Consider the following 72089-nt stretch of genomic DNA (forward strand, 5'->3'; position numbering starts at 1 on the left):
GCACACCAGGCCATGCTGTCCATCACCAACTCCCAGAGCTTACTCATGTCCATTGAGTCGGTGATGCCATCCAACCATCTCATCCTCTGTTGTCCCCTTCTCCTCTCACCTCAATCTCTCCCAGCATCAGGGTCTTTTCAAATGAGTCAGCTCTGCACATCAGATGGCCAAAATATTGGAGTTTCAGCTTCAACACCAGTCCTTCCAATGAACACCCAGGACTGATTTCCTTTAGGATGGACTGGTTGGATCTCCTTGCAGTCCAAAGGACTCTCAAGAGTCTTCTACAACACCATAGTTCAAAAGCATCAATTATTTGGTGCTCAGCTTTCTTTATAGTCCAACTCTCACCACCATACATAACTACCGGAAAAACGATAGCTTTGACTAGACAGACCTTTATTAGCAAAGTAATGTCTCCGCTTTTTAATATGCTGTCTAGGTCGGTCATAACCTATCTTCCAAGGAGTAAGCGTCCTTTTATTTCATGGCTGCAGTCACCATCTGCAGTGATTTTGGAGCCCCCAAAAAAGTCTGCCACTATGTCGCTCATTATTAGAGAAATGCAAATCAAAACTGCAATGAGATATCACCTCACACCAGTCAGAATGGTCCTCATCAAAAAATAAAAGAATATAAATGTAGCTATTAAAAACTGCTTTACAAATATATGCATTTAAATAAAACATATAAATACAAAAAAAAAAGTCTACAAACAATAAATGCTGGAAAGGGTGTGGAGAAAAGGGAACACTCTTGCACTGTTGGTGGGAATGTAAATTTATACAGCCACTATGGGAGACAGTTTAGAGTTTGGAATTTTTCCTTAAAAAACTAGGAATAAAACCACCATATGACCCACCAATACAACTGCTAGGCATATACCCCGAAGAAACCAAAATTGAAAGAGGCACATGTATCCCATTATTAATTGTAGTGCTATTTACAGTATCTGGAACATGGAAGCAACCTAGATGTCTGTTGACAGATGAATGGACAAAGAAGTTGTGGTATATATACACAGTGGAATATTACTCAGCCATAAAAAGGAATGCATTTGAGTCAGTTCTAATGAGGTGGATGAACCTAGAACCTATTATACAGAGTGAAGTGAGTCAGAAAGAGAAAGATAAATACCATATTCTAACACACATATATGGAATCTAGAAAAATGGTACTGAAGAATTTATTTATAGGGCAGCAACAGAGAAACAGACATAGAGAATAGATTTATGGACATGAGGAGAGGGGAGGGGAGAATGAGATGTATGGAAAGAGTAACATGGAAACTTACATTACCGTATGTAAAATAGATAGCAAACAGAAATTTGCTGTATGGCTCAGGAAACTCAAACAGGGGTTCTGTATCAACCTAGAGGGGTGGGGTGGGGAGGCAGGTTCAAAAGGGAAGGGATATATGCATGCCTGTGGCTGATTCCAAAGAAGGAAATGGCGCCCCACTCCAGTGTTCATGTTGAGGTTTGACAGAAAACAACAAAATTCTGTAAAGCAATTATCCTTTGATAAAAAACACATTAATTAAAAAAAGAGAAGAAAGGATATGTCTATTTCTAAAAACTTACACCTTTATCACAGGACTGGATAGGAATTTAAGCTCTCTAGTGAGCCATGATTTGGAGATGTATATATATATGAGATATATATATGACATCATTATATATAATAAAGGAACAGTGAATAAATGATAGAAATATCATTTATATTGTATATTCCTATCATTTATTCACTGTTCCTTTATTGGTTATGACAGAAATGGAATGGGGGAAATATTTCATTTAGAGCATTGGAAGGAACCATATATTTTTAGGCACAATGAAAGTTTTCAAACAGAAAGATATATTTACACCAAATAATCCTTCACCCCAACAATAAACCCTTTTATGTACAGACACTAAACCACAGACCTCAATAATTAAATGGACACTATGAAAAAATACCTTGCATAGGAATAATCTGACATAAATTTCTGTTGCATCATACTTAAGGTCCTATCTGACTCTAGGTCTTATAATGTCAAACCCTGTATCGAAATTGCTGTTTCATATAGATACCAATTAGAGACATGCATTTGATGCTCCTATTTCTCAGTAACTCCTGTAGAGAATGTGACACTGAGCTATAGAGAATAGTACCCTGAGGAGTGTAAAATCAGATGACCAATGATAAAACATAGATCTGTTCATGTCTACATTTCCAGAAAGAGAAATTATGGTAATGATGTTCCAAGGTATGATGAATTAAAACAGTAACAAATTATAGTTTCGTATTTTATTCTCCTCTGAAATTATATAATTGATTTAGTTACCGAGTTAGATTTTTCATAGAAGTAGCACAAAGTATGTTTGTTCTTTTAATAAAATGAAAAAAGTTTACTCAGTACAAAGCATTTCATTGCAGAAGAATTTATTCTTAAAAATGTGTGAAGGCTCATGAGATAAATGGGAATTTACATATGTTTCACAAAAGGTTTGAACCAATTTGAGAGAGCAGAAAAATAACAAAAGAAAAAACTTAGATGATAGAGAAAAGTTAATAAAGGGTATGTTTAAAATTGTAGAGAAAAGTGAAATTGAAGAAATGGAAATACCAGGTAATAAAATGAGGAAGCAGTTGCTATTACCATAATCTAAACAAAGAATCTCACTATCTGACTCTGAGACTTTAAGCCCTGCTATCATTCTTCAGCCCGAGGTAAATGGACCTTTTCTAAAAGTTTCCATCCCGAAGAATCTTTTTAGAGCTCTCTTTATGTCTTTGTTTCTCAGACTGTAGATGAAGGGGTTCAGCATGGGTGTGACCACAGTGTACATCACCGATACTATAGCACTTGTGTGTGAGCTGTGGGTAGCAGTGAAGCTGAGATACACTCCTAAGGCTGAACAATAAAATAAGGAGACAACAGAGAGGTGAGATGCGCAGGTGGAGAATGCTTTATACTGTCCCTGAGCTGATGAGATTCCACAGATAGAGGACACTATCTTAGAGTAAGAGTAAAGGATACCAGCCAAGGGAACACCCCCGAGAATCACAGATCCAAATGACACCACCATGTTATTGAGAAAGGGGTCAGAACAGGCCAGTTGGATGAGCCATGTGATTTCACAGAAAAAGTGGTGGATTTCCAAGTCTGAACAGAAAGACAATCGCAAAATCATTAAACTCTGTAACAAGGAATACATAGAACTCAACACCCAGGACAGCAGCACCAGCAGTGCACAGAGCCAGGGGCTCATGATGACTGTGTAGTGCAACGGGTGGCAGATGGCCACATACCGGTCATAGGCCATCACAGTCAGGAGAAGGTCATCTAATCCTGCAAAGAGTAAGTAAAATACACCTGGACGATGCAGCCTTCATAGGTGATGACTTTCCTCTGTGTCTGAGTGCTTTGCAGCATCTTCGGGATGGTGGTGGAGGTTAAGCAGACGTCTACAAAGGACAGGTTGGAGAGGAAGAAGTACATGGGGGTGTGGAGGTGGGAGTCTGAGCGGACAGCCAGGATGATGAGCAGGTTTCCAAACACAGTAATCAGGTACATGGAGAGAAAAAGCCCAAATATAAGGGGCTGCAATTCTGGCACCTCTGAAAGCCCCAGAAGAAGAAATTCTGGGATTTGTGTTTTGTTCCCTGGCTCCATGTGATGAAGGTGACTATCAGGAAAAAAGAAAATAGCATGAAGAATTTTCACCCAAACAGACACAACTCACATCACCAAAACACTATAATTTCAATTTTGTTGGCATGAAATTGATGTTAATATGTTGTATGTAGATAAATTCTCCATGAGGTTGTACTCCATTTCACCTCTGAATAGAAAATGTTGTCCCATTCTCAGTATATTTCCAAAGGATTCATGTGTTTACAGTTTTAATGAGAAATTCTTTCATGCATTTGAGATACATATTGAGAGCAAACTTGTCCCAAACCATACAGAGAATAAGTAGAGGTACCTAAAAACAAATCTCCCACAATCCAAGGATGGTGAAAGACGATATTCAAATAAATATATAATATGTTAGAAGGTGACAGGTGTTATGAAGAAAACAAAAACATGTATAAAGGAGAGAATAGTAAGTGGCATTATTTTATACCAAGTGGCAAGGGGTGCAAACAAGGGATTATTTGAAGAGAGAGAAGTACCTAGTGAGATACCAGGAGAAGTGTGTGTCTGGCAGAGGGAACTGCTACTGCAAAGGACTTGAAGAAGATGCTGGTTCCACATGTTCAAAGGCAAACGAGAAAGCCAGCGGGGCAGGAGGATAATCAAGAGGGGGAGTGATTAGCGATGGTATCAGGGATGCTGAGGAACAAGGTGGCCCCCCAGCTAGAGCTGACACTTCAGTCCACAGAGAATCCCTCCTTTCACATTGTTCCCAGCACTTTATGGTTTTAGTTGCAAAGGCTTCCTGTGACTTAAAGCAGATCCTAGTCTCAGTACCGTCTTTGATTGAGTTCTGGCCTCTGTCACCTTACTATATCATCTTAATGTATGAGTCCCAGTGCCTGTGCTTTAAGACCTGCTCTCACTCCACAATGCACAGACACACCATGCCTTCTGGGCTGTGTTTCTGTCTTGAATTTCTCAACCAGACCCACCCTCCTTAGCCAGGGGTGGTAACCACTTGAACTAGTCAGATCAGATTAATTTTCTCCTAAACAATGTTTAAATGGCACCCATAAATTCCAGATCATAAACTTCTGGGGGAATAATAAAGTTGGGGTTCCTTTTAGCTACAGCCACTTTCTGCCCTGTATTTAAGGAAACATGAAATGTGAGGGAGAAATAAAATGAAGGAAAAAGATCTAAGAAACTCAAATCATCCCCAAAACAATTTGACGAAGAAAAGCTTCCTTGGATTGCAACCTTCCAACATCAGCTATATCTCTTTGATGCCCAGGAAAAATCAGAAAGAAGCATATCTTATTTCCAAGGACAGAAGCAGTGATACGTGTATGACGTGAAAAACCATACAGATTTAATACCCCAAGAGAAAAATAAGTAAAGGTGGCAAACTCAACAATTCAAAAATAAAAACACAGAAAATATGACAAAAGTTATGTATGTGTTATATGAGACAGCAGAAGATGTCTTTCCTGTGCTTTTCTATATAGTTTGATCTTTTTTGTGCATTCTGATACTGAATGAGGCAAGCCCTGTCTCTGTTTTCTTATAGGTCATAATTTGTTTACTACTCTTGTGCTTAATGTTTTCAGTTTTTTAATTAATCCAATGGGCACACTTCTATTCTAGTTCTGGTCTTTGTCCAACAGGCAAAGGCCTTTCCAGACCAAACTCTATAAAACTTGAGCAGGTAATGAAAATTCTTTCTCTTATTCTGGATAAATTTCTTTACATGAATTAAACCTGAGGACACTATATTTTATTTCAGTGTACTGTGACATTGTCACTATATTGCAAGATACTAATCATCAAAGACTTAAACTGCCTTGTTCAATTCTTATTTTACCAAGTCTGTGGATATATTTGCATTTATTTAAAAACACACTTAAGAAAATGAGAAATTATGAAATGACAAAATATGGCTAAAACATGAAACTAGTTGAAAGTATGATTTCCTATAATTGTATTAAAGAAAACTGAATGGAACAGCAAAAGCTGACTGAAACTTGACATATACTAGGGGTGAAAGTGAAGTTGCTCAGTCGTGTCTGACTCTTTGCAACCCCATGGTCTATAGCCTACCAGGCTCCTCCATCCATGGGATTTTCCAGGCAAGAGTACTGGAGTGGGTTCCCATTTCCTTCTCCAGGGCATCTTCCTGACCCAGGAGAGGATCAAATCTGAGGTCTCCTGTATTGTAGGCAGACACTTTAGTGTCTGAGCCACCAGGGAATTAATAGAAGTAATAAAACATTTATGACATGAATTAATAATTAATTTAGAAAAGATCTCAACTCAAGAGAACACGAGTGAGTGAGTGAGTGAAGTCGCTCAGTCGTGTCCGACTCTTTGAGACCCCCTGGACTACCAGGCTCCTCCATCCATGGGATTCTCCAGGCAAGAATACTGGAGTGGGTTACCATTTCCTTCTCCATGGCATCTTCCTGACTCAGGGATCAAACCCGGGTCTCCTGCATTGGAGGCAGATGCTTTAACCTCTCAGCCACCAGGGAAGCCCAGAAATATAACATACAACGACCCAGAAATTTCTGGCAAGTAGCAGATGCTTTGTTATAATGTTTTGAATGATTAGGAATTAGGTCCCTTTACATATGAACACTATCCTATGGGACAGTTGTATTCAATTTGGTTGGAAAAGGCAGGATTGTTGAATAAAAGCTGGAATAAATGGCCATCTCTCTAGGAGGAAATTAAGTAGTTGCTTATCTGACACATCTTTTTAAAAGGGACTAAAGACCCCAGTGTAAAATTAAGCAGTCCACTTTAGACAAATATATAAAAAACTACATTAGAACTTCATTTCTACTGATATCAGAAACACGGATAGTTTTAAAATCTGGATTCTTCAGTCTCTGCACTATTGGACACTCTCTGCTGGATCCTTCTCTGGGGTGGAGTCTGTCCTGTAAACTGCAGGATGTTTAGAAACGTCATTGCCCACCACTTACCACTCATCAGTGTGACAGCAAATACTGTGTACAAATATTTCTTAAAGGACCGTGAGGGACACCCTTAGTGGAGAAATGCCATATTAAATTAAGAATCTCAAAATATTTTTGCAGCAGTGATATAATAGTCACTTATTGATAAATAATGTTATAGACCACCAAATGTGTGAGCCACACCATGTGATATTATACAGATATTAAAATAATGAACCACCATTATACTGGTTGATTGGAAGCAAGTCCTTGATGTATTATTGAGAAAGAAACAAAAGAGGGACAAACTGTAGAAAACATTAAACATAATGATGATTTGCCACTAAAATATAAAAACCATTTATGATGTATTCAGGATTATATTGATGCATTTGTGTAAAAGTATGTAAAAGAACACATTTTAGAAAGAGATTTTTCAAAACCTAAGAACTTATGCAACAAAATATATTGGTGAGAGTGCAATTATGTTAAGGGTACTGTTTCTTGGGCAATGTGCTATGTGCTAAATCACTTCAGTCATGTCCGACTCCATGCAACCCTATAGACTGTAGCCTGCCAGTAGCCTCCACCTGTCCATGGGATTCTCCAGGCAAGAAGGCTAGAGTGTGTTGTCATGCCCTCCTCCAGGGTATCTTCCCAACCCCGAGGTCAAAACTGCATCTCTTAATTCTCCTGCTTTGGCAGACAGGTTCTTTACCATTAGCACCACTATAATAAATTGAATAATAAAATTGAATGAAAACCTACAACTAACTGATAAAAATACACAAAAAAGTAAAAATTTAGCAATATTAACATGGATTACTAATTCAAGATCAAATTGCCAAAGATTTGGAAGTGAAGCAATATAACAAAAGAACATTTACAATGTGAGGAAGGAGCAGTATCTAAGTTATAATTTTATCTTATATGTAGAGAGGAATTCAAATATGGCTATAGGATATAAGTCAAATAGTAAAGAATTATGGTCAGAGATGATGCAACTTTTAGGAAAAGATTTAATCAGAAGGCCAAAAGGAATAAAAATAAAAACAGATGAGAAACTCTTAATAGAAGTAAATATGTATAAGAAGTTATTTATCAGCACTAAAGGTGCTGAAGAAGCCCCACTTTCCTTTCTGGCTTACATTAAGAGTTAACACTTTAAGAATATTAAAGTGACGACTCAAATATTACAGTAAGAAAAATAACAATAAAGAGCAATGAGCAGTATGTACTATGCAGCATGGCGACTATAGTTCATAATACATTTTTTAGAATAATTGTAAGCTGCTAAGAGACAATATATCCTAAAAACTCTCCTCACAAGAAATAAATTGTAACTATGTGTGGTGACATGTTAAGGAGATTTACTGTGGTGATCATTTAGCAATATAAACAAATATTGAACCATTATGCTGTGTGCCTGTAATGCATATGTCAAAGGTCAGTTATACCCAAATTCTTTTGGGAAAGCAATGGAGAGAATGTTGGCAGACATGACCAACAAAATTTATCAATTCTTATACAATCCCACAAATACATCTATGCATATATAAAAGAGCTAAATCACAAATTTAAGTTTTTGTTAAAAAATAATCCTTCCTATCAAAGAATGCAATTTAAGAAAGGAATAACACCTGATACCACTGTATAAAACAAAATAGTTATAGAGACATTTTTTTAATAGAGAAACACTGCATGGCTAACAAATCCACAGATCTATTTAGCCTCACAGATAATAAAATAGTTGCAAAGCAAACCTAACTAGCATACATCCTTACACTTATATAACTAAGTTTTTTTTTCTCTTAAGTGAACACAAAAACAAGAGAAGATACTATGTGTGTTTCTTACACAGCTATTGAAATGTGTATTTGCAAACAGTCCTCAGTTTAGATCTTTCTCCTCTATGTGGAGGCACAGTCTAATATGCCCCATCTTACAATAAAATGAAATGCCCTCACCTCACTGACTGCCCCTCTACAATTAATACCCTATTTGTCTACTCCTGTTAATTAACAAGAACCTTAGTCTCATGTTCCAATTTTACTGGATGCAGTTTATCCCTCCTATTCGTTCTTCTGTTGGGCGTCCACTAGCATGATTTAATTGTCAACACTGATGATCTCATTTTTGAGTTCACTGTTCCTTTTCAGCATCATAAATAAATGCATCTTCAGGAAACCCAGCAAGCAACCATGGTGACCTCTGCCTCAGGGCTATGCTAGATTGGTCCTCAGGTGATCTCAGGTACATTCCTGGTTTCCATCCTTCTGATCCTCTTCTGCAGTGTCTGTGGAGCTCTCAGACTCACCTGTTTGGGAGGTTTGGCTCACTTTGTCTGGGAAATTTCCCTGTGAAAGTCAAAGTTCCCCCATAAGTAGCTGGTGATGCAGACTCATGTCCTGTCTCTGTACAGGACAGCTAAGACGATCAAGCATTGGTCTTCCATCCAGATGTAGGACCACAAAAGCAATGAACATATACTGTCCAATCAAAGAGGAACAGGCTGAGGGACTGCAGCAGAGGAGATATTTACATCTTCTGTGTCAGCTCATTAGACATGTTTTCCCTTTGTTACTCCACCCTTTAAGTTCGTTATTGCCCCTGGTGACACTGGTCTGGACAGAATGCATTTTTTTCTTCTGATTCTCTGTTCCTAAGAGACTCCATTATAAGTTAGGTAAATTCAGTTTCCTCACTCGTTTACCTTTACCTCTCCTGCTTCCAAAGCTCTAAGGCTCCCAACACCTCATCACATCCCTGAGTTCAAGTTTTCTCAAAAGTATAATACTGACAATTGGTCTTGACTAGGTCCTTCGGGTCTTCAACGCTTTGATCTGTTGTGGGAACACAACCCAAAAGTCTCTGAATATGAACATTACCCTTTTCAAAACAGGGGATAACTTCGCTCCTTTAACATAAAACTTGTGTATTATAATCCTTGGTTACAAGCAAGTTTTGCAAAGCCTAAATTGATTTTCTACTTACAGCAGAAATTAAACTACTCACATGCCAATGCAGGAAATGTAAGAGACACAGGTAGGATCCCTGGATCAGGAAGATCCCCTGGAGAAGGCCCACTCCAGTATTCTTTCCTGGAGAATTTCACGGACAGAGGAGCCTGGCAGGCTACAGTCCATGGGGTCACAAAAGAGTTGGACAAGACTTAAGTGACTTAACACAGAACAGCACACATACTGCTTCTAGGAATTGAGTTTAACCCTTTGGAGTCAATCAATGAACTTCCCTTATATAACATCATTTTATGTTACACTCTGATCTTTAATAGGAGAAAATTTTAGTTACTCTGGAGAGATTTTGCCCCCCTTAGCTGGTACAGAGAATTTCACTTTGTCTAAATGTAAATGTGGATCTGACTCTGAGGCCTTTGGAATTTAAGATAGGAAAACTAAGTCATTGTTAAAATTCAGGTCACACTTTCTACTTTAAATCTGTGCATTAACGTTTCTACATTTTTTCTAATTTATGTTCATTCAAGCATTCATTTTTTTACTTCTATCCTTCCAACTTTCTCTCATGTTTTCTTTCAGCACAATGGATGGAATTACAAATGAAGCAGCGCATTTAAATCTATGTGTGTGTGTGTATTTATTTCAGAGAAAGTGTATACAGATGCTGACACAAATTCATATTCCTAAACTTGAACAATGTTTGGGGACTCAGCAAAGTATTTACATACATTTTATGCATTCATCACAACCTCCAAGTAAAAGTTAGGATTGGTCATCTCACATTTCCTTCTGAAAGATAAAGCTGAGGCTTAGGGCAATTTCATTATTAACAATAATATTACAAATAAATTAAAATTTATTGTGGACCTTTTAAAATTATACAAATGGAACCATGTATATTGGTTTCTGAAATTTATAAAATTGTACGTTTTAAAAATGTGTACTTTGTTATATTTAATTGCACTCTAGTGAATTAGTTGAGAATTAAACCTAGATGTCCATCAGCAGACAAATGGATAAGAAAGCTGTGGTACGTATACACAATGGAGTATTACTCAACCATTAAAAAGAATACATTTGAATAAGTTCTAATGAGGTGGATGAAACTGGAGCCTATTATACAGAGTGAAGGAAGCCAAAAAAAAAAAAAAACCAATACAGTATAATAATGCATATATATTTTATATAGGGAATTTTAAAAGATGGTAATGATAACCCTGTATGCAAGACAGCAAAAGAGACAGAGATGTCTAGAACAGTCTTTTGGACTCTGGGAGAGAGGGCAAGTGTGGGATGATTTGGGAGAATGGCATTGAAATATGTATACTATCATATGTGAAATGAATCGCCAGTCCAGGTTCTATGCATGATATAGGATGCTCGGGGCTGGTGCACTGGGATGACCCAGAGGGATGGGATGGGGAGGGATGTGGGATGGGGTTTCAGGATGGGGAACACATTTACACCCATGGCTGATTCCTGTGAATATATGACAAAACAAATACAATATTGTAAAGTAATTAACCTCCAATTAAAATAAATACATTTATATTAAAATAAATAAATAAAGTGACTAATGTGGCAACTCTGGGGAAAAAAAAAAAAAGAATTAAAACTTTCTGGTTGTGCATTGTTAAGGGTACTATTTTCAGTTAAGTTCAATTCAGTTCATTTGCTCAGTCATGTCCGAATCTTTGTGACCCCATAGACTACAGCATGCCAGACCGCCCTGTGCATGACCAACTCCCAGAGTTTACTCAAACTTATGTCTATTGAGTCAGTGATGTCATCCAACCATTTCATCCTCTGTCATCCCCTTCTCCTCCTGCCTTCAATGTTTCCCAGCATCAGGGTCTTTTCCAAGGGTAGTATATTAATCACACTAAAACTGGTGAGAGACAGCTCCTCTAACTGGGAAGAAAGCAAAGTGGCATATATGGATTTAGGAACAGTGAAATTCAAATATAGCAATTAACATTTAATAAATACAAGGGTTTTTTTTTTTTTTTCTTATAAACCAAAAGACTGTTATTCAGTCTCTAAGGTAAGTCTGACTCTTTCCAACCCCGTGGACTGTAACGTGACAGGCTTCTCTGTCCTTCACCATCTCCCAGAGCTAGCTCAAATTCATGTCCTTTGAGTCGATGATGCAATCTAACCATCTCATCCTCTGCCACCTCCTTCTCCTTTTACTTTCAAACTTTCCCAGCTTCAGGGTCTTTTCCAATGAATCAGCTCTTCGCATCAGGTGGCCAATGTATTGTCACTTCAGCTTCAGCATCAGTTCTTCCAATTAATATTCAGGGTTGATTTCCTGTAGGATTGACTGGTTTGATTTCCTTGCAGACCAAGGGACTCTCAGGAGTTTTCTCCAACACCACAATTGGAAAGCATCAATTCTTTGATGCTCAGCCTTCTTTATGGTCCAACTCTCATGCAGTCACCATCCTCAATAAATTAAAGACTATCCTACTTACATAAAGGGAAGAAATTGACATAAAGTGGTTCAAGACAGACCACTACAGCTGAACACATCATCGTGGAGGAGCCTTTAAAACACAAAATAGAGTCTGACAGCTGACAGTAGATCCATGAAGAAACAATCATAACTCAGGTCAACTCCCCATCATAGAAACGCATTACATAAAAAATTCATTATACTAAATCATTTACTTTTAGGATGGCTTGTTATGTAGCAACAGCTGACTGATATACACTAATCCAAGTGAACAGAACTGAGGGAATTATCATAATGTGTTGCTTTATTTCTAGGCAATTGTTATGATATCTGAATAGTATTCATGACTTCTCTAGTATTCAAGTTTATGTCATACAATTTTATTAGAAAGGGATTCCATTTAGTTTTCCTTGTAGGTAAGCAAGAAAGGTTAAAAGGATATGCCTAAGTGTGAGAAACATATACCTTTATCACAGGAAAGTGAAAACATGGAAGTCACTCAGTCTGACTCTTTGTGACGCCATGGACTGTATAGTCTATGGAATTCTCCAGATCAGAATGCTGGAGTGGTAGCCTTTCCCTTCTCCAGGAGATCTTCCCAACCCAGGTCTCCCACATTGCCGGTGGATTCTTTACCAGCTGAGCCAAAAAGGAAGCCCAAGAACACTGGAGTGGGTAGCCTGTTCCTTCTCCAGTGGATCTTCCCGACCCAGGAATCAAACTGGGATTTCCTGCATTGTGGATTCTTTACCAAATGAGCTATCAGGGAAGCCCATTTATGATAAGACTAGAAGGGAATTTAAGGTCTAATGAGCCATAATTTGGATATATATATTATAATATTATATATATATCATGTATATCATATAAATATGATATTTATATTATTCATTCACTCTTTCATTGATTATAACAGAAATGGAATGGAGGAAATATTTCATCTAGAGCAATGGAAGAAGCCATTTATTTGTAGGCAACAATGGAAGTTTGCAAGCAGAAAGATATAATTATGCCAAAAACTCTTTCACCCCACAATAAACCCCTTTACACACAGATAGTAAATTACATACATCAATAAGTAAATGGACATCATGAAAAAATAATTTGCAAAGATATAATCTGACACAAATTTTTGCTGCATCATACTTAAGGTCTCTCTGACTTTAGGTCTTATTATGTCAAGGTCTTTATTGAAATTTCTGTTTCACATAGATGTCAATTAGAGACATGCATTTGATGATCAGCTTTATCAGTAACTCCTATAGAGAATGAAGACAGTAGGTTAAATAAAGAATTGTACCCTGTGAAGGAGTAAAATCAGATGACCATTTATGAAATACACTATTTGTTAACATCTACATTTTCAAAAAAAGCAATTATGGTAGTGACGCTCCAAGGTATGAAGAACTAAGCCATGATAAACTGTAGCTCCACATTTTACTCTCCTATGAAATTATGTAATTGGTTTGGTTTCCAAGTTAGTTTTTTTTCCCACAGAAGTAGCACAATTCATGATTATTCTTTTAGCAAAAAGAAAGAAAAATTACTCAGTATAAAGTATATCATTTCAGAAGAATTTATTCTTAAGAAATGTGTGGAGCATCATGAGATAAATGGGAATTTACATATGTTTCACACATGGTTTTGAATCAATTTGAAATAGTAGAAAAATAACAAGAGAAAAAGCTTAGATGATAGGGAACAGAAAAGTTAAGAAAGGATGCTTTTAAAATCATATAGAGAAGTTGAAATCAAAGACATGGAAATACCAGGCTATAAACTGAAGAAGCAATTGTTATTATCATAGTCTAATCAAAGAATCACATATCCCCCTATGAGGCTTTGACCCGGCTATCATGGGCAGTTTTTCAGCCCAGGGGCAAATGGCCCTTTTACAAACATTTCCATCCCAAAGAATCTTTTCAGAGCCCTTTTTATGTCTTTGTTTCTCAGACTGTAGATGAAGGGGTTCAGCATGGGTGTGACCACAGTGTACATCACCGATACTATAGCACTTGTGTGTGAGCTGTGGGTAGCAGTGAAGCTGAGATACACTCCTAAGGCTGAACAATAAAATAAGGAGACAACAGAGAGGTGAGATGCGCAGGTGGAGAATGCTTTATACTGTCCCTGAGCTGATGAGATTCCACAGATAGAGGACACTATCTTAGAGTAAGAGTAAAGGATACCAGCCAGGGGAACACCCCCAAGAATTACAGATCCAAAATATACCATCATGTTATTGAGAAAGGGGTCCGAACAGGCCAGTCTGATCAGCCATGTGATTTCACAGAAAAAGTGGTGTATTTCCAAGTCTGAGCAGAAGGACAGTTGCAACACTGTTAAGCTGTGTAACAGGGGAAAGAGGGCACTCACGATCCAGGACACCAGCACCAACAGTCTGCAGAGCCGGGGGTTCATGATGACTGTGTAGTGCAGGGGGTGACAGATAGCCACATACCGGTCATAGGCCATCACGGTGAGGAGAAAGTCATCTAATGCTGCAAAGAGTAAGTAAAAATACACCTGGGCGATGCAGCCTTCATAGGTGATGACTTTGCTCTGTGTCTGGATGTTCCACAGCATCTTTGGGATGGTGGTGGACATAAAACAGATATCTACAAAGGACAGGTTGGAGAGGAAGAAATACATGGGTGTGTGGAGGTGGGGGTCTGAGCAGACAGCCAGGATGATGAGCAGGTTTCCAATCACAGTGATCAGGTACATGAGGAGGAAAAGCCCAAATATAAGGGGCTGAAATGCTGGCTCCTCTGAAAGTCCCAGAAGGAGAAATTCTGAAATTTGTGTCTTGTTCCTTGATTCCATGCGATAGAAGTGAGTACTGGGGGAAAAAAAAATAGCATGAATAATTTTCAAACATGTGTAACTCACATAGCTGAACTTCTGTAATTTCTATTTTGCTGACAAGAAATTAATGTTAATGAGTTGTATATAGATAAATTCTCTTTGAAGGTATACTCCATTTCACCTCTAATTAGATACTTTTGTCTCATTCTCAGCATATTTCCAAGGAGTTCATGCATTTACAGTTTTAATGAGAAAGTCTTGTACGCCTTTGAGAAACATTATGCTGACAGTCAACATGTTTCAAGTACATATAGGGGATAAATAGAGACACTTAAAAACAAATCTCTCACAATCCAAGGATGGTGAAAGATGATATTCAAATAAATAGAGTATGTTAGAAGGTGACAGGTGTTATGAAGAAAACAAAAACATGTATAAAGGAGAGAATAGTAGGTGACATTGTTTTATACCAAGTTGCAAGGGGTGCAAACAAGGGATTATTTGAAGAGATGTCAAGGAAGAGAGAGAAGTACCTAGTGAGATACCAGGAGAAGTGTGTGTCTGGCAGAGGGAACTGCCACTGCAAAGGACTTGAGGAAGATGCTGGTTCCAGATTATCTTTCTCCTAAAGGATGTTTAAATAGTACCTAGAAATTCCAGTTCACAAGCTACTGAGCAAATAATACAGTTGAGATTCCTTTTAGCTACAATGACTTTCTGCCCTATATTTAAATAAATATAAACAGCATGAGAGAGAGATAAAATGAAGGGGAAAGATCTAACAAGCTCAAACAGCCCCTGAGACAATGTGGTGTTCTCGGTTTGGCAACATTTCAACTTCAGCTATATCCCTTGATAACCAGGAAAGATCAGAAAGAAAAATACCTCTTTTCCAAAGACAGAAGCAATGGTATCTGTAGGGTATGAAAAACCATACCAATTTGCCCTGTCTCTGTTTTTTCTTTTTTCTTTCTTTTTTTTTTTTTTTGATGTGGACCATTTTTAGTCTTTATTGAAAATGTTCCAATATTATGCCTGTTTTATGTTCTAGATCTTTAGCTGTGAGACATGTGGGATCTTAGCTTCCCAACCAGGGATCGAACCCACAGCCCGTGCACTGGAAGACAAAGTCCTAACCACTGGAAAGCCAGGAAAGTGCCCTTATCTCTGTTTTCTTATGAGATATATTTTATTTGCTATTCTTGGGCTTAATGTTTTTAATTTTTTTCATAGATCCACTGGGAACATCCTAATTCTAGTTCTGATCTTTGGACAGCATGCAAGGGCTTTTCCAGACCATACTCTGTGAGTCCATGAGGTCATGAAAATTCATTCTCTTCTTACGGATAAATTTCTTCACATGGTTTAAGCCTAAGGACACTGTTTTATTTCAGTATACTGTGATGTTGTCACTATAATGCAAGATTCCAAGCATCAGTGATTTCAGCTATTTTCCCATATGTACATGAATACATGTGCATTTATTTTAAAAACACAATTAAGAAAATTATAAATTATGAAATAGAATGGCAAAAATGTTAAACCAATTAAAAGAGTGATTTCATATAAATGCATTAAACAAAACTGAATGGAACATCAAAAGCATTATGTTTCAATCAATTTTTGATGTTCCATTCAGTTTTTAGCAGTAACAGAACAATCAAAACAATCATTAATAATGAATTAATAACTAATTTAGAAAAGACCTTGACTCAAGAGAATCTAATATATAATCTACCTGGGGATTTCTAGCAAATAGCATGTGTATTGTTAATATTTGTGGAATGATTAGGAATTAGATCCCCTTAGATATGAACACTAGTGTATGGGAAGATTGTACTTCAATTTGATAGGAAAAGCCTGGATTGTTGAATAAAATTCAGAATAAATCGCCATCTATCTGGAAGGAAATGAAGTGGTTTCCTATTTAATGCATCTTTTTAAAAAAGACAAAAGCCCCCAGTGTAAAAGTGAACAGTCCCTTTCAGATGATCATATAAAACCATACATAAAATCTACAGGTGAGAAAACTATTATTATCAAGGGAGAAAATCAGAAGTAAGAAGAAACACAAATTTAACTATATAAAAATTTAAAACATTTTATGGTCAAAAAAACCCACCCCAAAATCAATCGCAGAACAATACTTTGTAAAAAAAATCATTGGAAATGCAGTTAACTGTTGAGAAGAAGGCATAAAGTATATGTAGATGTATGGTAATAATAAGAAATAACTTGCTGACTGAATATACAAATCTTTGTTCAAAGTGAGTACTAGTTTAATAAACAGGAGGATATCTAATTCACAACCTTCAGCCTCGGAAAAAACTTAATGTTGATTGAGGTTGAAACTTTTAAACAAGTATTACAGACATAAGGGGAACTCTCTAATTTCGCTGGCAGAGATATGAAATGGAGAACATTGTGGAAACCACCTAAGACAGCTGTTGATAATAGAAACACAAATATTCTTTAACTCAGGGTTCCTCTGTCTCCGCACTACTGGATATTCTCTGCCAGGTCCTTCCCTGTAGTGGGGTCTGTCCTGTACATTGGAGGATGTTTAGAAGCATCTTTGCCCACCACCTGCCCTTCATCAGTGTGACAGCAAAAAATGTCTACTAATATTGCTTAACGTCCCCTGAGGGATAGTTACCCTTGGTTTAGAAGTGCAATGATAAATTAACAATCTCAAAATAATTTTGTAGCAGTGATATGATAGTCCTTATTGCTAAATAATGATACAGACCATCGAATGTATGAGTCACACAGCCACACAGCCATGGAATAGTATATGGACTTTGAAATAATGAGCCAGCATTATTACTAGTTGTTTAGAAGCAAGTCCCTGAGTTGTTACTGAGAAATAGACAAAAGTGGATAAATTGTAGAAAAACATTAAACATACTGGCCACTTATCAGTAAAACATAAAGAAAATTTAATGATGTATTTAGGATTATATTTATACCTTTGTATAAAAGTATGTGAATATGTATAAGTGCATATTTTAGAAGGGTATCTTTAAAGGAAACTAAAAACTTAAGGAATAAAAAATACTTATTCCATAAATAAAAACTTATGGAATAATAAATATACTTAACCTTATGAAGCAAAATAAGATAAAATACATTGCTTCCTGAACAACTGTAGGTAAAAAATTGAATGAAAATCTACCACCAACTAATAAAAACACATGGAAGAGTAAGAATTTAATGATACCAGCATTGTTCTCTAATTCAAGTTGAAATTGCCAAAACAGGGAAATGAAAGAATATAACAGGACATTTACAGTGAGGAGACAGAGTGGTACCAAAGTTGTAATTTCATCTCATATTGAAATAGATGGACTCAAACACACTTACAGAATGTGAAGGCAATGTTTAATACGGTAAAGAAGTGTATACCTGTGGTGGATTCATGTTGATGTATGGCAAAACCAATACAATATTGTAAAGTAATTAACCTCCAATGAAAATAAATAAATGTATATTAAAAAAATTATGTCCAGAGCTGATGCAACTTTTGCAAATAGATTTAATTAGAAGGCTAAAAGGAACAATAAGAAATAACAGTTGTGAAACTAGAAGTAAATATGTAGAAAGTGCTATTTATTATTAATATCACTAAGGATGCTGCAGAACTCTCACTTTCCGTTTTGGTTTACAAGGATTGAACCATCAAGAATATTAAAGTGATAACTGAATTCATTCAGTAAGAAAAGTGACAATGAAAAAGCAACAAATGGGGTGTACTGTACAGCGTGGTGACTATATATAGTTCATAATACTTTATAGCGTAAACTGACTGACAGATTTGACACAAAAATTGGTCCAAAATTTGACCCAAAAAATGAATTATTATACAATCCCCAGGTTTCCCTGGTGGCTCAGCAGTAAAATATGAACCTGCCAATGCAGAAGACCTGGGTTAGATCCCTGGGTCAGGAAGATCCCCTGGAGGAGGGCATGGCAACCCACTCCTGTACTCTTACCTGGGAAATCCCATGGACAGAGGAGCCTGGTGGGCTATATTTCATGTGGTTGCAAACAGTTAGACACAACTTGGTGACCAAACAAAAACAACAACGTACCATCCTCACAAATGTATCTATGTATATGTATACAAAGAAGACTTGACATTCAGTTTTTGTTAAAAAAAAAAAAAAGAAAGAAAGAAAAGGAAAACAATTTCTTCTTTCAAAGGATTCAATTAAAAATAAAAAATAAGCGACAGCACTTTATAAAGCAGAAGAATTGTAGAGACATTTTTAAATAGGAAACCAAGTTTTTTTTTCCCCTTACGTGAATACCTAGCACGAGAGAAGGTACTGTAATGTGTGTGCTTATTGCACAACTATTGCAAGTGTGTCTTTGCAAACAGTCCTGGGTACAGATCTTTCTCCTGCATGTAGAAACCGAGTCTAATATGCCCCATCTTACAATAAAAAGAAATGCTGTCACTTCACTGTGCATCCCACCACAGGTAATATCCTGTGTCTCCCATTTCCTCTTCTATTGGGCTTCTAGAAGATTTAATTGTCAAAACTGACATCCTTGTTTCCAAGTATGATGGTCACTTTTTTTACATCATAAATAAATGCATTATTATGAAAAGCAGGAAATAACCACAGAGATCTCTGCATCTGGGCTATGCCCGATTGGTCCTCAGGTGCATGTTCCTGGCTTCCATCCTCTCTGATCCTCCCCTCCAGTGTCTGTGGGGCTCTCAGACTCACCTGCTTGGGAACTCTGGGTAGATGATTTCTCTGTGAAGGTCAAAATTTCTCCCTAATTAACTGACAAGGCAGATCAAATCTTTGTCCTCAAACAAGAAAACAGGAAAGGATTCAAACCAAGCATTAGTCTCCCAGCCAGATGTAGGACTGCAAAAGTAAATAACCACATCCTATACAATCAAAGAGGCACAGGCTGAGGGACTGTAGCAGAGGAAATGTTTACAGCTTCCTGTGTCAGTTCATTAGGCATGTTTTCCTCTTGTTAATTCAGCTTCTAAGTACATGATTTCCCTTAGAGACACTGGTCTGGATAGAATTTTTTTTTTTCCTACTGACTCTCTGTTCCTAGGAGACTGCATTATAAGCTGGGTGAGATCAGTTTTTATAGCTCCTTTGACTTTACCTCTCTTACTTCCAGAACTCTAAGCCTCCCAACACCTCATCACATCCCTGAGTTCAAATTATCTCAATAATATAACATGGACAATTTGCCTCAACTAGGTCCACAGGGCCTTCAAAGCTTTGGTTTTTGTTGGGAACACAACACCTGAAATCTCTGAATATGATTATTCCCTTCTTCAAAAAGGGATAACTTTTCTCCTTTAATATAAAACTTGGATATTATAATCCTTGGTTTATTGAAAGCTTTTATAATGCCAATAAGGATTCCCTACTCGTATCAGGAGTTAATAGCTGTCATTTAAGAGTCCTCAATATAAAATATTTGTAACTATGAAAGACGTATATAGATATTGTTATGCAATAAACTGTGGAAAATTCTGAAAGAGATGGGAATACCAGACCAGCTGATCTGCCTCTTGAGAAACCTATATGCAGGTCAGGAAGCAACAGTTAGAACTGGACATGGAACAACAGACTGGTTCCAAGTAGGAAAAGGAGTACATCAGGCTGTATATTGTCACCTTGCTTATTTAACTTATATGCAGAGTACATCATGAGAAATGTGGACTGGAAGAAACACAAGCTGAAATCAAGATTGCCGGGAGAAATATCAATAACCTCAGATATGCAGATGACACCACCCTTATGGCAGAAAGTGAAGAGGAACTAAAAAGCCTCTTGATGAGAATAAAAGAGGAGAGTGAAAAAGTTGACTTAAAGCTCAACATTCAGAAAACGAAGATCATGGCATCCGGTCCCATCACTTCATGGGAAATAGATGGGGAAACAGTGGAAACAGTGTCAGACTTTATTTTTTTGGGCTCCAAAATCACTGCAGATGGTGACTGCAGCCATGAAATTAAAAGACGCTTACTCCTTGGAAGAAAAGTTAAAACCAAACTAGATAGCATATTGAAAAGCAGAGACATTACTTTGCCAGCAAAGGTCTGTCTAGTCAAGGCTATGGTTTTTCTAGTGATCATGTATGGATGTGAGAGTTGGACTGTGAAGAAAGTTGAGCACTGAAGAATTGATGCTTTTGAACTGTGGTGTTGGAGAAGACTCTTGAGAGTCCCTTGGACTGCAAGGAGATCCAACCAGTCCATCCTAAAGGAGATCAGTCCTGGGTGTTCACTGGAAGGACTGATGCTAAAGCTGAAACTCCAGTACTTTGGCCACCTCATGGGAAGAGTTGACTCTTTGGAAAAGACTCTGATGCTGGGAGGGATTGGGGGCAGGAGGAGAAGGGGATGACAGAGGATGAGATGGTTGGATGCTGTCACCAACTCAATGGACATGAGTTTGGGTAAACTCCAGGAGTTGGTAATGGACAGGGAGGCCTGGCATGCTGTGATTCATGGGGTCACAAAGAGTCAGACATGACTGAGTGACTGAACTGAACTGAACTGAACTGAAAAAGATACTACTAATCTATATTCCACAAGACAAAACCCAATAGAAGTAATGTTCCTGCCCCAAATGCCAACAGTAAGAAAACCTATTCTAGACCAGAGCTCCAATAAGCTCATTATGCATACAAATCATCAAGGTTTGTGATTCAAATACAAAGTATGGCTCTCTGGGTCTCTAGCAGACACAGGAACTGCCTTTCAAACAAGTTCTTAAGTAATGATGAGAGAGTAGGTCTTGGTCTGTGGATCACAGTTTGAGTAACAAGACAGTAGTCCTGTGTTAGAGTCAGGTATATGCAGTTTCAGTCTCCTCCACCAAGGATCTTTATGTAACTTTGAAAGATATGTTTTTTTTTTTTTAATTCACTTTATAGGTCATGATAAATTATGTATTAGATAACTGAAATATAATAGCTCTTGAGTAACCTGAAATAAAATATATATTAAGAAGGCTTGGTAGCAGACAGAATGTAAGTGAGTGAAAGTCATTCAGTCATGTCTGACTCTTTGTGATCCCATGGACTATATAGTCCATGGAATTCTCTAGGCCAAAATACTGGAGTGGGTAGCCTTTCCGTTCACCAGGGGATCTTCCCAAACCAGGGATCAAACCCAGGTCTCCAGCATTGCAGGTGGATTCTTTACCAGCTAAGCTATCAGAGAAGCCCCCTAAGATATCTCTAGTTAAATGAAAAACAATTTGTTCCACAACTTGAGAAAAGATGATAGTTACTTTTCAAAAAATGGGTTTAATCACAAAAAATAATACAAATTAGGATAGTTGGATATGAAATAAGATAGCAGTATGCATAATATCTATACCTTACTACTAAAGATGCAGAAGAACATTCCATGTTTAAAAGTAATAAGGGGAACACAATGTGACCAACTGATAGATTTGATTAAACACAATTTATAAACTCTCACACAACCCCATTAATGGAATTATACCTACACAGAAGAATTAAATGCAAACTACAAACTTGATGAAAAAAGTCCTAATTTTTGAAAGAATGCAAAAAAAAAAAAAAAAGACACTCAGATTCCAAGACACAAAGCAAAATTCTTGCAAAGACGATTTGCATATAGAAAGTGAATGGCTAACAAACCAAACATGTGTTTTGGTGGTGTTGTTCTGTTGCTAAGTCATGTCCAACTCTTTTGCAACTCCATGTACTGTAGCCCACCAGGCTCCTCTGTCCATGGGATTCCCCAGGCAAGAATACTGGAGTGTGTTGCCATTCCATTCTCCAAGGGATCTTCCTGGACCAAGGATCGAACCCATGTCTCCTGCATTGGCAAGCAGATTCTTTACCACTGTGGCATCAGGGAAGGCTTAGCCATCCTGTAATTAAATACTTACCAAGTAATACTCCTTGGCATACCTCTTCGTGCATATTACATGCAATGCTTTTTTTCATGCGAATATCAAGGTGGTAGGCAATACTGTGAAATATGTGTCCCAAATACTGCAGTTGCAATATCGCATCTACCTCCATGGGTCTGGATTCTTCTCACAAATACAGGACATGTTGCAACACTGAGCCTGAACAAATTTTTAAATACCCTCCCTTCAATGCTCACACCCCCAATCCTAATACTCTGCTTTCCTACTCCCATGAACTGCAAAACTCTGCAGATATGTTCTGTTTTTACCAGAGCCACTCTATTTCTTCCATTCCTTCTTCATTCTCATCCAACTGGAATTCCATTCCCATCACTTATTTGTCAACAATGATGCTTGTATTACTGAGTCAGCAGACACTAATCTTTTCATATATTCAATCAATTTTAAATGTATTAGTCAACCTAGGGGAAAATAGGTGGCAATCTCTTGGGTCTGGGTTAGGCTGCTTAAGTTCTCAGGTAGCCAGATTTATGACTTGAAAACCAGGAAGCATGTCCTGTCTGCCTAAGATTGCAGAGGAGATATTCATAACTCCCTGTGTTTGTTCACTAGGCAGTGCTTTCACTGTTACTCTCACCTCTGCTCACATCATTGTCCTCAGAGCCACTAGTATGGATGGAAATAATTTTTTTTTTTTCCTGCTGAGACTCTCTCACTTGGAGCCCACATTGAAAGACAGATGAATCCAATCTTTATTACTCTTTCTCCATGAACTTTCCTGCCTCCCAGAGTTTTAGCTTCACTGCTATGCTGTGCTGCACTTAGTCACTCAGTCATGTCCGACTCTTTGCTACCTGTAGTCTGCCAGGCTCCTCTGTCCATGGGGATTCCCCAACTTATTGCAATATTGAGTTAATGGTCTCCCCAAATCTGAAACTGTGGAACCTTCGTTGACCAGGTTCCAAGGATCTCCAAAGTATTGTCCTGTGGTGGGAAAGTCTCCTGAGATTTCTAGTAAATTAGGAGTCCCTTCATCAACAAGAGATAGAAGTATGTTCCTTTGATATAAATACATAAGTATTATAATCATTGGCTTCATGATGATTTTAATAAATCAACTAGGACATTCATGTTAATGATACAAGTTAAGAAGTGTCATTTACTGCTTCATTTTTTTTTTAATGTCAGTTAGATGATATGTTTCCATCTAATGGTGCACCATGAACTGAGCTTGGAATCTTATGTGGATGTCTTATTTTATTTTCATGAAATTTTATTCTCTGATGTTTTCTCTATGAAGTATTAATAATTCATTCTACAGTTGCATAAATGTGACTCAAAAGAGTGAAAAGATCTGCCTAAAGCTATGAACAGTCTATTTGACTGAAGAGGTATCTGAAAGTGAAAGTCGCTCAGCTGTATCTGACTCTTTGCAACCCCATGGACTCCACGGAATTCTTCAGACCAGAATACTGGAGTGGGTAACCTTTCCCTTCTCCAGGGGATCTTCCCAATCCAGAAATCAAACCAGGGTCTCCTGCATTGCAGGTGGATTCTTTACCACCTGAGCTACTATGGGACCTCAAATCCTAAAACTGTAAATACACATATTCTTCAATGAAGATCTGTATGTCTTCCTTGGGAAAATGCCTTTTGAATATTTTCAGCCTACTTTTAATAGAGTTATTTGTTTTTTAATATTAAGTTGATTCAATCCTTTATATTTTGGGATAGCAATCCCTTATTGGATATATACATGATAAATATATTTTCCCATGGATAGTTTGTTTTATTGGTGCTTTCCTTCACTGTGCAAACAAATGTACTCTATTTGTTTATTTTTTTCCCTTGCCTGAAGAGATATATACAAAAACATTGCTAAGATTACTCTCAAAGAAGAATCACCTATGCTTTCTTGCAGCGTATTGAATAACTTCATGACATTATCTTGAATTCTCTACTTGTTTGATAACAATCTCCCATGACATTAAGATTGGTTTCTGGAAAATTATCATTTTGTATTTTTAAATTTTTTTAGAGTATAGTTGACTTACAGAGTTGTTAGATCCTCCTGTACAGAAAAATGTATCAGCTACACACACACACACACACACACACAATATGTCATGTGAAAAATCTTTTGGCCAAAACAATGTGTATATATGTGTGTGTGTGTGTGTGTGTGTGTGTGTGTGTATTGGAGAAGGAAATGGCAACCCACTCCAGTATTCTTTCCTGGAGAATCCCATGGACAGAGGAGCCTGGTGGGCTACAGTGCATGGAATTGCAAGGGTTGGACATGACTTAGCAACTAAACCACCACCATATATGTCTGTATATAGAAAGAGACACACAGACAAGTTGACCCTTGAACAAGAAAATTAAGTGTCCTGACCCTTTATGGTCAGAAATCCTCCTGTAACTTGACAGTTTTTTTTTTTATATCACTGACACAACCAACTGTAATAAAAATAATATAAATCATCTTGGTTGTTAAGTGTATTTTTAAATGAATAATGCAACGCATAACTATTACTTCAGGGAAATAAAAAAATTACTTGAGATGACTGTCATTTAAGAAGTAATTATTCTTAATGAATCTATGATGCCCCAACAAAGAATGGAATCTACAAACATTTTTGACCCAAAGGTAGGAAAATTTTGAAGTAGGAAAAACAAAATGGCCTATGTATAAAGACTGAAGGAAACGCTTAATAAAGAGAGTTCCTAGAATTGCATAAAGATGCTGAATCCAAAGATGAAAAGAAAAACGGAAATCTTGGGAAACAAGTAGAAGGAGCAAATTTTATTCCACAGTGATCAAAGAATCACTATTTCTGGTTCAGAGGCTTTGAGCTATGCAATCCAGGGTATTAGGGTATTTGGTCTTTTAAAGTTAGCATGAAGTAGAGTCTCTTCAGAGCCCCCTTTATACCTTGATTTCTCAGACTGTAGATGAAGGGGTTCAGCAGGGGTGTGACCACAGTGTACATCACTGAGGCGATTGTAATTGAATGTGAGGAGTGGGTAGCACCAGAGCTAAGGTACACTCCTAAGGCTATAAAATAAAATAAAGAGACAATCAAGAGGTGGGACACACAGGTGGAAAATATTTATACGTTCCCTGAGCTGATATGATTTTACTTATGCAGGAAACTATTTTCGAATAAGAGTAAAGGATACCAGCAAAAGGACCACCACCCATCAGGACAGCTACAAAATACATCACTATGTTAGTAAAAAAGTTGTCAGAACAGACAAGTTGTACCAACTCATGGAGTTCACAGAAAAAGTGGGGGGGGGGTTGCATTTCTGAACAGAAGGACAATTGCAGCACCGTTAAGCTATGTAGCAAGGGATACAAGGAAATCAGCACCCAGGATATCAGAACGAGCAATACACAGAGATGGGGGGTTATGATGACCATGTAGAACAAATGAGACAGATGGCCACATACCAATCATAGGCCATCACACTCAGGAAAATGTCATCTAATTCTGTAAAGAGAATATAAAAATCAGTACAGTTCAGTCATGCAGTCGTGTCTGACTCTTTGCGACCCCATGAATTGCAGCACGCCAGGCCTCCCTGTCCATCACCAACTCCTGGAGTTCACTCAGATTCACGTCCATCGAATCAGTAATGCCATCCAGCCATCTCATCCTCTGTCGTCCACTTCTTCTCCTGCCCCCAATCCCTCCCAGCATCAGTCTTTTCCAATGAGTCAACTCTTAGCATGAGGTGGCCAAAGCACTGGAGTTTCAGCTTTAGCATCATTCCTTCCAAAGAAATCCCAGGGCTGATCTTCAGAATGGACTGGTTGGATCTCCTTGCAGTCCAGGGGACTCTCAAGAGCCTCCTCCAACACCACAGTTCAAAAGCATCAATTCTTCGGCGCTCAGCCTTCTTCACAGTCCAACTCTCACATCCATACATGACCACAGGAAAAAACATAGCCTTGACTAGACAGACATTTGTTGGCAAAGTAATGTCTCTGCTTTTGAATATGCTATCTAGGTTGGTCATAACTTTTCTTCCAAGGAGTAAGCGTCTTTTAATTTCATGGCTGCAATCACCATCTGCAGTGATTTTGGAGCCCCAAAAAATAAAGTCTGACACTGTTTCCACTGTTTCCCCAACTATTTCCCATGAAGCGATGGGACCAGATGCCATGATCTTCATTTTCTGAATGTTGAGCTTTAAGCCAACTTTTTCACTCTCCTCTTTTATTTTCATCCAGAGGCTTTTTAGTTCCTCTTCATTTTGTGCCATAAGGGTGGTGTCATCTGCATATCTGAGGTGATTGATATTTCTCCCAGCAATCTTGATTCCAGCTTGTGTTTCTTCCAGTCCAGAATTTCTCATTATGTACTCTGCATAGAAGTTAAATAACCAGGGTGCCAATATACAGGCTTGACGTACTCCTTTTCCTATTTGGAACCAGTCTGTTGTTCCATGTCCAGTTCTAACTGTTGCTTCCTGACCTGCATACAGGTTTCTCAAGAGGCAGATCAGGTGGTCTGGTATTCCCATCTCTTGAAGAATTTTCCACAGTTGATTGTGATCCACACAGTCAAAGGCTTAGGCATAGTCAATAAAGCAGAAAGAGATGTTTTTCTGGAACTCTCTTGCCTTTTCCATGATCCAATGGATGTTGGCAATTTGATCTCTGGTTCCTCTGCTTTTTCTAAAACCAGCTTGAACATCAGGAAGTTCACGGTTCACGTATTGCTGAAGCCTAGCTTGGAGAATTTTGAGCATTACTTTACTAGCATGTGAGATGAGTGCAATTGTGTGGTAATTTGAGCATTCTTTGGCATTGCCTTTCTTTGGGATTGGAATGAAAACTGACCTTTTCCAGTCCTGTGGCCACTGCTGAGTTTTCCACATTTTCTGGCATATTGAGTGCAGCACTTTCACAGCATCATCTTTCAGGATTTGAAATAGCTCTACTGGAATTCCATCACCTCCACTAGCTTTGTCTGTAGTGATGCTTCCTAAGGCACACTTGACTTCACAACCAGGATGTCCGGCTCTAGATGAGTGATCACACCATTATGATTATCTGGGTCGTGAAGATCTTTTTTGTACAGTTATTCTGTGTATTCTTGCCATCTCTTCTTAATATCTTCTGCTTCTGTTAGGTCCATACCATTTCTGTCCTTTATCGAGCCGATCTTTGCATGAAATGTTCCATTGGTATCTCTAATTTTCTTGAAGAGATCTCTAGTCTTTCCCATTCTGTTCTTTTTCTCTATTTCTTTGCATTGATCGCTGAAGAAGGCTTTCTTATCTCTTCTTGCTATTCTTTGAAACTCTGCATTCAGATGCTTATATCTTTCCTTTTCTCCTTGGCTTTTGCCTCTCTTCTTTTCACAGCTATTTGTAAGGCCTCCCCAGACAGCCATTTTGCTTTTTTGCATTTCTTTTCCGTGGGGATGGTATTGATCCCTGTCTCCTGTACAATGTCATGAACCTCATTCCTTAGTTCATCAGGCACTCTATCTATCAGATCTAGGCCCTTAAATCTATTTCTCACTTCCACTGTATAATCATAAGGGATTTGATTTAGGTCATACCTGAATGGTCTAGCGGTTTTCCCTGCTTTCTTCAATTTAAGCCTGAATTTGGTAATAAGGAGTTCATGATCTGAGCCACAGTCAGCTCCTGGTCTTGTTTTTGGTATATAGAGCTTCTCCATTTTTTGCTGCAGAGAATATAATCAATCTGATTTCGGTGTTGACCATCTGGTGATGTCCATGTGTAGAGTCTTCTTCTCTTGTGTTGTTGGAAGAGGGTGTTTGCTATGACCAGTGCATTTTCGCTTCATTCTGCATTCCAAGGCCAAATTTGCCTGTTACTGCAGGTGTTTCTTGACTTCCTACTTTTTCATTCCAGTCCCCTATAATGAAAAGGGCATCTTTTGGGGGTGTTAGTTCTAAAAGGTCTTGTAGGTCTTCATAGAACCGTTCAACTTCAGCTTCTTCAGCGTTACTGGTTGGGGCATAGACTTGGATTACCGTGATATTGAATGGTTTGCCTTCGAAACAAACAGAGATCATTCTGTCGTTTTGAGATTGCATCCAAGAACTGCATTTTGGACTCTTTTTTTGACCATGATGGCTACTCCATTTCTTCTGAGGGATTCCTGCCCACAGTAGTAGATATAATGGTCATCTGAGTTAAATTCACCCATTCCAGTCCATTTTAGTTCGCTGATTCCTAGAATGTCGACGTTCACTCTTGCCATCTCCTGTTTGATCACTTCCAATTTGCCTTGATTCATGGACCTGACATTCCAGGTTCCTATGCAATTTTGCTCTTTACAGCATTGGACCTTGCTTCTATCACCAGTCACATCCACAGCTGGGTTTTGCTTTGGCTCCATCTGGGTAATACAGCCTTCATAGGTTATGACTTGGCTCTGCATCTGGATGTTCCACGGCATCTTTGGGATGGTGGTGGAGGTGAAGCAGATGTCTACAAAAGACAGGTTGAAGAGGAAGAAGTACATGGGGGTTTGTAGGTGGGAGTCTCTGAGCTGACAGCCAAGATGATCAGCTGGTTTCCAAATACAGTGATCAGGTACTTGGTGAGGAAAAGTCCAAATACGAGGGGCTGTAGTTTTTGTTCATTTGAAAGTCCCAGAAGAAGAAATCCTGAAATTTGTGTGTTGTTACTTGGTTCCACGGGGGTGCAGGTGACTACCAGGAAGAAGAAAAATCACATGACTAATTTTCACACAAACTGGTGTGCTTCACATAGCTGAAACACTGTAATTTCTATTTGGCCCTCAAGAAATTGATGTTAATACTTTATTTATAAGTAAGTTCTCTTTGAGGGTGTGTGTGCATGTGTTCAGTCGCTTCAGTCATGTCCAACTGTGTGCAACCCCATGAACTGTAGCCTGTCTCCAAAGTGGGTTGAATTCTGGAGTGGGTTGCCATGTCCTCCACCAAGGGTTCTTCAGAACCCAGGGATTGAGTAGGCATCTCCTACCCAGTTCCTGCAATGCGGGAGGATTCTTTAGCACTGAGTCTCCCTGGAAGCCCCCTTTGAGGGTATACTCCATTTCATGTCTGACTAGGAATGTTTGTCCAATTCTCATCACATTTGCAAAGAGACCATACATCTGAAGCTTAATTTAGAACTTACCATGTTCCAAGTACATGGAGCCAATAAGCAGAGTGTTAAAAAAAAAAAAAAAAAAAAAAAAAACCTCTCATGATCCAAGGAGGGTGAATGAGGATATTCAAATAAAATATGATAGAATATGTTAGAATGTGACAGATGCTATGAAGAAAACAAAACCAGGTATAGGAGAGAGAGTGGTAGGGGGTGTTACTTTGTCCTGAGTGCTCAGGGGAAGACCAGGGAATGAATGAGTTGATGTTTGAATACTTTCCTCCAGAAACAGAGATAAGGAGCTATTGTGATGTCAGGAGAACTGTGAGCCTGCTAGAGGGAGCTGCAAAGGACCTGAGGAAGATGCTTGTTCCACATGTTCAAATGAAAACAAGGAAGCCAGTGGGGCAGAGGAATAATCAAGAGGGGGAGTGATTAGAGATGGTGTTAGGGATGCTGAGGAGCAAGATGGCCTCCCTGCTACCGTTGACACTTTGTGGTTCCTTTCACCTTATGAATTTAGTTGTAAAACCATCCTATGAATTATATCAGATACCCTACTTAGTCCCATCAGTTGAGTGAATTCTGACTTCTTTATTATAAGTCATCTTAATATATGAGTTCAGGTGCCTCCGCTTTAAGAATCATTTTCCCTTCACAAGGCAAGGCACACACATACACACACACACATACTCACAATCGTGTCTTTCTGGTTTGTGTTACTACCATCATTGACTACCCAGATCCACCCTCCTTAGGCTGTAAGTGTTTACAGATTGGCTGGTCAGACCAAATTATTATTCTCTGAAAGAATATATATAATTGTTACCCAGAAATTCCAGTTTATAAACTTCCCATGAAACAATAAACTTGGAGTTCCAATTTCTGCTTAGTATTTAGAAAAGAATGAAAAGTATGAGAGTGAAAGAAAGAGAGAGAAGTGAAATGGACATTTGGACATTAAGGAGAAAAATATCCAGTAAACTCAAATGACCACCGAGACAATGAAATAAAGAAAAGTTCCCTTGCTTCATCAATATTCCAACTCCAGTGACATCTCCCTGATACCCAGAAAAAATAATAAAGAAAAATATATTTCTGCCAAGGACATAAACAGTAATATAGATATGACTTGAAAGATATTACAGTGTGAATATCCTAAGAGGAAAATAAAAAATTGGAACATAAACTACCAATTTAAAATCAGAAATAGACAAAATACAGCAGAAATTGGACATATTTTATATGAAGCATATAAAACAGTAGAAGGTTTCTTTTCCTTAAGGACTTTCCCTATTTGTTTCCTCCTGTTCATAAATAATACTTACTTTCTAATTATACTGGAAGCATTTTATGCCTTCTATTCTCAGAAAGCAAAGAATCTGTTTGTCAATGCAGGAGACAAAGGTTTGATCCCTGGGGTGGGAAGCTCCCTTGGAGAAGGAACTGGCTACCCACTCCAGTATTCTTGCCTGGAAAATCCCATTGACAGAGGAGCCAGGCAGGCTACAGTCCATGGGGTCGCAAGAGTCAGACACAAATTATTGATGAAACCACCACAACCATACCATCTGAGCTCCCAATATTACCATTTAATTGTCAACCTTGATGCTTGCATTTTCAAGTACAAGGTTCACTTTAGTTTTAGATCATATATAAGTACATTAATATTAGGAAAACCAGAAAACAACTACAATGACCTCTGGCCTCAGGTTATGATAGATTGGACCTCAGGTGACCTCAAGTACACGCACTTGGCTTCCATCCTCTTTGATGCTCTCCTGCAGTATCTGTGGAGCTCTCAGACTCACCTGCCTGCAGATTTTATCACTTCTTCCCTGTAGAAGTCAAAATTCCTCCCTAAATGATTACTGATGCAGACAGAATTTTGTCCCCAAATAAGAAAACAGGAAGTGATGAAATCAAGCATTGGTTGCCAGACAGATGCAGAACTTCAAAAGCAAGAACTAGGTCCTCCCCAACCAAAGTGGCAGAGGCTGAGCGACTGCAGCAGAGGAGATATTTACAGCTTCCTGTGTCAGCTCATTATGCGTGTTTCCTTTGGTTACTCCAACCTCTAACTACATGATTTCCATTGGGGACACTTCTGGACAGAATGGATTTTTTTTTCTGTCTGATTCACTGTTCCTAAGACACAACATTATAAGTTAGGTGAATTCATTTTTTATCACTTCTTCCCCTTTAATTCTCTTGCTTCCAAAACCCTAAGATTCCCAGCATGTCATCACATCTCTGAGTAAAAAGTTTTCTTAAACTGTAACACTGAGGATTTGTCTTGATTAGGTCCTTCTGATCTTTAACTCTGATTTGTGGCAGGGACAGAACCACTGAAATCTCTAAAAATTACTATTCTCCTCTTCAAAAATGGGGATAACTTTGCTAGTTTAGAATAAAAGCATGGATAATATACTTCATGGAATCACCGTAGTTTCTCCAAGCCAATTAGAAATTTCCAAGTTATATCAGAAGTCAAGAACTATCCTTTAATCTCTCATTAGCAAATCTATGTACTTGTAAGAGAGATATTTATATGTTGATATGCACCATAAACTATCTTAGTGTATTATATGTGTGTCTGTGCTGTGCTCAGTCATATCTGAGTCTTTGTGACCCCATGGCTATAGCCCACCAGGTTCCTCTGTCCATGGGATTTCCTAATCAAGAATACTGGAGTGGGTTGCCATTCCATTCCCGTGGATCTTCCCAACCCAGGGATCAAATCGAAATGCCCTGTACTGCAGGCAGATCCAACAGGTGGGTCAGGCAGTAAAAAATCTGCCTGCAGTGCAAGAGATGCAATATATATATATATATACACACATATATGCAGATATATAGATATAGTTATATAGTGTGCTTGTGTGTGTGTGTGTGTGTGTGTGTGCCCCAGCCTAAGATTAGTGAATACTTGGTCACCTGACTGTGAGTCACAGCAGAGTCTAAGACACAAAGCATTGTTTAAGCAGGGTCACAGCATATATCACTAATGCTTACATGGGCTTCACATCAGAAGCAACACTAGTCACTGATGACAGTTTGATGCCACAGCCCACACCCTTACCCATGCCAGAAGTTCACGCATGTCTCAAGTCCCTTGTTTTGCAGCCCCATACCATGGAAAGAACAGCAGCCCTCCTGTAGGGACAAAAGAGCTCCAGACCCAAAGATGCTTCTGAGCAGGGGGTGGTCAACCATTGATGGTGCTTACACAGGCAGCACATCAGAGGCAGTCTCCATCTCAAGCCCTGCCCAGGCCAACAGGGTCCTTGCCCCACCCTATCTAGAGTGCCACACACTAGCACTTCTTAATCCAGCACTACTCCCCTCTGGGTCAACAGTGCTGGTACAGGAGTGGGGAAGTATACACTTAGGGGGAACAAGGTCAGTTGATATGTGACCCTCAGGGCATCTGCTCTAGAAATTTGGGACTGCCTCCTTCCCATTAGGCCAGTAATGACCACTAAGCTAGAGGAAGCCATACCTCACACCTGGCTCAAGCCCTAAACCTTCCATACCTCACAGCCAGATGATTGTAACCAGTACACCCTAAAAAATAGACATGAATTGTGATAACATCAGATCCAGCTCTTCCAACAAAGGCAATGGGCACACGTCAATGGTATATGACTGTTCCTACAGAAAGACACCACTTCAAGACTGCAAGAGTTAACTGTGGCACATAATTTCAGATAGACAGACAAAGGTAAGTAAAATGAAAAGACAGAGAAATTTGTCCCAACTGAAATAGCAAGAGATCATGCCTAAAAAACAGCAAATGAAAGAGAAGCAAAGAGTTTACCACATTTGGAATTCAATGCATGAGTAAAGATGATATAAAACTCCATTTTCTCAAGCTAAAATGATTCAAGGACTCTTCCAAAAGAAGTTTTACTTTCAGTATCCACCCTGTGCATTTTGTTAATAAGTGGAAGACCATAAAATATTTAATTCTGTGAAAAGAAAGACTTATGAGCACAGTGCTAATTTTAACAGGGAACTATAAAATAAAATCTAGTTAGAACTGAACACTACAATAAATGAAATGAATGACAATTAGAAGTAATTAATAGTATAGCCAGTGATACAGAAGAATGTATGTTAACTGAAATATAGAATCATAGAGATGACTCAGTCAGAAAAGAAAAAAAAAAAAAGAGAAATGAGAATAGTTTGAGGGATGTTTGACTACATTAAGAACACCAACACTGGCATAATTGGAGTGTTCAGGAAGGAAAAGATAAAAAAACAAGGTAGTCAAAATGTATTTGATAAACCTGTGGCTGAAAACTTTCCAAACCTGAATGAAAAAAGCAAATTCAGTTACCAGAAGCAAAAAGCATCTCCCCAAAATGACAGCAACAAGACCTACACCAAGAAGCAGCAATTTAAACCATGCAGTTAAAGATATGGGTTTCTAAAGGCAGCAAAAGTAAAACAGTGTCATATAAGATGAAAACATAGACGTTTATCAGTTGATTTCTTTTTTTTTTTTTTTCCAGAAACTTTGCATGATAGAACAGAGAGGCATGATATGTTTAAAGTGTTGTGAGGGAAAAACCTGCAAACTAGGGCATTTTACCCAGCAAGATTATCATTTAGAATTGAAGGAGAGATAAAGAACTTCTCAGACAAACAAAGACTAATAGAATTTATCAATTCTAAACCTACTCTACATGGAAATGATATAATACTTTCTCTAAGAAGGAAAGGAAAAGACATAACAAGTGGTAAGAAACTATAAGAAAGAGAAAATCCTGCTAGTAAAGGCAAACATGTAGAAAGGCTGAGGATCAAATCACTTAAGCTAGTATGAAAAGTTAATAGACAAAAAAATTCTAAAATCAAATATAGCTAAATTAAGAATAAAGGATAAATAGAGAGGGGTCAAATATGGCTTCAAAGACACAAAATTAGGGCAGGGAGTTAAAATGTAGTGCTATAGGTATGTAAATGAACTTAAAAAGCAACTTGTTTTTAAACATAGACATCGCTGTAGATTATCATATGAAGACACTGTTTACCATACATCAAAAATCTACACTAGATAAGCAAAAACTAAAGAGAAAGTAACACAAACATATCACTAAATAAAATCATCAAATCATAAGAGAAGAAACACAAAGAAAAAAGAAAAACAAAGAACTACACAATCAGAAAACAAGTTAACAAATGGGCAATGAGTAATACCTACCAAAATCCTCTTTAAAGCAGCCAGTAGATTAAATGCTCTCCTAAAGAGCCAGCTTAAAACTAAATATTAGAAAAAACTAACATCATGACACCCAACCCCATTAATTCATGACAAGTAGAAGGAGAAAAGGTGGAAGCAGTGACAGATTCTTCTTCTTGATCTCCAAAATCACTGTGGACAGTGACTGCAGCCATGGATTCAGAAGATGATTGCTTCTTGGCAGGAAACTGATGACAAACCTAGACAGTGTGTTGACAAGCAGAGCTACTACTCTGCCAACAAAGGTGCTTATAGTCAAGGCTATGGTCTTCCCAGGGGTCACATATGGTTGTGAGAAGCAGAATGTGGAATAACTGATGCCTTCAAACTGTGCTGCTGGAGAAGACTTCTGATAGTCCCTTGGACAGCAAGGAGATCAAACCAGTCCGTCTTAAGGGACATCAACCCTGAATATTCCCTGGAAAGACTGATGTTGAAGCTGAAGTTCCAGTATTTTGGTCACCTGAAACAAACAAATGACTCATTGGAAAAGTCCCTGCTGCTAGGAAAGATTGAGGGCAGAAGGAGAAGAGGGCATCAGAGGATGAGATGGCTGAATGGCATCACCAATGCAATGAACATGAACTTCAGCAAGCTCTGGGAGATGGTGAGGGACCGGCAGGCCTGGCGTGCTGCAATCCATGGGGTCACAAAGGGTTGGACATGACCGGGCAACTGAACAACAACAGACGAAATGCTTTAATAAAAAGACTTTACTCCTAATAAATTCTTCATAAATCTATGATACTTCTTTTAAAAAATGGAATTTCCAAACATTTTTGATCCAAAGTTAGGAAAATGGTGGATTAGGAAAAAATTTTAAAATGTCTGTATATAAGACTAACAATAAAGCTTAATAAGAGAGTTCCTAAAATTGTGTAAAGATGCTGAATTCAAAGAAGAAAAGAAAAATGGAAATCCCAGGAAATAAGTGCAAGGAGCAAATTTTATTTCACTATGATCAAAGAACAACTTCTGATTCTAATTCTTTGAGTTGTATAATCCGGAGCACTAATATAATTGGCCTTTATGCTAGGCATCAAATATAATATCTTTAGAGCCTCTTTTATATCTTGGTTTCTCAGACTGTAGATGAAAGGGTTCAGCATGGGTGTGACCACAGTGTACATCACCAAGGCGATTGTACTTGAATGTGAGGTGTGGGTAGCAGCATAGCTAAGGAACACTCCTAAGGCTGTAAAATAAAATAACAACTGAGAGGTGGGACACACAGAAAATGCTTTATTCGTCCCCTGAGCTGATGAGATTTTACATGTGCAGGAAACTATTTTCGAATAAGAGTAAAGGATACCAGCAAAAGGACCACCACCCATCAGGACAGCTGCAAAATACATCACTATGTTATTAACAAAGTTGTCAAAACTGGCAAGTTGTACCACCTGACTGAGTTCACAGAAAAAGTAGGGGATTTGCACAACTGGACAGAAGGACAATAGAACACCATTAGGCTGTGTAGCAAGGAATACAAGGCAATCAGCACCCAGGATATCACAACCAGCAGTCCACAGAGCGAGAGGCTCATGATGACCGTGTAATGCAAAGGTGGCAGATGGCCACATACCGACCATAGGCCATCACTGTCAGGAGAATGTCATCTAATTCTGCAAAGAAAATGTAAAAATACATCTGGATGACACAGCCTTCATAGGTTATGACTTTGCTCTGGGCCTGAATATTCTGCAGCATCCTTGGGGTGTTGGTGGAAGCGAAGCAGATGTCTACAAAGGACAGGTTTGTGAGGAATAAGTACGTGGGTGTGTGGATATGGGAGTCAGAGATAGTGACCAGGATAATGAGCAGGTTTCCAAACACAGCGATCAAGTACATGGAGATGAAAAGCCCAAAGATGAGGAGCGGCAATTCTGGATCGTCTGAGAATCCCAGAAGAAAAAATTCAGAAAATTGTGTATTATTACCTGGTTCCATGTGGTGGAGGTGACTACCAAGAAAAGTGAAAATAGCATGACTAATTTTCACACAAATTGGCATAACTCTCATAGATGAAATAGTAGAATTTCTATTTTGCTGTCAATAAAATATTTTTAATATCTTGTGTTTAGAAAAGTTCTGTTTCATCGCTACTTAGGCATTTTTGCCCCACTCTCAGCATATTCCCAAATAAATATGCATTCTACAGTTGTAATGAAAAATACTTTCATACATTTGAAGAATATATATACAGTGTCAACCTTGTTCAAAACATATATTGCTGTTTAATCACTAGCCTTGTCTGACACTTTTGAGACTGCCGCCCCCCCAACCCTTGGGCTATAGCTGGTCAGGCTCCTCTGTCCAACGGATTTCCCAGGGAAGAATACTGGAGTGGGTTGCCATTTCCTTCTCTAGGTGATCTTCTCAACCCAGGGATCTAACCTGCCTCTTCTGCATTGCCAGACAGATTCTTTACCACTGAGCCACCTGGAAAGTCCCTCTAAACAAATATAGGTAACAAGTATATGGTGTTTAAAAAAAAGGAAGTTTTCACAATCCAGTGATGGTGAAAGATGATGTGCAAATAAAATATTATATAAAATGTCAAGTGATTACAGTTGGTATGAAGAAAACAAAGCTAGATGTAAAAGAGAGTAGTAGGAGATATTTTCATGTACTGAGTGTTCAGGTAAGGCCAGCAAACAAGGTGATAATTGAACAGAGAGTTCAAGAAAGGGACAGGAGAATCTAGTATGATATCAAGAGAAATATGTGCCTGGCGAAGGAATGGCCACTACAGTGGACCTAAGGAAAATGCTTGTTCCTTGCACTTTATGAATTTAGTTGCAAAAGCATCCTGGGAATTGAAGCATCTCCCATCCTTAGTACCTTCTGCTGACTGAGTTCTGGGCTCTGTGATATAGGGCACCTTAATATATGAGTCTAGGCGCCTCTACTTTAAGAACTGCTCTCATTCCACAAGGCACAAGTGCACACACGTGAGTGCACACACACACCACATCATCATCATCACACCATGTCCTCCTGGGCTATGTTCCTACCACACATTTCTCACCCAGAACCACCCTCCTCATACCATATACCATTATAACTCAAGCTGATCAGATCAGATCATCTTTCTCCTACAGAATGTATAAATGGTACCCAGAAATTCTAGTTCCTAGACTGGCCCATAGACCAATAAACTTGGGGTTCATTTTTATGATCACTTTCCACTCTGTATTTAAAGAAATATGAAAAGTATGTATGTGTGTGTGTGTGTGAAAGAGAGGCTGGGGGAGAGTGAGGAAAGGAAAATGAAACAGACATTAGAGGGTAAAAGATTTAACAAGCACTAATGGCCCCTGAGACTATGTGATGAATTAGAGCTTCCTTTGTTTGGCAACATTCCAATTCCATTTATCTCTCTGCTTGATGCTCAGGAAAAATAATTTTCAAACAGAAAAATACATGTTTACCTTGACAGAACAGTTATACCTTTATAATGAAAGAAACCTGACATATTTGACTACCTCAAAAGAAAAATTGGCAAAGTAAATAAACCAACAAAAATGAATATACAAATGAAAACAGCAACAGTTGAATATGTTTTATATAAAACAGTAGAAGACATTTTTCCTGAATCTTTTCCATTTATTTGACCAGTTTTTTACTGTTCTATAGGGAATGAGACAAGCTGTTTCCCAGTTTTCCTATGGGGCATCTTGTGTTTGTTATTTTTGGAGTTTATGTGTTATCATATTTTTAAAATAAATCTGATGAGCATACCCCAGTGCTATTTCTGGCCTTTGTTCAACACACAAAGGGCTTTTCAAACTATACTCTGTAAATTCTACAGACACCATGTCAATCCATCCTTTTGCCCTGAAAAATTTTCTTCATAATATTCATGCCTAAAGACATTATGTTATGTAAACAATTATTTCATTGTACTATTACTTCACCATGATAATGCAAAATCCTAAGCATCAGAGACTTCAACTTCTCTGGTCATTTTCAGAAAGATATGTGAATACGTGTGCACTTATATAGAAACACAGGCTTCCCAGGTGGTGCTAGTGGTAAAGTACCTGCCTGCCAATGCAGGAGACATGAGACACAAGTTCAATTCCTGGGTCAGGAAGATCCCCTGGAGGAGGGCATGCAACCCACTCCAGGATTCTTGCCTAGAGAATCCCATGGACAGAGGAGTCTGGTGGGCTACAGTCCATAGAGTTGCAAAGAGTCAGACATGATTGAAGCGACTGAGCATGCACTCAGGCATACAGAAACATATTTTATATGTGAAGTTACAAAATAAAGGGAATTGAAGGAAAAATAATTAAATAAATTTGTTGCAAAGAAACTGTATTTTTAAAACATTGAATGGAGCATCACACACTAACTCAATTAACAATATTAAAATAGTAATGATTTAATGATATCCAATGAACTAGTAATTAAATTGGGAAATGTGTAAACATGAATATAATATATAATGTTCCTGAAAATTATGGCACATAGATTCTCGGTTATTGTACATGGAATGAATCAGGAATTATGTCTCTATTATAGGTTTCATTAAATACATATAAGATTGTACTTCAATTTGGGAAGATTAGATTATAGAATAAATCAGAGGGGTAATCTATGCAATATAAAAACCAATCGTTTTTTGGTGAATACCTGGACAATTTCACAGTAAAATCCACAAGTGTGCCAAACTATCTTAAAGCAAGAAACCCAACAGAAGATAGATGTATTTAACCAAGCAAAATGATTTTAATGGCAAAACAGTCCCCAAAAGTTCAACTGAGAAACAGCTATTTTTTTTCCACTAAACTGACTTTTCTTTCTTTCTTTTTTTTTTTTTTTTGGTCCACCAGCAGATGAATGGATAAGAAAGCTGTGGTACATATACACAACGGAAACAACTATTCTTAAAAATTATTTCAAAAGTTGATAACGGTAGATTAAGAGGCATATATTATGTGGGCATATAATAATAAAAATAGACACATTAAAATGACAATTCAAGGTATTAATTTTTTATCAAACTCAGTAACAGTTAAGAAAAGAACACTTTTTCACAACCATTGGTCTGGGAAATTATTTAGAGTTGTCACGCAGTTTATAGTGGTACTTTGAAACAGGTATCAAAGGTGCATTATCTGTTTGCAGACAGAAATTTAAAATGTTACACTGTTAGGAAAACCATCTGAACAATGGTATAAATATTAAAAATCCAGTTCTTTAACTGAAGGCTTCTCAGTCTCAGCACTATTGACATTCTCAGGCAGGTTGTTTTCTGCGGTGGGGTCTGTCCTTGTAGGATGTCTAGAGCATACCTGATCTCCACCCACAGTTCCCGGAATAACAGACAGATATTTCTACAAGCATTTTTCAGTATTTATGAGGAAACAAAGTTGCTCCTGCTTAGAACAACAGTTTAACTTTAACAATCTCAAATATTTTTGCAAGAATGATATACTAGCAACTCAAAGAGAAAGATTAGGAAAGACTATCTGCAATGTGAGTAGCACAGCACCTTATGAAATACTAAACAGCTATTGAAATAATGAACCCATATTACATTAAATACTAGTTGACTGGAAGAAAGTCCTGGGGCATTATTGACCAATAAGGAAAAGGCAACACAAGTAGGAAAAAAAAAAAAAAAAAACCCACTGCACTGAATCATCAAGCATATTTGTGATGTGCATAAATTCTATTCATGCATTTGTACAAAAGTGTATGAATTAGGTATGTGTACTTCATGTAGAAAGAAAAGTTTGAAAGAAACCAAGCAGATATGGGACAATGTTACTTAGAATAAAACTAGGTTATGTGGTAGTGGTTTTAAAGTAACTGAATGTAACAAGATTGAATGAGTATCTGTAAGTTTCATAAAGATGTGAATAGTAATAATTTAATGATACCAACATTAGTGACTAATTCAATGTTAAATTGACAAAGACTTGGAAATAAAAGAATATAAGAGAAGATATTTTAAAATGCAAGGAGGAAGCAGTATTCAAGTTAATTTTTTTTTCTTAAATATACATGGATTCAAATATGTTCATGAAAGACAAAGGTGACATTTAATCAAATGATAAAAAAAAAAGATTTGTACATGATGTCCAAAGGTAATACAGCTTTTAGAAATACATTTAACCAAAAAGGATTAAAAAGAACAATAAGGAAGGAGAAAGTAAAAATTAGAAATATGTTTAATAGGTGGTTGTGTGTGTGTGTGTGTGTGTGTGTGTGTGTGTGTGGTAAGTTGCTACAATTGTGTCTGACTCTTTGCAACCCTATGGACCACAGCTCACCAGGCTCCTCTGTCCATGGGATTCTCCAGGAATGAATACTGGAGTGGGTTGCCATGCCCTCCTCCAGGAGATCTTCCAGTCCCAGGGATCCAACCTGTGTCTCTCACCTCTCCTGCACTGCCAGGGCGTTCTTTACCACTATCTTCAACTAGGAAGCTCATAATAGGTGATTAAATAGCATGAAAATTTAAGCAGGAAAACATTCACTGTCATTAAAAAAACAACAACAACAAGTATTGCCAAGTGAAGAACATTGCAGTAACAGCTCAATTATTTCAATAAAACAAAAGTGTAAAAACAGTGGAGAGAACACCATATGACCATATACATTTTATAAACTACCAAACATTCTCACAAATATCTATACATACATAAAATAACTAAATGGCAAGCATTTTGTGGAAAGAAAATAAAACCTCCAATTCATTTTGAAAAATGTGGGCAAAGACAGTAATAAAAGCACTCCAACTGCAGCATACAGAGGGTTCTCACTGACAATTTGTGATGAACAGAGTAACTGTGTAACACACAGATAAATATATATTATGTGTGTGTGTGTGTGTGTGTGTGCTCAGTTGCTCAGTTGTGTCCAACCCTTTATATATATGTAAGCATATATATCTATCCAGCAAAGGGCTTTCCCATTGCCCAGTGGGTAAAGAATCTGCGTGCAATGCAGGAGACAGGAAATGTAGCTTTGATCCCTGGTTGGGAATGGTCCCATGGAGGAGGAAATGGGAATCCACTCCAATATTCTTACCTGGAGAATCCCATGGACAAGAGGAGATGGCAGGATACAGTCTATGCAGTTGCAAAGAGGCAGATAGGACTGAGTGACTAAGCATTCCAGCAAAGAGAAGTCACTATCCTTCAAGATTTTTTTAAAATTCATTTATTTTTAATTAGAGAATAATTGCTTTACACTATTATGTTGGCTTCTACCCTACATCAACATGAATCAGCCATTGTATACATATGTTTGCAGGGATATATTTTCATGAAGCCCTTGGTCCAGATCTTACTCATTAATATGGAAACAGTCAAATATGATCCATCTTAAAAGAAAAATTCCTTACTTCACAGTACATCTGTCAATATCTGATAACCTATTTCTCTACTCTTGTTACTTAGCATGTCATCAGGCTTATGTTCAAATTTTACTGGAAACACTTTATGCCTCCCATTCTCTCTTCTACTTGGACTTCCATTTTTATCATTTAATTGGCAACATTGAACTGTACCTTACTGAGGTCAATGTTTGCTTCTCTTTTTCATGCCTGCTCAGTCGCTCAGTCATGTCTGACTCTTTTGACCCTAAGAACAGTGGCCCATCAGGCTCCTCTGTCCCTGGGATTCTCCAGGCAAGAATCCTGAAGAGGGTTGCATGCCCTCCTCCAGGGGATCTTCCTGACCCAGGGATCAAACGCATGTGTCTTATGCCTCCTGCACTGACAAACAGGTTCTTTGCCAATGGTGTCACCTGTGAAGCCCTTGCTCCTCTTTTAGTCCTAAGTAGATACATTTATTTATGAATTAGGACTTCCTAAGTGGTGCTAGTGATAAATAATCCACCTGCCAATGAAGGAGATGCAAGACTTGGGTTCAATCTCTGGTTTGGGAAGATTCCCCTGAAGTAGGAAATGGCAATCCACTCCAGTATTCTTGCCTGAAAAATTCCATGGACAGAGCAGCCTAGCAGGCTACAGTCCTTGGGATTGCAAAGAGTCACACATGACTGAATGACTGAACATGTACACACAATAATCGTGGTAGCAAACTACCACAGTAATTTCTGGTATCTTTGCTAAGCTGGGCTGAATCACAGGTGACTTCAGATACATGTTCAAGGTTTGCATTCTATTTCTCTCCCACAGTGTCTACTGGGCTCTCAGACTCACCTAGATGGGAACTGAAAGAAAGGTCTTTGTGTGGAAGTTCAAATGCCTCCTGGAGGGTTGATAATAGAGACTGAAGCTCTATCCCCACAAGACAGCTGCAGGGGGTGAAGGACTGATTTCCCAGTTAGACTCAGATTTTTAAAGTGAGAGAGTCAATTCCTAGGCAGGTTGATGAGTCCAGGGGTCCCCAAGGAGAGAAGGGTTTGGAATTCTCAAGGAGGAAGAAAGGACAAACTTTTTTTCCCTCTAGATTCCTTAGGACTATATAACAATAATGTATCCTGCTTGAGGACTGCTGCTGCTAAGTCACTTCAGTCATGTCCGACTCGGTGCGACCCCATAGATGGCAGCCCACCAGGCTCCCCCATCCCTGGGATTCTTCAGGCAAGAACACTGGAGCGGGTTGCCATTTCCTTCTCCAATGCATGAAAGTGAAAAGTGAAAGTGAAGTTGCTCAGTAAGTGTCCGACTCTTCATGACCCCATGGACTGCAGCCCACCAGGCTCTTCCGTCCATGGGATTTTGCAGGCAAGAGTACTGGAGTAGGTTGCCATTGCCTTCTCTGATCCTGCTTGAGGACAGTTTCTGGAAAAAATCTTCTGGCTAATCCTGTTATCTTAAAATGTAGATTATGGGAGGGGGTCTAGTAAGGTCTTTACAACCTCTAGACATTCTTTTGATTCACTGTAATAACTAATTAAAAAGTATATAACTCCATTGCTAACACTAGCAAGGGGGCACTCTTTCTGCCTCCTTCTGATGTCTATGTCAAAAGCTTTCTCTATCTCTTTTATACTTTAATAAAACTTTATTACACAAAAGCTCTGAGTGATCAAGCCTCATCTCTGGCCCTGGATTGAATTCTTCTCCTCTGGAGGCCAAGAATCCTGGCGTCTTTTCTGGCTCAGCAACAATCTTTCAAAAGGAAAGATGTTCTGTGGCATCCAAGATTTCTCAGGCTGAGGGGACCATAGCAGAGATATTTTATAGCTCACTTAGCTTCTCATTAGGCATCTTTCTGCTGTAACACCCATACTTTGTACCTGATTTCCCTGGGGGACAGGGGTCTGGACAAAAAGGAAATTTTTTCCTGTTCATTCTTTGTTCCTAAGAGACCAGTTTACAAGGCAGGTGAATTCTGTTTTTATTACTCCTTCCCCCTTAATTCTCCTGTGTCCAGAGGTCTAAACCATCCCTGCAATTTATCCCAGTCCAAGCTAAAGTTTCATCAAAGTCTAGGTTAAGAATTCTCACTTGATTAAGTCCCTCAGATCTTCCAAGTTTTCACTAGTGGTGAGTACATAACTCCTGATATTTCTAAAAAGTATTTTATTAGTATAACTTTGTCCCTTAATATAAAACCTTGAGAATTACACTCCTTGGCTCCCCGACATTTTGGCCAACTCAATTAGGATATTTATGCTTATATCAGAAGTTACGAGCTGTCCTTTAGTACTTCGTTATGAATGTTTTTAATTATGAGACAAATTTAGATATGTTTGTACAGTGTAGCCTAACTTAGCACATTATAGGGACTGTCTGCTTTAATTTTAACATAGGTTCATGCCTGGAAAATTCCATGGACAGAGGAGCCTGGTGGGCTACAGTCCATGGAGTCGCAAAGAGTCGGACACGACTGAGCGACTTCTCTTTCTTTCTTTCTTTTTCTATAATGTGATGTAGTCTTCTTATATATTAATACTTCATTCTCCAATATAGAAATGACACACAGAGGGGTTTAATGTTCTTCCCAAAGCTATAAACCAAGAAAGGGATGGAGTCTTGATTGGGAGTCTTGTCAGAATGCTTTTAGTTCATAAGTTCTGTGGCAGTGATTCTCAATCAGAGATGACTTTGCAGCTGGTGATATTTTTTAGGGCCTAAGGGGATCCTACACATGTAATGCATAGGACAGTACCCAATACTTATAATTATACTACCTCAAATACCATCAGTGAAAAGGTTTAAAATTTATTCTAATCTAGCACTTTTCTAAATTGATTATTCTTTTTTTTAATTTTTATTTTTACTTTATTTTGCTTTACAATACTGTATTGGTTTTGGCATACATTGACATGAATCTGCCATGGGTGTACATGAGCTCCCAAACATGAACCCCCCTCCCACCCCCCACCCCATACCATCCCTCCGGATCATCCCCGTGATTATTCTTAAAAATTACCGAGACCTATAGTCCAAATGCAAATTATGATTCAGCAGGTTTGATTCGATTCAAGCTACCAGGTATTCTGCATTTCTAACAATATCCTACATGTTCTTAATGCTGCAGGTCCTTGTCTGGGTATGCCACGAAAATGATTCTGTTAGATTCAGGTGTAAACAGTTTTAGGTCTTCATCAAGAATCTTCCATGTATGTAATTTTGAACGATACATTTCACTCACTTTGTAAGCAGTGGTAAATTCTGTTTGATTCTTTTAGTGGGAGAAGGTAATAGCTTATGGTGAACGGTGTTGGATTCATGATCTCTGAAGATTTAACTTCAGGACCGGGGACCAAGCTTGACCACCCAAGAGCTTTAGTATAGCAGAGTTTTATTAAATTGTAAAAAGGGACAGAGAAAGCTTCTGACCTAGATATCAGAAGGGGGATGGAGAGTGCCCCCCCGCCCGCCCCACTAGTTTTAGCAAGCTGTTTTATGTCTGTTTGGAAGCTATTAATCAGATAAGAGAGACATCTCAATGCTGCTGGAGTTTCACCAGGCCCCTCTCCCACAATATGCATTTTTGTGATAGGATGGTAACAAGTGTGTCATCCTCCAGCAATAAAAGAATAAATATAAATACTGGTTTGTTGAGCTATTATCAGCCCAAGGTTTCAGAAAAGGAAAAATTTAGTCTTTAGGTGGAACCATCTTGAAGAAAGGCAAATTCCAAAACAAATACACAGCTTCACTAACTTAGCTTAAGGAAAACATTTCCATAAGAAAAATGCATTGGTTAGCTCAAGGTTTGAGAAAAGTTAAGTTCAGGTGGAACCAGGTATCATCACGGCAACACAGAATTTTAAGAGAAAAAAATCTGACACTTCGTTTGTTTCATCCTGCCACATAAGGGAGAGAGAATAAATGTTTCACACTTACAGCCTATTTCCACCGTTTGAAGACCCCTGGCCTTCCTGCCTGTTGCCCTCTCAAAGGCAAGAGTGGGATGATCTGAGAGACTACCCTTGAAATATATATATTCAGTTCAGTTCAGTTCAGTGCAGTCGCTCAGTCGTGTCCGACTCTTTCCAACCCCATAAATTGCAGCATGCCAGGCCTTCTTGTCCATCACCAACTCCCGGAGTTCACTCAGACTCACGTCCATCAAGTCAGTGATGCCATCCAGCCATCTCATCCTCGGTCGTCCCCTGCTCCTCCTGCCCCCAATCCCTCCCAGCATCAGAGTCTTTTCCAATGAGTCAACTCTTCACATGAGGTGGCCAAAGTACAGGAGTTTCAGCTTTAGCATCATTCCTTCCAAAGAAAGCCCAGGGCTGATCTCCTTCAGAATGGACTGGTTGGATCTCCTTGCAGTCCAAGGGACTCTCAAGAGTCTTCTCCAACACCACAGTTCAAACACATCAATTTCGGTGCTCAGCCTTCTTCACAGTCCAACTCTCACATCCATACATGACCACAGGAAAAACCATAGTCTTGACTAGACGGAACTTAGTCGGCAAAGTAATGTCTCTGCTTTTGAATATGCTATCTAGGTTGGTCATAACTTTTCTTCCAAGGAGTAAGCGTCTTTTAATTTCATGGCTGCTGTCACCATCTGCAGTGATTTTGGAACCCAGAAAAATAAAGTCTGACACTGTTTCCTCATCTATTTCCCATGAACTGATGGGACCGGATGCCATGATCTTCGTTTTCTGAATGTTCAGCTTTAAGCCAACTTTCTCACACTCCTCTTTCACTTTCATCCAGAGGCTTTTTAGTTCCTCTTCACTTTCTGCCATAAGGGTGGTGTCATCTGCATATCTGAGGTTATTGATATTTCTCCTGGCAATCTTGATTCCAGCTTGTGTTTCTTCCAGTCTAGCGTTTCTCATGATGTACTCTGCATAGAAGTTAAATAAGCAGGCGGACAATATATAGCCTTGACATACTCCTTTCCCTATTTGGAACCAGTCTGTTGTTCCATGTCTAGTTCTAACTTTTGATTCCTGACCTGCATACAGATTTCTCAAGAGGCAGGTAAGGTAGTCTGGTATTCCCATCTCTTTCAGAATTTTCCACAGTTTATTGTGATCCACTCAGTCAAAGGCTTTGGCATAGTCAATAAAGCAGAAATAGATGTTTTTCTGGAACTCTCTTGCTTTTTCCATAATCCACTGGATGTTGGCAATTTGATCTCTGGTTCCTCTGCTTTTTCTAAAACCAGCTTGAACAATGGGAATTTCACGGTTCACGTATTGCTGAAGCCTGGCTTGAAGAATTTTGAGCACTACCTACTAGCATGTGAGATGAGTGCAATTGTGTGGTAGTTTGAGCATTCTTTGGCATTACCTTTCTTTGGGATTGAAATGAAAACTGACCTTTTCCAGTCCGGTGGCCACTGCTGAGTTTTCCAAATTTGCTGGCATATTGAGTGCAACACTTTCACAGCATCATCTTTCAGGATTTGAAACAGTTCAACTGGAATTCCATCACCTCCACTAGCTTTGTTCATAGTGATGCTTTCTAAGGCCCACTTGACTTCACATTCCAGGATGTCTGGCTCTAGATGAGAGATCACACCATTGTTATTATCCAGGTCATGAAGATCTTTTTCGTACAGTTCTTCTGTGTATACTTGCCATCTCTTCTTAATATCGTCTGCTTCTGTTAGGTCCAGACCATTTCTGTCCTTTATCAAGCCCATCTTTGCATGAAATTTTCCCTTGGTATCTCTAATTTTCTTGAAGAGATCTCTAGTCTTTCCCATTCTGTTGTTTTCCTTGATTTCTTTGCATTGATTGCTGAAGAAGGCTTTCTTATCTCTTCTTGCTATTCTTTGGAACTCTGCATTCAGATACTTATATCTTTCCTTTTCTCCTTTGTTTTTCACTTTTCTTCTTTTCACAGCTATTTGTAAAGCCTCTCCAGACAGCCATTTTGCTTTTTTTGCATTTCTTTTCCATGGGGATAGTCTTGATCCCCGTCTCCTCTACAATGTCACAAACCTCATTCCATAGTTCATCAGGCACTCTATCTATCAGATATAGGCCCTTAAATCTATTTATCACTTCCACTGTATAATCATAAGGGATTTGATTTATGTCATACCTGAATGGTCTAGTGGTTTTCCCTACTTCCTTCAATTTAAGTCTGAATTTGACAATAAGGAGTTCATGATCTGAGCCACGGTCAGCTCCTGGTCTTATTCTTGCTGACTGTATAGAGTTTCTCCATCTTTGGCTGAAAAGAATATAATCAATCTGATTTCTGTGTTGACCATCTGGTGATGTCCATGTGTAGTCTTCTGTGTTGTTGAAAGTGGGTGCTTGCTATGACTAGTGCATTTTCTTGGCAAAACTCTATTAGTCTTTGCCCTGCTTCATCTGCATTCCAAGGCCAAATTTGCCTGTTACTCCAGGTATTTCTTGACTTCCTACTTTTGCATTGCAGTCCCCTATAATGAAAAGGACATCTTTTTTGGGTCTTAGTTCTAAAAGGTCTTGTAGGTCTTCATAGAACCATGCTTCTTCAGCATTATTGGTTGGGGCATAGACTTGGATTACTGTGATATTGAATGGTTTGCATTGGAAACGAACAGAGATCATTCTGTTGTTTCTGAGATTGCATCCAAGAACTGCATTTCAGACTCTTTTGTTGACCATGATGGCTAATCCATTTCTTCTGAGGGATTCCTGCCCGCAGTAGTAGATATAATGGTCATCTGAGTTAAATTCACCCATTCCAGTCCATTTTAGTTCGCTGATTCCTAGAATGTCAACGTTCATTCTTGCCATCTGCTGTTTGACCACTTCCAATTTGCCTTGATACATGGACATGACATTCCAGGTTCCTATGCAATATTGCTCTTTACAGCAGCATACCTTGCTTCTATCACCAGTCACATCTACAACTGGGTATTGTTTTTGCTTTGGCTCCATTCCTTCATTCTTTCTAGAGTTATTTCTCCACTGAACTCCAGTAGCATATTGGGCACCTACTGACCTGGGGAGTTCCTCTTTCAGTATCCTATCATTTTGCCTTTTTATACTGTTCATGGGGTTCTCAAGTCAAGAATGCTGAAGTGGTTTGCCATTCCCTTCTCCAGTGGACCTCATTCTGTCAGACCTCTCCACCATGACTCGCCGGTCTTGGGTTGCCCCATGTGCATGGCTTAGTTTCATTGAGTTAGACAAGGCTGTGGTCCTAGTGTGATTATATTGACTAGATTTCTGTATGGTTTCAGTGTGTCTGCCCTCTGATGCCCTCTTACAACACCTACCATCTTACTTGGGTTTCTCTTAACTTGGGCATAGGGTATCTCTTCAGGGCTGCTCCAGCAAAGTGCAGCTGCTGCTGCTTACCTTGGATGAAGGGTATCTCCTCACCGCCTCCCTTTCTGACCTTAAACGTGAGGTTGCTCCTCCCAGCCACCGCTCCTGGCCTCTGGCGTGGGTCGGCTCCTCTCGGCCGCCACCCTTGGCCTCAGATGTGGGGTGGCTCCTCCCGGCCGCCACCCCTGACCTCTGACGCAGGGTGGCTCCTCTCGGCTGTTCCTGCGCCGTCGCAGCCTTGCACTCTCACCCACTGCCCCTGACCTCGGACATGGGGTAACTCCTCTTGGCTGCCGCCGTTCGGGCATGAGGTCCTCCCAGCTTCTGCCCCCAACCTCAGACGTGGGGTAGCTCTTCTCGGCCGCACTCAGTGTGCCGGTTGCAGCCGCCTGCGCTTAATTTGCCAGTCTGTAAAATTGATGACCAGTGCAAAGTCGATTCATGAAGCAAGTCACCTAAAGCCAGGGCTCTGGGACAACCCAGAGGGATAGAGTGGGGAGGGAAGTGGGGGGAGGGTTCAGGATGGGGGAGACACATGTATACCTATGGCTGATTCATGTTTATGTATGGCAAAAACCATCACAATATTGTACAGCAATTATCTTCCAATTAAAATTATTCTTTAAAGAAATTTTAAGTAACATCAAATGATATATATCTGAGAAAAGACCATTTAGTTGGCAGAATCAGATACTCAAAAGATGACCACACTCTATTCTCAAGACCTTTTGAATATCCTATCTCAGTGAGGGAAATACTGGAGTGGGTAACCTATCCATTCTGTAGGGGATCTTCACATCCCAGGAATTGAACCACGATCTCCTGCATTGCAGGCAGATTCTTTACCAGCTGAGCTACCAGGGAAGTCTGAGATTACATTAGCAGATGGAATAAAGTGCATAATCATTGATCTTTATATCAACATTATAGGAATCAGAGAACTAAAATGGACTGAAATGGGTGAATTTAACTCAGAGGAACATTATATCTACTACTGCGGGCAGGAATCCCTCAGAAGAAATGGAGTAGTCATCGTGGTCAACAAAAGAGTCCGAAATGCAGGACTTGGATGCAATCTCAAAAATGACAGAATAATCTCTGTTCGTCTCCAAGGCAAACCATTCAATATCACAGTTTTCCAAGTCTATGCCCCAACCAGTAATGCTGAAGAAGCTGAAGTTGAATGGTTTTATGAAGACCTACAAGACCTTTTAGAACTAACACCCAAAAAAGATGTCCTTTTCATTATAGGGGACTGGAATGCAAAAGTAGGAAGTCAAGAAACACCTGGAGTAACAGGCAAATTTGGCCTTGGAATGCAGAATGAAGCAGGGCAAAGACTAATAGAGTTTTGCCAAGAAAATGCACTGGTCATAGAAAACACCCTCTTCCAACAACACAAGAGAAGACTCTACACATGGACATCACCAGATGGTCAACACCAAAATCAGATTGATTATATTCTTTTCAGCCAAAGATGGAGAAGCTGTATACAGTCAACAAAAACAAGACCAGGAGCTGACTGTGGCTCAGATCATGAACTCCTTATTACCAAATTCAGACTCAAACTGAAGAAAATAGGGAAAACCACTAGACCATTCAGGTAAGACTTAAATCAAATCCCTTATGATTATACAGTGGAAGTGATAAATAGATTTAAGGGCCTAGATCTGATAGGTAGAGTGCCTGATGAACTATAGAATGAGGTTTGTGACATTGTACAGGAGACAGGGACCAAGACCATCCCCATGCAAAAGAAACGCAAAAAAGCAAAATGGCTGTCTGGGGAGGCCTTACAGATAGCTGTGAAAAGGAGAGAGGCAAAAAGCAAAGGAGAAAAGGAAAGATATAAGCATCTGAATGCAGAGTTCCAAGGAATAGCAAGAAGAGATAAGAAAGCCTTCTTCAGCGATCAACGCAAAGAAATAAAGGAAAACAACAGAATGGGAAAGACTAGAGATCTCTTCAAGAAAATTAGAGATACTAAGGGAAAATTTCATGCAAAGATGGGCTCGATAAAGGACAGAAATGGTATGCACCTAACAGAAGCAGAAGATATTAAGAAGAGATGGCAAGAATACACGGAAGAACTGTACAAAAAAGATCTTCACGACCCAGATAATCATGATGGTGTGATCACTCATCTAGAGCCAGACATCCTGGAATGTGAAGTCAAGTGGGCCTTAGAAAACATCACTACGAACAAAGCTAGTGGAGGTGATGGAATTCCAGTAGAGCCATTTCAAATCCTGAAACATGATGCTGTGAAAGTGCTGCACTCAATATGCCAGAAAATGTGGAAAACTCAGCAGTGGCCACAGGACTGGAAAAGGTCAGTTTTCATTCCAATTCCAAAGAAAGGCAATGCCAAAGAATGCTCAAACTACCGCACAGTTGTACTCATCTCACATGCTAGTAAAGTACTGCTCAAAATTCTTCAAGCCAGGCTTCAGCAATACGTGAACTGTGAACTCCCTGATGTTCAAGCTGGTTTTAGAAAAGGCAGAGGAACCAGATATCAAACTGCCAACATCCGGTGGATCATGGAAAAGCAAGAGAGTTCCAGAAAAACATCTATTTCTGCTTTATTGACTATGCCAAAGCCTTTGACTCTGTGGATCACAAGAAACTGTGGAAAATTCTTCAAGAGATGGGAATACCAGACCACCTAACCTGCCTCTTGAGAAATCTGTATGCAGGTCAGGAAGCAACAGTTAGAACTGGACATGGAACAACAGACTGGTTCCAAATAGGAAAAGGTGTACGTCAAGGCTGTACATTGTCACCCTGCTTATTTAACTTCTATGCAGAGTACATCATGAGAAACACTGGACTGGAAGAAACACAAGTTGGAATCAAGATTGCCGGGAGAAATATCAATAACCTCAGATATGCAGATGACACCACCCTTATGGCAGAAAGTGAAGAGGAACTAAAAAGCCTCTTGATGAAAGTGAAAGAGGAGAGTGAAAAAGTTGGCTTAAAGCTCAACATTCAGAAAACGAAGATCATGGCATCTGGTCCCATCACTTCACGGGAAATAGATGGGGAAACAGTTGAAACAGTGTCAGACTTTATTTTGGGGGGCTCCAAAATCACTGCAAATGGTGACAGCAGCCATGAAATTAAAAGACGCTTACTCCTTGGAAGAAAAGTTATGACCGACCTAGATAGCGTATTCAAAAGCAGAGACATTACTTTGCCGACTAAGGTCTGTCTAGTCAAGGCTATGGTTTTTCCTGTGGTCATGTATGGATGTGAGAGTTGGACTGTGAAGAAGGCTGAGCACCAAGGAATTGATGCTTGTGAACTGTGGTGTTGGAGAAGACTCTTGAGAGTCCTTTGGACTGCAAGCAGATCCATCCAGTCCATTCTGAAGGAGAGCAACCCTGGGATTTCTTTGGTGGGAATGATGCTGAAGCTGAAACTCCAGTACTTTGGTCACCTCTTACAAAGAGTTGACTCATTGGAAAAGACTCTAATGCTGGAGGGATTGGGGGCAGTAGGAGAAAGGGACGACTGAGGATGAGATGGCTGGATGGCATCACGGACTCTATGGACATGAATCTGAGTGAACTCTGGGAGATGGTGATGAACAGGGAAGCCTGGCGTGCTGCGATTCATGGGGTCGCAAAGAGTCGGACACAACTGAGTGACTGAACTGAACTGAACTGAGCATAGATATTCAGCTGAGAATAATATAATCACAGTGTTCCTCTAAATGTGGAAGAGAAAGGAAAGAGAATTAGTGTAAAATATTTTCAAATGCTCTGCACCTAGGTCTGAAGATTGGGGAAAGACCATGAACCAAGAAATGCTGGTGGCCACTAGAAGTAAAACAGCAAAGGGAACGTATTGTCCTCTGGAGTGTCCAGGAGGATCACAGTCCTACAGACATCATAATTATAGTTCTATGAGACTTCAGACTTCTGAACAATTTTAAGATACATACCTGTTTTAAGCCACTAGTGTGGTAATTTTAAGACAGGTATTTGTTTTAAGTCACTGCTGCTGCTGCTGCTAAGTCGCTTCAGTCGTGTCCAACTCTGTGTGACCCCATAGACGGCAGCTCACCAGGCTCCACCATCCCTGGGATTCTCCAGGCAAGAACACTGGAGTGGGCTGCCGTTTCCTTCTCCAATTTAAGTCACTACTATGGTAATTTGTTACAAGAGCATGCATGCATGCTAAGTTGCTTGAGTCATGTCTGACTCCTTGTGACCCTATTGACTATAGCCCACCAGGCTACTCTGTCCATGGGATTCTCCAGGCAAGAATACTGAAGTGGGTTGCCATGGCCTTCTACAGGGTGTCTCCCAAACCAGGGATGGAACCTGAGTCTCTTGCGGGAGCAAGAACAATTTAATACAGATGTTGTTCTTGGAGTTGAGTTTAAACCTTTCAGTTCAATCAGTGAGCTACCCTTAGCTAGAGGTATTTTGTGTTGAAATTATACATAAACAGAAAGAGAAAATTGAGTCCTTTTTGAGATATTCTCATTAGCTCCTATAGAGAACTTTTCATTGCCTAAATATAAATGTGGTTCTAACTTTGAGGTCTTTGAGGATTTAAGATGAGAAAAGTAAATCATTACTAATATTAAAGGCACAAATTCTGCTTAAAAACTTTCTATCAAAATATCTAAATTCTTTCTATTTTCTGTTATTTCAAGCATCTGTTCTTTTCACTTCCATCCCTGTAACTTGCTCTCAAGGTTTCTTTCAACTTGGGATGGAATTACAAATGAGACTGTAGGCATGTACATATATGTGTGAGCATATTTATTTCAGAGAAAGGTGTATACGGATGTGGGCACATGTATACATACTTGTACTCCTAACCTTGAACATGGTTTGTGGACTCTACAAAGCATTTCTATACATTTCATTCATTTTCACAACATCCATAGGGTGTTATCTTATATTTTCATCATAAATAAATAAAACTGAGATTCAGGTCAATTAAAGTATTAACAATAGCATTTCAAAGAAATTAAAACTTGCTCTGCACCTTTTAGACTATCAAAAAATGAACCATGTAGTGTGTACTGCTAATTTATGAAATTCAGAAAATTGTATACCTTAAAAAATGGCAGTTTATTGTATGTAATTACCCTTCAATGACTTAGCTAGAATTTCAAATTTTGAGTTTTGCATTATTCAGAGTAATAAGTAAAGTCCATGTAGTTGAGTCACACTTGAAATTGAGAGGTATCGCTTTAATCAAGGATTAAAACAAAGTGTCGTTTATGGATATAGGAATAGTGAAAATAATATAAAGAAATTACTATTTGATAAACTCAGTTTTTTTCTTTTAAACTAAAGACTAATCTACCTATATCAAAAGAAGAAATTGATATAAAGTGGCTCAAAACACAATAGCACTACAACTGCACACACTATCATGGAGGTAACTTGAAAACACAAAATAGAGTCTGACAGCTGACAGTAGACCCATGAAGAAGAGAGTATCAGAACTCAGATTAAATCCTTATTGTGTATTTCTATTTGAGACTAAAGACATTTTGTTAAACCATTTCCTTTTAAGACAACTTGTTATGCAGCAACAAACTGATAAAATAATCCAAGTGAACAGCTGAGTGAAATTATAATAATATATGGCTCCTCATTGTAGGCATTTGCTCTGATACTTGAATAGCATTTATAATTACTCAGTTATTCAATTCTATTTCATATAACTGTATTAAAAACTGAATCCATCTAGGTTTTCATATAGGTAAATATGCCAGGTTAAAAGGATATGCCTGTTTGTTCAAAGCTCTGTGACTCTGAACCACAGGACCAGGAGGAATTTAAGCTCCCTAGTGACCTGTACTTGGAAAGAGATATATATATTTATATTGCTCATTCAACATCTTTTAGTGGTCATGATGAAACTTAGAATGAGGAAGATATTTCATTTAGAACAATGAAAAGAATCATATTTATAGGCAAAAATGTAAGTTGAAAATGAAAGATGATTCAAAAAAAATATAATTACACCAAACAATCTTTCATGCCAATGATAAATTCCTTTATATATGGACACTGACCTTACGTACATCAGTAAGTAAATTGTACACCAGAAAAAATAATTTGCATAGTTAAAATCTGGTATAAATATGTGCTTCATTTTAGTTAGGGTCATCTTAGACTCTAGACTTTATTACATCAAACTCTTTTTTGAAATTGGTGTTTCACATAGACTACTAGTGGAGACATGCATTGATGATCAGGTTTTCCAGTGACTGATAATGGTGGCTCAGCAGGTAAAGAATCTGTCTGCAATGCAGGAGATGGAGGAAATGTGGGTTAGATCCCTAGGTAGAGAAGATCCCTTGGAGTAGAAAATGGTAACCCACTCCAGTATTGTTGCCTGAAAAATCCCACAGCGTTTGGTGGGCTACAGTCCATGGGGTCGCAAAAAGTCAGACACGACTGAGCAACTGAGCACACACTGGTAACCAGTATGCACACTGAGCTAAATAAAGAACAAGATCCTATCAGGAATAAAATGGAATGCCTTGTTGTGAAATACACTATATGTTAAAGTCTACAATTTGAGGAAGAGAAATTATGGTAGTGATGCGCAAAAGGAATAATGAATAGAAAGTGATAAATTGAGGTTTCATACTTTATACTCTTATGAAATTATGTCATTGGATGGATTCAGTAGTCAAGATAGTTTTTCTTTTCCAAAAGGTAACAGAACTCAGGATTATTCACTCAGTAAAATGAAATAAACTTGATCTGTATATAACATTTCACAAAGAAACCATTCTTAGGAGATGCACCCAGTCTTATGAGATATATGGGCATTTCCATATATTTCACTTAAGGACGTGAATCAATTTGGGAGAGTATAAAAATGACAAAGGATAAAGCATAGATGACAGAACAGAAAAGTTAGTGAAGCAAATTGCTGAAATTGTATAGAGAAGTTGAAATCAAAGAAATGGAAATAGAAGACAATAAGTTGAAGGAGCAAGTGCCATTTTCACAATCTGATCAAAGAAGTATAATATGTGGGCCTAAGGCTTTAACCTGGCTATCATCTGCATTTCTTTAGCCCAAGGACAAATGACCTTGATATAGTTTCCATCCCCAAAAATCTTTTCAGAGCCTTCTTTATGTCTTTATTTCTTAGACTGTAGATGAAGGGGTTCAGCATGGGTGTGACCACAGTGTACATCACTGAGGCTGCAGCACTTAACAGCGAGCTGTGGGTAGCAGCAGAGCTAAGGTACACTCCCTAAACTTGTACAATAAAATAAGGAGACCACTGAGAGGTGAGATGCACATGTGGAAAATGCTTTACACTTCCCCTGAGCTGAAGAGATTCTATATAGAGAGGACACTATCTTGGAGTAAGAGCAAAGGATACCAGTGAGGGTACCACCACCCAGAAGTCCAGCTCCAATTTGCATCATCATGTTATTGAGAAAGGTGTCAGAATAGGCAAGTTGGACCAGCTCTTCTATTTCACAAAAAAAGTGAGGGATTTCCAAGTCTGTACAAAAGGACAGTCTCAGCACCATTAAGCTGTGTAACAGGGAATACATAACACTCATTATCCAGGATATCAGAACCAGCAGTCCACAGAGCTGGGGGCTCATGATGACCATGTAGTGCAGGGGGTGGCAGATGGCCACATACCGGTCATAGGCCATCACAGTCAGGAGAAGGACATCTAATCCTGCAAAGAGAATGTAAAAATACATCTGGGTGATACAGCCTTCATAGGTGATAACTTGGCTCTGTGTCTGGATGTTCCACAGCATCTTTGGGATGGTGAAACAGATGTCTACAAAGGACAGGTTGGAGAGGAAGAAGTACATGGGGGTGTGGAGATAGGAGTCTGAGCTGACAGCCAAGATAATGAGCAGGTTTCCAAACACAGTGATCAGGTACATGGAGAGGAAAAGCCCAAATATGAGGGGCTGCAGTTCTGATTCCCCTGAAAGTCCCAGAAGAAGAAGAAAATTCGAGCTTTGTGTACCATTTCCTGATTCCATGTGGTGGAGGTGACTATTGGAGGGAAAAAAGAAATAACATGAGTAGTTTTCACTCAAACCGGCCTAACTCACATAGCTGAACTATTTTAATTTCTCTTTGCTGTCAAGGAATTGATGTTAATATGTTTAGTTCTGTTCAGTTGCTCAGTCATGTCCAACTCTTTGCAACCCCATGAATTGCAGCACACCAGGCCTCCCTGTCCATCATCATCTCCCGAAGTTCACTCAAACTCACGTCCATTGAATCGGTGATGCCATCCAGCCATCTCACCCACTGTCATCACCTTTGCCTCCTGCCCCCAATCCCTCTCAACATCACCCCCAATCCCTCCCAGCATCAGAGTCTTTTCCAATGAGTCAACTCTTCACATGAGGTGGCCAAAGTACTGGAGTTTCAGCTTTAGCATCATTCCTTCCAAAGAACACCCAGGACTTATCTCCTTTAGAATGGACTGGTTGGATCTCCTTGCAGTCCAAGGGACTCTCAAGAGTCTTCTCCAACACCACAGTTCAAAAGCATCAATTCTTCGGAGCTCAGCTTTCTTCACAGTACAACTCTCACATCCATATATGACTACTGGAAAAACCATAGCCTTGACTAGATGGACCTTTGTTGGCAAAGTAATGTCTCTGCTTTTAAATATGCTATCTAGGTTGGTCATAACTTTGTTATATGGAGATAAATCCTCCTTGAGGGTATACCTTATTTCACCTCTGACTAGAAATTTTTGTCCCATTCTCAACAAATTCCAAAGGCTTCTTAATTTACAGTTTTAATGAAAACTCCTTTCACGCATTTCAGAAATACTTATCGAGAACCAACAATGCTCCGAGCACATATAGGGAACAGTGTTCATAAACAACACTTCCACAATCCAAGGGTGGTTAAAGGTGATATTCAAATAAGTATAAAATATAATATAGCAGGAGATGACAGATACTATGAAAAAACAGGTATAAATGAGAGAGGAGTAGGTGTTATTTTGTACTGAGTGTTCAGGTAAGGCCTGCAAACAAGATGATAATTGAACCAATTCCTCAAAAAAGAGAGAGAAGGAACTAGTGTGATGTTAGAAATGTGTGCCTGGTGGGAGCTAGAGGGAGCTGCCACTGCTAAGGACCTTAGAAAGATGCTGGTTCCACATATTCAAGTCCAAATAAGGAGGCCAGTGGGGCAGAGGAACAAGCAAGAAGGGGAGTGACTAGAGATGGTGTCAGGGATGCTGAGGAATAAGGTGGTCTCTCTGTGACAGCTGACACTTCAGTCCACACAAAATCCTTCCTTTCATGTGATTCCTTGTACTTTACGAATTTAGTTTACCATGGCATCCTGTGAATTGTAAACATATCATATCCTCTTCTTAGTTCCATCTTCTGACTAAATCCTGGTCTCTGTATTATGTCACCTTAATATAGGAGGCTGTTTCCCTAGAGGATCAGACAGTGAAGAAGCTGCCTGCCATGCAGGAGACCCGGGTTCAATCCCTGGATTGGGAAGATTCCCCTGGAGAAGGGAATGGCAATCCCCTCCAGTATTTTTGCCTGGAGAATTCCATATACAGAGGAGCTTGGCAGGCTACAGTCCATGGGGGTCACAAAAAGTCAGACACAACCGAGTGATTAACACTTTCACTTCACTTCCTCTGCTTAAAGAACTGCTTTCACCCCAGTCACAGGCACACACACCACATCATCATGAGGTGTGTCCCTACTATGTATTTCTTGCCTAGAAACACTTTCTTCAGGCCATGAGTGGTTACAAGTCAAACTGGTCAGATCAGATTATCTTTCATTTAAGGAATATATCAATATTACCCAGAAATTTCAATTCACAAGCTTCCCATGGACCAATAGACATGGGGTTCCTCCTTGGTATGGCCACTTTCTGCCCTGTATTTAAAGTAATACTTTAAAAAGTCTGAGAGAGACAGAGAGAGAGAGAGAAGACTGGACACAAGGGCCTTAGGGGAAAATTATATAATAAGCCTGAATGGCCCCTTCAGATGATGTGATGAATTAAAATTTCCTTGGTTTGGCAACATTCCAACTCCAGTTACATCTCCTTGATGCTCAGAAAAAATAATTTAAAAAAGGAAAAATACCTTTATTACTTTGATAGAAACAATGATACATTTATGGCGCAAGACACCTGACAGATTGAATACCCCAAAAGAAAAAAGAGCAAAGTGCAAAAGAAAATAATTCACAAAATGAACCATGCAAACTGCAGCCAAAAGTGGGTACTGCTTTATATGAAGCAGTAGAAGACTTGTTTTTCCTGAGCCTGACTCACTTATTTGAATAATTTTTTTCCAACCCATAGTGGTAAAGAACCTGCCTCCCAGTGCAGGTTAGACCTAAGTGATACAGGTTTGATCCCTGGGTTAGAAAGATCCCCTGGAAGAGGGCACAGCAACCCACTCCAGTATTCTTGCCAGGAGAGTCCCATGGACAGAGAAGCCTAGTGGGCTTCAGTCCATAGGGTCGCATAGAATTGGACACAACTGAGGCAACTTAGCACACAGCACACACCCACAGAAGCAGGTAAGCCATGTCCCAGTTTTCTTGTGGGGTGTGTTTTGTTTGTTTTTCTTCAACTTTTGGATTTATCTTACTCCTTAAGTAAATTTCGTGGGCATATCCCAATTCTCATCTGGTCTACAATTAACATGCAAAGGGCTTTCCAGACCACACTCTATAATTTCTACAGACTTCATGACAATTCACCATTTCACCCTGGATAAATTTCTTCATATGATTTATGCCTGAGACATTATGTATGATATCATTTACTTCATTATATTGTGATTTTGCCATTATAATGCAAAATCTTAATCATTTGAGACTTCACCTGCTTTGTTCCCTGTCCCTTTGTCAAAAAGCTATGTGAATACATGTGCACTTGTATAGGAACATATTTAAATATAAATGAAGTTACAAAATAAAAAGAATGGCAATGAAAATGGAACAGGCTTAAATATAACAGTAACGAATCAACTGTATTTTTTTTAAAGAAATCAAATAAAGCATCAAAAACTAACTGAAAATGATATCTAAATGGTAACTATTTAATGAAATCACATAGATTAGAAATTAAATTGGCAAATGTGTAGACATGAAATGATATAATATATAATGTTCCTAGAATCATGAGGCTTATATTCAAATTTTACTGAATGTGCTTTATGCATCTCATTCCTTCTTCTAATTTGACTTTAATTATTATCATTTCATTGGCAACACTGAGCCTTATGTTACTGAGGTCAAACATTGCTTTCCTTTAGTCCTAACTAAACACATTTATTTATGAATCAGGGTAGCAAACTACCACACTAACCTCTGGTATCTGAGCTAGGATGGATAAATGTTCCAGGCTTGCATTCTCTCTAATTCTCCCACAGCATCTACTGGGCTCTCAGACTCACCTGGAAGGGGACTGAGAGAAAGGTCTTTGTGTGAAAGTTCAAATATCTCCTGGAAGGTTGATATTGGTGAATGAAACTCTGTCCCCATAAGACAGCTGGAGGGAGAGAAAAAATGTTTTACAGTCAGACTCAGGTCTCCAAAGAAAGCATGTTCTGTGACATCCAAGACTTCTCAGGCTGGGATGAGACTTTATAGTTTACAGAGTCTATAGACTTTATAGACTTCTACAGACTCTATAGACTTTATAGAGACTTTATAGCTCACTTAGCTTCTCATTAGGCATTTTTTAGTTGTAACGCCCATACTCTGTACCTGATTTCCCTAGGGGACGGGGTGTGGACAGAAAGGAAAATTTCCCTGTTCTTTCTATGTCCTAAGAGACCAGGTTACAAGGCAAGTGAATTCTGTTTTTATTATTCCTTCTCAATTCTCCTGCACCCAGAGGCTTGTCAACTACAAATTGGCACTTGCCAAGAGCATTTGCCAGCGACTGAAAAACAACAAGGGATTTGCCATCTGCGTCTGCTGACTTTGAACCCTGTGTTGTTGCAACTGTTGACCTTCAACACCTGCTGAGGGAGTTCAGGGTGGAGTGAGGCATTCTGTGCTCCAGGGAATCTGGTGGGACAGGTCTTTAGATAGTTAAATATTTTCAGGAACTGATTTCATGATCCCAATCTTTGCATCTTCTTTATATCTAGAAAAGCACTAAATCCCTCTGTAGTGACATCAGCTACTCCTAACTAGTAGAAAACCTTCTGTAAAGAAAGCACTTGGTTGCATTGAATTCCCCCTTCACCAAAATCTTATATTTTGACCTTCCCCAACTGCCTCTATGGAGCAGTCTCTCAGAGATATCTGAGGTGCTATCTCCCGGACTGCAGTCCTCATTTTGCCCCTAAATAAAACTTAACTAGCAACTATCACATTGTGCATTTTTTTAAGTACACACTCTAATATTAAAGGCAAAAGGTTGACAGAATTGAGGTGAAAGTATATACAATTGACATATTTAAATGGGCATTATAAGATGGTTACATCTCTTTTGTTTAATTATATTGTGGAATAAGCATGTTTCACTGGTACTGCTTCTCCTGTGTGGTACTATAAGACAAGGCATATAAATCTACATCTCAACAACTATTAATTGAACTTACTAAAGGAAACCAATAAGGTGACCTGAGCCATGTGTGCCCATGTGTGAGTATGTGTGTGTGTGTGCACGTGTGTATGCTCACTTACTCTTGTCTGACTCTTTGCAACCCCATGTTCTGTAACCCTCCAGGCTTCTCTCTCCATAGAAATTTCCAGGAAAGAATGTTGGAGTGGGTTGCCATTTCCTACACCAAGGTATCTTCCCAAACAGAAATCAAACCCTCATCTCCTGTTGCTCCTGTGTTAGCAGGCGGTTTCTTTACCACTGAGCCACCTGAGCCATGCTGCTGCTGCTGCTGCTGCTGCTGCTAAGTTGCTTAAGTCATGTCCAACTCTGTGTGACCCCATAGACAGCAGCCCACCAGGCTCCCCCATCCCTGGGATTCTCCAGGCAAGAACACTGGAGTGGGTTGCCATTTCCTTCTCCAATGCATGAAAGTGAAAAGTGAAAGTGAAGTCGCTCAGTCATGTCAGACTCCTAGCGACCCCAGGCTCCTCCATCCATGGGATTTTCCAGGCAAGAGTACTGGAGTGGGGTGTCATTGCCTTCTCTGCACCTGAGCCATACAAACTAGTAAAAACTGGAAACTAACATTCGAGACTAATAAAGATAAAAAAAATAATGATTTTGCTCTGAATTGAACTGCTAAACTTGGAAGATCTCTGCTGAATGCCTTAAACAAACCTTTGAAAATGAAAGTGTTAGTTGCTCAACTCTTTTTTGACCACATAAACTGTAGCCCACCAGGCTCCTCTGTCCATGGAATTCTCCAGGCAAGAATATTGGAGTAGGTAGCCACTCCCTTCTGCAAGGGATCTTCCTGACCCAGGGATCGAATCCAGGTCTCCTGCATTACAGGAAGGTTCTTTATCATCTGAGCCACCAGGGGAGCTCCAAAACCTTTGAAGGTATTGAGGGAGAGTGTAATTTCCTCGGTTCTGTCTCTCTGCAGCAAATATTTGAAATGATGAATGGACCAGTGTTATAGCTCAGTTTTATTAGGAAAAACAAAGAATAGTACACACTCGAGGAGTGAGGGTGGGCCGACCCAAAAGATTAAGAGAGGCTCAGATCCTTCTAAGCTTTTTCCTTTTATACAATTGTCTCCTCCCCCTGAGCCTGTCCTATGTAAATTGGGCTATCCAGGAGGGCTGTTTGTTTTACCTGAGGTCCTCACTCTGGTCCTTGGACCTTCCTTTGTTCTATTTTTGCAGGCTTTTCCCTTCTTTGTCTTTTAGCCACTACCATTTTGGACTCCTTTTTCCTATTCTGACTACCTATCATCCCCCATTCAAGAGATGGCAGGCCCAATTCTTTAGGAATAGGGGCATTGAGGTCTCTCTGGCTACTTCCTGCTGAAGTGGGATGGCGAGGGGTATTGGGCCTCCCCCCCACACCTCTTGCTAGTCTCAAGCCTCAGAGTCCTTATAGCAGTGTCCATCTAAGGATAAGTGATATTTTCTGTGGTCAGGTGGTTTTATATATCCCTGTTGAAGTAGCACTGCATGTTGTAGCTTGTTGACTTGGGCAAAGACAAAATGGGTTAGACAATTGATAATACATGAAGCGATCATATGATGATAACAGGGATTAGGAGGGCCATTAGCCAACTCCAAATTTCCCCTCTCCAGGAGAAGGATCCCCCAAAGAAACTGTAGCCACCCCAAGAACTCTCCAGCTCATTCTTTGAGATCCTGTAGGGCCTGAATGTTTTTCTTGAGGACTCTGAGACTTCCTTTAACTTGGCTGGAGATATTTACCCAGAAACAACATGTTTCATTCAAGATGGCTCAGGTCCCTCCTTGTTCAAGATTCAGGAGATCTATCTCCTGTCTATTTTGGAGTACAACCCCCACCAAGCTGTGGTGGTTCTTTAGAGCTGACCTGAGAAATCTTATCCCCAGAAACTTAATTTTGGGGGTGTTCATTAGAAAGGCATTCATTTGTGGTCCTGGATAGGTATCTGAGATCTCCTAGGGCTCACAGTGTATTGAGTGTCCTCTTCTGTTTTCTCTCATGGCTTGACTCGTAAGTAGTGAATTTAGGATTCATGTCCTGGTACCTTGACTGTTGTGAGGCTAGAAAGTATCACAGGGTAGGGGCCCTTCCATGTGGGCTGGAGTTGAGCTTTTAGGGATCCATTCTTCCAGACTCTAATTAGGACTTTAGTCCCTAGAGCATATAGTGGTGACTCTTACCATATAGTATGTAAATATCTTTAGAATCTCTTGGCTCCTGACTGATTCCCCACAAGCGTATATCCTGTTAGAACTTCCCAATGGCCATGGTATAAGACCAGAGGGCCTGAGCCTCTGGATCTAGGAAGAGCTCATTGACATAAACAAAATGTCTCACATATAGCATCTCATAAGGATTAAGAACAACCTGTTCCTTAGGGGCCTTATGGGTGCAGAGGAGAGCTACTGGTAAAGCCTCCTTCCATCCCAGGGAGGTCTCCTGGGTTATCTTTTTATCGCTGATTCTAAGAATTGGTTGGCTGTTTTTAATTTACCTGAAGACTGAGGCCTCCGGGCACAATGGAGGTAACAAGTAATCCGAAATGCTTTAGAGACCCCTTGTGTGACATTAGAAGTAAATGATGTCCCAATGTCACTTTGTAATGACCTGGGCAGAACAAATCATGAAATAATTTCATGGAGCAGTTTTTTACCACCCCCATTTGAGTATTCTTGCCTTGAGAACACCATGAATAGTATAAAAAAGCAAAATGATAGGATACCAAAAGAGGAACTCCCCAGGTCATTAGGTGCCCAATATGCTACTGGAGATCAGTGGAGAAATAACTCCAGAAAGAATGAAGGGATGGAGCCAAAGCAAAAACAATACCCAGTTGTGGATGTGACTGGTGATAGAAGCAAGATCTGATGCTGTAAAGATCAGTATTGCATAGGAACCTGGAATATCAGGTCCATGAATCAAGGCAAATTGGAAGTGGTCAAACAAGAGATGGCAAGTGTGAATGTGGACATTCTAGGAATCAGCAAACTAAAATGGACTGAAATGGCTGAATTTAACTCAGATGACCATTATATCTACTACTGTGGGCAGGAATCCCTCAGAAGAAATGGAGTAGCCATCATGGTCAACAAAAGAGTCTGAAATGCAGTACTTGGTTGCAGTCTCATAAACGACAGGATGATTTCTGTTCCTCTCCAAGGCAAACCATTCAATATCACAGTTATCCAAGTCTATGCCCTAACCAGTAATGCTGAAGAAACTGAAGTTGAACGGTTTTATGAAGACCTACAAGACCTTTTAGAACTAACAACCAAAAAAGATGTCCTTTTCATTATAGGGGACTGGAATGCAAAAGTAGGAAGTCAAGAAACACCTGGAGTAACAGGCAAATTTGGCCTTAGAATGCGGAATGAAGCAGGGCAAAGACTAATAGAGTTTTGCCAAGAAAATGCACTGATCATAGCAAACACCCTCTTCCAACAACACAAGAGAAGACTCTACACATGAACATCACCAGATGGTCAACACTGAAATAAAATTGATTATATTCTATTCAGCCAAAGATGGAGAAGCTCTATACAGCCAACAAAAACAAGACCAGGAGCTGACTGTGGCTCAGATCAACAACTCCTTATTACCAAATTCAGACTCAAATTGAAGAAAGTAGGGAAAACTGCTAAACCATTCAGGTATGACCTCAATCAAATCCCTTATGATTATACAGTGGAAGTGAGAAATAGATTTAAGGGCCTAGATCTGATAGATAGAGTGCCTGATAAACTATGGAATGAAGTTCATAACACTGTACAGGAGACAGGGATCAAGACTATCCCCATGGAAAAGAAATGCAAAAAAGCAAAATGGCTGTCTGGGGAGGCCTTACAAATAGCTGTGAAAAGAAGAGAGGTGAAAAGCAAAGGAGAAAAGGATAGATATAAGCATCTGAATGCAGAGTTCCAAAGAATAGCAAGAAGAGATAAGAAAGCCTTCTTCAGCGATCAATGCAAAGAAATAAAGGAAAAGAACAGAATGGGAAAGACTAGAGATCTCTTCAAGAAAATTAGAGATACCAAGGGAACATTTCATGCAAAGATGGGCTCAAAAAAGGACAGAAATGGTCTGGACCTAATAGAAGCAGAAGATATTAAGAAGAGGTGGCAAGAATACAAAAAAGAACTGTACAAAAAAGATCTTCATGACCCAGATAATCATGATGTAATCACTAATCTAGAGCCAGACATCTTGGAATGTGAAGTCAAGTGGGCCTTAGAAAGCATCACTACGAACAAAGCTAGTGGAGGTTATAGCATTCCAGTTGAGCTGTTTCAAATCCTGAAAGATGATGCTGTGAAAGTGTTGCACTCAACATGCCAGCAAATTTGGAAAACTCAGCAGTGGCCACAAGACTGGAAAAGGTCAGTTTTCATTCCAATTCCAAAGAAAGGCAATGCCAAAGAATGCTCAAACTACCACACAATTGCACTCATCTCACATGCTAGTAAAGTAATGCTCAAAATTCTCCAAGCCAGGCTTCAACAATATGTGAATTGTGAACTTCCTGATGTTCAAGCTGCTTTTAGAAAAGGCAAAGGAACCAGAGATCAAATTGCCAACATCCGGTGGATTTTGGAAAAAGCAAGAGTTCCAGAAAAACATCTATTTCTGCTTTATTGACTATGCCAATGCCTTTGACTGTGTGGATCACAATAAACTGTGGACATTTCTGAAAAAATGGGAATACCAGACCACCTGATCTGCCTCTTGAGAAATCTGTATGCAGGCCAGAAAGCAACAGTTCAAACTGGACATGGAACAACAGACTGATTCCAAATAGGAAAAGGAGTACGTCAAGGCTGTATATTGTCACCCTGCTTGTTTAACTTATATGCAGAGTACATCATGAGAAATTCTGGACTGGAAGAAACACAAACTGGAATTAAGATTGCCGGGAGAAATATCAATAATCTCAGATATGCAGATGACACCACCCTTATGGCAGAAAGTGAAGAAGAACTCAAAAGACTCTTGATGAAAGTGAAAGAGGAGAGCGAAAAAGTTGGCTTAAAGTTCAACATTCAGAAAACGAAGATCATGGCATCTGGTCCCATCACTTCATGGGAAATAGATGGGGAAACAGTGGAAACAGTGTCAAACTTTATTTTTTTTAGGCTCCAAAATCACTGCAGATGGTGACTGCAGCCGTGAAATTAAAAGACGTTTACTCCTTGGAAGAAAAGTTATGACCAACCTAGAGAGTATATTCAAAAGCAGAGACATTACTTTGCCAACTAAGGTCCGTCTAGTCAAGGCTATGGTTTTTCCTGTGGTCATGTATGGATGTGAGAGTTGGACTGTGAAGAAGGCTGAGCACCGAAGAATTGATGCGTTTGAACCGTGGTGTTGGAGAAGACTCTTGAGAGTCCCTTGGACTGCAAGGAGATCCAACCAGTCCATTCTGAAGGAGATCAACCCTGGGATTTCTTTGGAAGGAATGATGCTAAAGCTGAAATTCCAGTACTTTGGCCACTTCATGTGAAGAGTTGACTCATTGGAAAAGACTCTGATGCTGAGAGGTATTGGGGGCAGGAGGAGAAGGGGATGACCGAGGATGAGATGGCTGGATGGCATCACGGACTCGATGGACGTGAGTCTGAGTGAACTCTGGGAGTTGGTGATGGACAGGGAGGCCTGGTGTGCTGTGATTCATGGGGTCGCAAAGAGTCTGACATGACTGAGTGACTGAACTGAACTGAACTGAAGACACCACCAGGCACACTCACAGAACAAAGGACTGAGCAGAGATGGTCGGCTGTGGACCAGCTCATCCTCACCAGAGGCAGGGAGGCGAGGGCAGCCAGAGCTGGAATGGTGCAATCGTGGCCCCAGAGAGTCATCATCTGCCAAACTGCAAGCAGGCTTCTTTGCTAACCAAGAGTTCTTGGGATTCTGGATTGTTGAAATCTGCCAGGAGGGTCACAGCCAGAGATCACTTCCCCAGAAGAGACACACGGCACATCTAAGAAGGTGCCCCGGTTGTATACCCAGAAAACCGAGCGGCAGGGATGAGGGAGGTGATAAGTTGCAGCGACAGTGCTCTCCAAGCACCTGGTCACCTGAGTTGCTCAGACCTGGGAAGGGCACAAAACGCAGGCCTAACCGAGTCTGTGCCTTTGTGGAGTACCCAAGTACCTGAAACTAAGCAGCTTAGACCTGGGAAGTGCATACAACCCAGGGCCAGCCTCAGACAGTTCCTGGCAAAGCAACCTAGAGCCTAAGCAGTGTAGACAGGGAAAGCACACACGCTGTGAGCAGGGGCAAACCCAGTGTGGCCAAGACACTGCTAGCACACGCCAGTGTTATTTGTCTGCAGGGTTCCTCCCTCCCCACAGCAAGACTGAACAGGTGAGCCTTAAAAAGTGTCCACCACCGCCCCTTTGTGTCAGGGCGGAAATTAGACACTGAAGAGGCCAGCAAACAGAAGAAGCTAAAAGAAACAGAGGGAACTACCTTGGAAGTGGCAGGTGCAATATATTAAAAACCCTGTAGTTAGCACTGAATACATAGGAAAGGGCCTATAGATCTTGAGAAGTATAAGCTGGATCAAGGAACTATCTGAAAATGAACTGACTCCACACTGTTCACAACAACACCAGAGAAAGTCCTAGATATATTTTTACTATTATTATTTTTTAAATTAAAAATATTTATTTTTAAGTCCTCTATTACTCTTTTAATTTTCATTTTTATAGCCTACTATTACTTTGCAAAAAAGAAAGACCCTATTTTTAAAGATATATATATATATTTATAATTTTTGTGACTTTGTTTTTTTCTTTAATGTTGTATTTTTGAGAATCCAACCTCTACTCTAGATTTTTAATCTTTGCTTTTAGGTATTTGTTATCAATTTTGTACCTTTAAGAACCCAATCTTCCATACACATTTTTACTTGGTAGTGAGATTACTGGCTTGACTGCTATCTCCTGGTTTGGACTCTCCTTTTTCTCCACCAGGTCGCCTCTATCTCCTCCCTCCCCTTCTCTTCTCTACCCAACTCTGTGAATCTCTTTGTGTGTTCCAGACTGTGGAGAACACTTAGAGAACTGATTACTGGCTGGATCTGACTCTCTCCTTTTGATTCCCCCCTTTATCCTCCTGGCCACCTCTTTCTCGTTCCTCCCTCTTCTCTTCTGTGTAAATCCATGAACATCTCTGAGCGGTCCAGACTGTGAAGAGCACATAAGGAAGTGATTACTGGCTAGCTTGCTCTCTCCTCTTTTGATTCCCCCTCTTCTCCTCCTGGTCACCTCTATCTCCCTCTTCCCTCTTCTCTTCTCCATGTAACTCTGTGAAACTCTCTGGGTGTCCCTGATTATGGAGAAACTTTTCATCTTTAACCTAGATGTTTTATCATCAGCATTGTATAGATGGAGAAGTCTTGAGGCTACTGTAAAAATAAGACTGAAAACCAGAGGTGGGAGGCTTAAGTCCAAATCCTGAGAACACCAGAGAACTCCTGACTCCAGGGAACATTAATCAATAGGAGCTCATCAAATACCTCCATACTTACACTGAAACCAAGCACCACCCAAGGGCCAACAAGTTTCAGAGCAAGACATACCATGCAAATTCTCCAGCAACACAGGAAAATAGCCTTGAGCTTCAATATACAGGCTGCCCACTCACACCAAACCCATTGACATCTCATAGCTCATTACTGGACATGTCATTGCACTACAGAGAGAAGAAATCCAGCTCCACCCACCAGAACAACAACACAAGCCTCCCTAACCAGGAAACTTTGACAAGCCACCCATCCAAACCCACACACAGTGAGGAAACTCCACAATAAAGAGAACTCCACAAACTGCCAGAATACAGAAAGGCCACCCCAAACACAGCAATATAAACAAGATGAAAAGGCAGAGAAATACCCACCAGGTAAAGGAACAGGATAAATGCCCACCAAACCAAACAAGAGAGGAAGAGACAGGGGATCTACCTGATAAAGAATTCCAAGTAATGATAGTTAAAATGAAAAATCTTGAAAATAAAATGGAGTTACAGATAAATAGCCTGGAGACAAGGATTGAGAAGGTGCAAAAAAGGTTTAACAAAGACCTAGAAGAAATTAAAAAGAGTCAATATATAATCAATAATGCAATAAATGATATCAAAAACATTCTGGAGGAACCAACAGTAGAATAATGGAGGCAGAAGATAGGATCAGTAAGGTAAAAGATAGAATGGTAGAAATAAGTGAAACAGAGAGGAGAAAAGAAAAATGAATTAAAAGAAACAAGTACAATCTCAGAGACCCCTGGGACAACATTAAACACACCAACATTTGAATCATAGGTTTCCCAGAAGAAGAAGACAAAAAGAAAGACCATGAGAAAATACTTGAGGAGATAATAGTTGAAAACTTCCCTAAAATGGGGAAGGAAATCATCACCCAAGTCCAAGAAATCCAGAGAGTCCCAAACAGGATAAACCCAAGGTGAAACACACCAAAACACATATTAATCAAAATAACAAAGATCAAACACAAAGAACAAATATTACAAGCAGCAAGGGGAAAACAACAAATAACACACAAGGAGTGTCCAATAAGGATAACAGCTGATCTTTCAATAGAATCTCTTCAGGCCAGAAGGGAATGGTAGGGCACACTTAAAGTGATGAAAGAAAATAACCTACAGCCCAGATTACTGTACCCAGCAAGGATCTCATTCAAATATGAAGGAGAAATCAAAACTTTACAGACAAGCAAAAGCTGAGAGAATTCAGCACCACCAAACCAGCTCTCCAACAAATGCTAAAGGATCTTCTCTAGACAGGAAACACCGAAAGGGTGTATAAACTGGAACCCAAAACAATAAAGTAAATGGCAATGGGATCATACTTATATAACTACCTTAAATGTAAATGGGTTGAATGCCCCAACCAAAAGACAAAGACTGGCTGATTGGATACAAAAATAAGACCCCTATATATGATGTCTGCAAGAGACCCACTCAAAACAAGGTACACATACAGACTGAAATTGAAGGGCTTGAAAAAGATATTCCATGCAAAGAGATCAAAAGAAAGCAGGAGTAGCAACATTCATATAAGATAAAATAGACTTTGAAATAAAGGCTGTGAAAAGAGACAAAGAAGGACACTACATAATGATCAAATAATCAATCCAAGATGAAGACATAACAATTAAAAATATAGACACAGAAGATATTAAGAAAATGTGGCAAGAATACATTGAAGAACTGTACAAAAAAAGATCTTCATGACTAAGATAATCACGATAGTGTGACCACTCACCTAAAGCCAGACATCCTGGAATGTGAAGTCAAGTGGGCCTTAGAAAGCATCACACCAACAAAGATAGTGGAGGTGATGGAATTCCAGTTGAACTATTTCAAATCCTGAAAGATGATGCTGTGAAAGTGCTGCACTCAATATGCCAGCAAATGTGGAAAACACAGCAGTGGCCACAGCACTGGAAAAGGTCAGTTTTCATTCCAATTCCAAAAAAAAGCAATGCCAAAGAATGCTCAAACTATCACACAATTGCACTCATTTCACATGCTAGTAAAGTAATGCTCAAAATTCTCCAAGCCAGGCTTCAGCAATACATGAACCATGAACTTCCTGATTTGAAGCTGGTTTTAGAAAAGGCAGAGGAACCAGAGGTCAAATTGCCAACATCCACTGGATCATGGAAAAGCAAGAGAA

General features: G+C 39.3%; 1 protein-coding gene and 4 pseudogenes across 1 annotated transcript; all 5 read right to left on the reverse strand.

Annotated features, from left to right (window-relative positions):
* Positions 1 to 2702: 2702 nt before the first annotated feature.
* Positions 2703 to 3685, reverse strand: LOC120864633 (annotated as a pseudogene).
* Positions 3686 to 13875: 10190 nt separating this feature from the next.
* LOC120864132 (olfactory receptor-like protein OLF4) lies at positions 13876 to 14856 on the reverse strand. The gene has a single exon (XM_040240969.1). The coding sequence runs from the start codon at positions 14845 to 14847 to the stop codon at positions 13876 to 13878; it is 972 nt and encodes a 323-aa protein (XP_040096903.1). The 5' UTR covers positions 14848 to 14856.
* Positions 14857 to 25600: 10744 nt separating this feature from the next.
* Positions 25601 to 29898, reverse strand: LOC120864634 (annotated as a pseudogene).
* A 6152-nt stretch (positions 29899 to 36050) lies between these two features.
* On the reverse strand, positions 36051 to 37050 carry LOC120864635 (annotated as a pseudogene).
* A 19779-nt stretch (positions 37051 to 56829) lies between these two features.
* On the reverse strand, positions 56830 to 57859 carry LOC120864636 (annotated as a pseudogene).
* Positions 57860 to 72089: the final 14230 nt, after the last annotated feature.

The sequence above is a fragment of the Oryx dammah genome, unplaced genomic scaffold (assembly GCF_014754425.2).
Source record: "Oryx dammah isolate SB20612 unplaced genomic scaffold, SCBI_Odam_1.1 HiC_scaffold_5, whole genome shotgun sequence".
NCBI classification, from domain to species: domain Eukaryota; kingdom Metazoa; phylum Chordata; class Mammalia; order Artiodactyla; family Bovidae; genus Oryx; species Oryx dammah.

Excerpts from the sequence above, each read along its gene's own strand:
- LOC120864132 (XM_040240969.1), bottom strand. The coding sequence starts at position 14,847 with ATGGAATCAAGGAACAAGACACAAATTTCAGAATTTCTCCTTCTGGGA.